Raw genomic sequence first — 61,326 nt, forward strand, 5'->3', positions numbered from 1 at the left:
TACCACCTCTCCAGTACTCGGCACTGGCTATGGGGACAAAGGGTGGACAGATGATATGGCAGGCCAGGACAGAATCCACAGGCAGGGGTGGTATTATCTCAGAATGCTGTTACTGCTTTTATTTTGCGTAATGGTCATGATCTCCCATGGTGACTGTTAAACATCTCACATTTCGTCCTAGCCTGAGTGGAGGGAATCAGTTCACGGACTGGGTGACAACCCATGTAGGGACAGCTGAAGACTCTCGCCTTCCTCCTGTCTTGCATGCTAAGTGCCTGGCTCCAAAATCGCCCACCTCTTGGCGAATCCCTTTCTTTTTATGGCCACATGATGCACCGCGTGGCATGCGAGATCTTAGTTCCCCGACCAGGGATTGAACCTGCGTCCCTCTGCAGTGGAAGCACAGAGTCTTAACCACTGGACTGCCGGGGAAGTCCTGCAAATCCCTGTTTTTAGTGTAGTAGGTATCTTACACCTGATGCTCTCTAGCTGCTGCCATCTGTATTGCATTTGTGGTACCTGGTTGCAGTGCACCTCTACATACCTGGCCCCAGGGATATCATGGAAGAGGGGTGGACCAAGATTGTAAGGGTCGTGCAGGGTATATAGGGGTGGACTGTATAGTCAGGCCACCAGTGGCTGTTATCTTGCTCTCTGTACATCCCCTGCTCAACCAGGGCCTGCTTCACTCACATAACTATCCAATCCTCTTAATTATAGGGCTTAGTAACTGCCCATGTGCTTGCCTCCTGCCCCAGCCACTGGTTTCCCTGGTAACTGATGAGCCAACCTGACATCAATTCCCCAGTAAATGGTAGCCTCCGTCTCCTCCCAAGTAGCGAAGATTGCTGCCATGTCCTGCCTGTCATATACAGTGGGGTGTCACTCCAGGACCTTTTGCTTTGGACGTGTAAGATCCCCTGTCCAATAAACTGTTGATGACTCTAGCACTGTCTCCAGGCTCTTCTTCCCTCTGAAGGCTAGGCAACTACAAGGCTTGAAAGTCTGTGGTGTGCAGCCCAACAGTAGGGATTTTTTTGGTCCAGATAGTGAACCAGGTTTCCTAATACATATTTTAAACAATCCACTTTTCCCCGTTGTTTTAAGGTACCCCTCTTGTCATATGTTAATTTCCCAGATATACACATGCCAATCTTTGAGTTTTCTCTTCTTTGAACAGAAGTTGATCTAACCATTCATAGACTTATATTATTGCACATAAGTTGTAGAGTAAGTTTAGTTAACATACCAGCTGAAAATTTTAGATTATGTTGAATTTACAGATTAACTTGGAGAGTTAATATCTTTATATTAAACTGCCTTATCCAAGAATAGGGAATGTCTCTTCATTTATTCAGATCATCAACTCTTAGAGTTTGAAAATTCTCTCCATAGAGGTCTTACATATTCTTAAGTAGTCATTACTTAATAATTTAAATTGCTATTGTGGATAATATCTCATGTTTGCTGGTTATAGCTGTTACAGAAAAATGCAACTGATTTTTGTAGCGTGATCTTGTATCCAGCAACTTTGCTGAATGCTCTCATTAGTTCTAACATTTTTTTCTTAATTAGGTAGTAATCAGATTATCTATAAATGATAACTTTATCCCTTTTTCAACCCTTTGCCTCTTTTTTTGTCTTTGTGGCTTTGTACAGGATTCCTAGAACTATTTTAAATGGTAATAATGATAATGGGCCTCCTTGTATTGATCTTTTTTTCCCCTAAATATGATATGTCTAGGTATAAGCTTATTGGTATTTATCCTAATTGATGTTCTCTGAGCTTCCTAGATCTATGGTTTGGTGTCACTAATTTTGGAAAATTCTTGGCCATTACAAATTTCAAATATTTCTGCTCCACTTTTTCTCCTTCTGGTATTCCCAATATGTACATGGTACACCTTTTTAGAAATCCCCAATAGTTCTTGGATGTTCCAGTCTGTTATTTTCACTTTTTTTTTTTTCTTCCAGTATGGGAAGTTCCTATTGCCTTATCTTCAAGCTCACTAGTTCTTTCCTTGACCATGTCCCATTTAATGATGAGACTATCAAGGGCGTTCTTCATTTCTGCTAGTTTATTTTTATTTTTACCATGTTTTTTGTTTTTAGAGGTTTCCTCTCTATGCTTGCATTACTCACCTGTTCTTGCATGTTGTCTTTTTCATTAGATCCCTTAATATATTAACAATAGCTATTAAGCATAGCTATTTTAAATTGTCTGCCTGATAACTCCCCATTGTGTATAATATCTGATTCTGGTTCTGCAGCTTTTTCTTTTCAGGCTGGGTTTTTTCCTTGCCTTTAGTATGTCTAATATTTTGTTGAAAGCTGGACATCATGCATTGGGTAACAGGATATTGGTAACAGGAACCAAGGTAAATAGGCCTTAATGTGTGATTTTATGTTAGTCTGGCTAGGAGCTGGGATGTATTTAGTGTAACTATATGTGTCATAGATTTCAAATTCCTCTGGTGACCTTATTTTTATCTCCCCTCTTTTTTTAAAATAAATTTATTTATTTTTATTTTATTTATTTTTGGCTGCATTGGGTCTTTGTTGCCACATGCGGGTTTTCTCTAGTTGCGGCAAGCAGGGGCTACTCTTTGTTGCGATGCACGGGTTTCTCACTGTGGTGGCTTCTCTTGTTGTGGAGCAGGGGCTCTAGGTGCGTGGGCTTCAGTAGTTGTGGCTCGAGGGCTCTAGAGTGCAGGCTCAGTAGTTGTGGCGCACGGGCTTAGTTGCTCTGCGGCATGCAGGATCTTCCCGGATCAGGGCTCGAACCCGTGTCCCTGGCATTGATAGGCGGATTCTTAACCACTGTGCCACCAGGGAAGCCCCTTTATCTCCACCTCTTGATTTGGGGCTTCCCTAAGAGGCTGTGTCTGGGGCTTCTCTCAGAGGCTGTGTCTTACAGCTATTTCAACTGTAAGCCACTAGGTCCCTGTTCATATGGGGATAAGTTGTGGGGCAGAGGAAGCATTCCATAATATGATTGCACCTCATTCTTTTAATGGGTCTATTTCCCTGTGTTGTGATTTTTTTCACAAGTGTTTCTTAGCTTTTCCTCTCCCCTTAGGTGAGACAGGAGATCTAGAGGGTCCTAGACTGGGGAAAATGCCCTTCTCCAGGGTAGGGTGGGCTCTGGTTAAGTGTTTTCCCTGGAGAGTAGGCTTTTGTCATGCTGTAGGCTCTGGATGTTTTTCAGAACTTTTCTCTTCCCCTCACCCTGATAAAACCACTAGATCTTTCTCAGGTCTTTACTGTAGGTGCCTAGAGAAAAAGTCCATAAATATATGCACCCTTCCCAGCCTCCAGTTGTTTGTCATTCTCAAACTAGTCCACACTTAGCCTCCAGCAATTAGTTAATATTAACATTTAAGTGTTCCATCAGTTTTTGGTTCTAGTGGGTTCTCCTGGCAAGCATATACTAGCTCTAATTCTCTGTATGTGCTTGTCGTTCCAGATTTCAAGGTAGCAGTTTGCCTTGCAGCATCAGTTCTCTGACAGGTCCAAGAAACATCATTGATTCTCCTTGCATTGATCTTAAAGAGAATATGTTAAGTGTTTTCATTAATATAATATTTACTATAGGTTTTTTGGTATATGTCTCTTATCGAATCAAGAAAGTTACCTTCTATTTGCAGTAGTTTTATTACAAATAGGATTAAACCTTATAAAATGCTTTTTCTGCATTAGGATAATTATTTTCTCCTTTAGTCTATTGATGTGGTGAATTCAGTGAATTTTTCTAATGAACCACCCCTGTATTCTGGGATTAACACCAGTTGATCATGATGTATCATTTTTTAATACACTATTGGACTTCATAGTTTGTATTTAGGATTTTTGAGTCTACTTGGTTCTATTTCTATTTTCTTAGTATGGATTTTAGAATGGATACTTAAGGAAAATTGAAGTTATTCAATGTCTTTAGTCTCCAAGAATGTTCCAAGGACCAATTTATGTGCTACTATTCTCCAATATTTTAGTATATTTTTTAATTTTAAAAAGTAAGCATTATTATAGCTTTATAATGTATATATTAATATTTACTAATCTTGTTTCTTTTCTCACATTTCTTTCTTACATCTCAGCCTTTCCATCATTTCCTTTATAATAGTAAACATAGTAAATGCTATGTGCCATGCACGTTCTGAGCACTTTAAACATATTACCTCACTTGGATCCCCCCAAAACCCTATGAGGTATGTACAATAGTCCTTCTGTCTGAAGAATTTCTCTGGATCTCAGTTTTTGCTGTCTGTCCCTCTTGTCTTTTTTTTCTATTTTTGAAAATTTTACTGGCTAGAAGCACAGAAGTTCTTAAATTCATGAGAGTGCATGAGATGTCTCAGAGAGCAGAAGTGGGAAAGAAGTAAAAGACAGAACCCTGGGGAGCACCAGAGCTTATATATAGGTCTCATGGGCCTTACATCTAGAGGTGGTGCCCACTGGAACTTCAAGGCCAAGGGCCAGAGCCAAAGCAGTGGAGGTCACTCTGAAGGGCTCTTGGGATGGCAGATGTCCACCTTTCCCCCGGCAAGCATGTGCTATGACATTGCTATACTTTGTCCATCTTCTGTACTCCCAGACCCAGTCCTAGGAGGACAATGGCACTGCCCAGAAGTGGCTGTGTCCCTCCTTGAGGGAGGGGAAGGGGTGTTCCAGGTGTCACAGCACTGGAGGTCAACAGCTATGTTTACTGCTTGTATCAGGTGTGGCTGAAATAAGCAAGAGTGCCCCAGCCACGTCTGAGAAGAGCTACTGGATCCAAGAGCTCAGAAAGCAGCAGTGGGTCAAAAGCAGTGCCCTTAGCTCCATATTATCTTTCCCTCTATTTGGCTCTGGGCATCCTCTGTGGAATCTGTGGGAATAGAAGGCTTTGAGGGCTTGTAAGCAGGGATCCTGGGAGACAGAGCCAGGAAGCTGCCTGGAACAGTCAGATTCCATGGCCCAATGACATCATTGTGGCAACAGATTTCCCAAACAGGAGTCAGAAGCCCAGGTCAGCCTTTTTCTGAAATGTACTTCTCTCTGCCTCTCAGACAAGGCATCTTCTTCCTCCTTGTTTAGTCACCTGGAACCCTGTTTTCTCTCTCCTAGAATTAAGAACCGTCTTCAGAAAGCAACACATGGAACCATTTTCAAACGGACTTTAATCATTTTTTGCTGCCCAAATACTGTACATGCAGAAGCCATGTGAAGAATTTTCTCTTCAAGGGAATTGGCAAGAGTGTTGTAAGAAACAGCCGGCAGTCCTTCCCATCCATCCACCTGCCACCTGGGAGCCACAACGAGTTTGGAAAGATGCTGCACATAGAAAATGTATAGAGCACAGATATAAAAGGCTAATTGCTTCTTATCTAAACAGTGTGCTTCTCAGTCCCTATCTGCTCTCTCTCTTTGCAGGATGCATTTGGAAATTCTAAAAAAGGGGTTCTTGCCTCCTATGAATTTACATTCTAAAGGAGTGGATGGAATAATCAGGCCAACTTTTCCTAAGAAAGCAGCAGCCACTCTGCCTGCTGAGATGGTGTCTGGTAAAAGACATTCTGGAGAAGAGTAATTTTTTGTTTCAAGAAGCAAAATACTTTGAAGGGAAATAAGTTCCCTCTCTCCTCCCATCAGAGAGCATCTCCCTTTAAAATTCTCCCATTTTCTCATTCTAGAAGCAGAAATGAGGACCAACCCAGCCTCATCTGCTGGTGGGGATACTGACCTATGCAGGATGCATCTGAGGTTGTGACATCACATCAGCACCTTGGAAAAAGTCCATTGTAGACAACCCTTAATTATCTCATTACGTAAGAAAACAACAACAAACCAGGAAGAGGTGGAAGAAGAAGAGTCTGTTAGGATTCCCAGAGTTCTTGTCGGAAGCAGCATCTGGGCATGGACGGGTGAGGACCTGCACCCAGCTTGGGCACCCGGGTCTGGAAGGAACCAGCCTGTGGAACCAGGTGCCAGGTGCACCAGGCTCACGACCCTCATCAACTCCAGATTAGACTCAAAACCTGGAGGGAACCATGGAGTAACTAGCAAATGCTCTGGTTTTGCACATGAGGAAGCTGAGGCCCAGAAAAGTGAGGAGTCTTGCACAAGTCTTGCACAAGTCTTCTCTGTATATAATAGCCTTTGATTCTCTGTAGCCAGCTGTCCAGGCCACTGACCATTGGGGCGGATGCTCTGTTGCCTTTGGAATTCCCAGGGCCCATTTCTCTTTGCCAAGCTCTCTGGAACCCAGTCCCAAGGACCCTTCCTGGCATCAGTGTGAGCTCCCAGGGAGGGCGAAGGCTCCTGTCCTTACTGGCCAAGTTTCCAATCAGAGCCTGGGAAGGTTTTCCCAGAGCAGTAACACTCATGCTTTTTGACAAGCATCCTCCCCAAGCCAGTCTGGGCCTCTGAGAGAATGCAAGTTTCCTTCACAGGCACAGCCTTGCTGGGCCCACAGAAGCCTGAGCTCAGGGTTTGGGGGAGGGGAAGTTGCTTTGCTACATGGAAAGATTAAGCCCTTTGTCAGAGAACGAGGTCCCACCATCGGGCATGCTGACACCTGAGCTGCACGTGTGCGGCTCAGCTGGCAGAGCTGGTGCCCGAGGAGGCCAAGTTGCTCTCTTTGGCATCACTGACATCGCTCTGAGATGCTCAGGCACTCTTTCAAAATAACCCTTTCCCAGCCAGACTAGGCTGCTCCAGCCCCCATCAGGCCTCACTGGATCGGGCGGGGTTCCCCTGCCCTTCAGTCATGATTGCTTTGTTTTGACCCGATTTCTTCTGACCTGAGTGAAAAGCAGACTTGAGGGAGAAGGCAGGGGATGAGTCTATATTCCTATCTCCTTCCTGATCATTCAGTGAACGGTAATCCAGTATAGGAAGCAGCATTTTAAAGAACCTCTTTCTGCGTCAGGATATTGGAGAAGAAAACTCCAGGGAGAAGAAGAGAAAGGGAGCAGTCGGCAGGGCAGCAGGCCTCTTCTTTTCCCTCTCCTTGCAGCCACTGCAGAAACCCTGCTGGACCACCTCCTGGCCCTGAAGGACACGCCACCTGTCTCCACCATCAAGCAAAGGCAGCAATTGCTTGCACGGGCTTCGCACAGTGCAGGAAGCAATCAAAGAAGCGGAAGAGCAGCCTTCCTGAAGCCCTGATGCTTTCCGGGCTGAAGAAGATGGGGAATCGGAGGTATCAGGAGCTCTGGAGCCCTGGCGGGGGAGGAGCACGGCATCTCCTGGACAGCAGGGTGTGGAGCAAGAAGCCTGGTTGCGTGCCAGGGCTCCTGGTAATGCAGTCGAAGATTGTGCTACATTTCATTTCCAAAAAAGTACCCTTGGAGGGCTCTAGTGTCTTTAAAAGGGGTGGGAGGCTTCCGCTCTCCTCAAGGCTGGCAGTAAAGAAGAACTCAGGCATGCTTGCCCTGGTGGGGGTCAGGCCCCTGGGAGAACCAGTGATCCCACGAGTGGTGAGCTAGAGGGGCACCCTCTCTCTCGGCCCCCTGAAATGCCGGCAGTGCCTGGGCTCCTTGCATACTGAGAGCCTCCTAAGGGCTCCTTTCCTAGGAGTGCTGGGTCGGGGGAGAGACTGGGTGGGGAGTAGTTTAGGAGATGGCTTGACAACGGGGATGTGATTCTTCAGGGAAGAACCAAGACTTGGCCCCATTTGCTGGAGCCTGATTCATACCAAAGACCCATCACAGACTTCCCTTTAGGGAAGGAGTCTATGAAGGAAGTGGGACAGATTGAACAGAGCAGAAACGTGAAGCCAGATGTTCTGAATCATCTGTCATGGTTCCTGCCCTCAGCCCAGCATCGCTGCAGGGCCACTGCTGTCTCTGCCACAGCTTCCACGAATCCCGCCTGAGCAGAGGAAGATGGAATGACAAAGAGCCCACCCTGTCATCAGCCCCAGGGTCCCCTGGGGTAAGGAGGGGGCATGTGGAGTCAGGACACCGCATCTAACAGTGTCTGGGGGGCTCATGTTCCTTCCCTCCCCGCCATGCCTTCTTCAAGGGACAGGTGCTGCCCCCTCCAGGGAAGGCCAGCAGTCACACGTGTGCTCCCTCCTCTCCTGGGACAGGCTAGCTCCAGAACAGCTTTTCAGACAAGCCCCTGCCTCCAGGAGGCTGAGAGACAGACCCTTAAATCCAGCCACTCACCACCACCCATACACGGAGCCTCACTTGACTTTACCCTCACGGGAGAAAAATCCAGGTGGGGATTAGTAACTTAATTTGGTACAAAGGGTTAAAAATAATTCCCCAACATCCATTTGTGCGGGGAATGACTTCCCATTATCGAGGTGTAACAGTGGAGTGGCCCAACTCTTGGGCAGTTTTTGGCAGCTGGGGGTCGTAGGCAGGTCAGCCTAAGTCACCGGCATGTCAGGCCCCACCTCTGGCTAGAACTTTCCCTGTGCCAGCCAACCTTCCGCAGAGGCAAGGGGCCAGCAGCCTTCAGCTCCCCAGCAGCAGCCTCTGCTGGTAGCTCCTTCTGTCTTCCTGGGCCTCTAGAGGAATGAGGGTGACACCCCTCGCTGATACCCCCATTCCCTGGGGGTAACCGCGTGGTCTGCATATCACAGCTCGGTGCCACATCAGCAAATGTCTATGCTATCCTATGGGTCACTAATCATCCCAGCACCCCAAAGGCGTCAAGGATTTTCAGCCATTCTGAGCGTGGCTGCTCTGCATCACCCACAGGACACAGAAAGACGCTTGTGCAAGCGAGTTCCCACCCCCACTCCCCGCCCTGGGATCTAAGAGCGCAGAGCCCTTTGCCTTATTTTAGAAACACGAGAAATGCATGCGTTACCCAGTCTGACCCTAGGAGAGAATCTCTGCAGCAAGAGAAAACTCAGCCTAGCTGTCTCTCTCTCCACACCCACAAGGGTTCCCGCCATGATAATACAGGAATGGAGTCTCCAGCAGGAGCCAGGAGCCCAGGAGCTTATCTTGTCCTTACTGCCCTCACCCACTTTTTGTCTGTGGGCAGGACCAGTGGGGACCTGGCTCCTCCCCCTGGTTTTCACGGGAGGGAGGTGGCCAGGCCCTGGCTTCAGCCTAACGTGGGTCCTGCCAGAAAGGACCCCCCGGTGGGGATGGCTCTGTCTCAGCCTCTGTCTCCACCTGCCTGCCTCGGAATCCACCTCCAGGCCCGCCTGGCTTCGCTTATGGATGGAGTCCAAGCACCTCTCCACGGATCCCCACATATGCGGGTTAGAGTCAGTGCAGCTCTCAGGGGTGATATCTGGGGAAGAGGCAGAGCGTGAGCCTGTCCCAGACCTTGACCCCTCCTGCTGCCTCTTTCCACCCCACCAGACATGAACCCAAGGGCTGCTGTGTCTACCTCCTGGGCAACCTCTTGCCTTTCATGCTAGACCTGAGGAAGGAGAGGGACAGATTTGGGCACTCCTGAGCCAGACTTCAGGATTCCCAGCAGACATCTCACAAGGTCCAGTCCAGGCCCTGATGCCCACCCCCAGGGCCCAGCTGTCCAATCAGGTCAGGGTTTGAGTGGCTTTGGGAAGCTCCAACCAGACAAGGGTGGAAAGAAAGCAGAGGCAGGCGCGGTGTCTACAGCAGGCCAGGCTACCCTCCAGAGGGCAGCGGCAGAGGGCAGGGGGCAGGGAGGCCGAGAGGGGTGAGTATTGCTTATACAGAGCTGGTGACTGTGATGGTCTAGAGTCTACAGCCAAGCTGTCCGTGGAGCCAGGAGGCTGAAGCCTCAGTGAATCTGAGCTCCCAGACATGGACTCTGGTCTGGAAAAGAGCAAAAAAACAAAAAACAAAAAAATAAAATCGAGCCCCCAATAATCAACTTCATGCAGCTAATCCCCAAAGGTTGGACAGGATTCTCAGAGCAAGTCAGCCCCAGCCCTCCTCATTCCTGCCAGCAGCCCTGCCCTGGGCACATCCTCAACAAGCCAGGCCCCTCCAGGACGAGCCCAGAGGGGCACAGGGCCACCCTCAGGGCCTGGGATGGACACAGGTGCCGCCAGGGGCTGCCCACTTTGGCAGGTAACATCCCTATGAGGCCAACCTCTTGCATGTCAAGACCGTCCACTCCACACCACCTGGGGTCCACTGGGAGAGCTCCTTTGGCATGTCGCAGGTGAGGAGGCTTGGAGGGAAACAGGAGGTGAACAACTCTAAGGGAGGTACCAGCACTTTCCTCCACGGTACCTGGCCTGCAACCCTGGGAACTGACACCTCCTTGAATCTCACTTGTAGGAAGAAGGTGGCGCCAGCCCGAGGGAGAAAGCGGTCTTTAAGCCCTCAGCTTCCCAGCATCGTCTGCCCCCCAGAGCCCTGGCCAGGGCGCTAGGTGAGATGCTACATGCTGTGGATGCATTCGGTGGGAAGAGCAGCCGGAGTGCTCAGTGAAGAGGAGGGGTGTCAGGGTTCCCAGAGGGGCCTCGGTGTGGCCAGCTGCAGTGGACGCTACATTCCTCAAAAAAGAGCAGAGGCGCTGGGAGAGGCAGAGGTGGAACAAAGAACAAGACAGAAAACTAAGCAGGGACCACCAAGAACAGGCACAGGTGGGGACACGCAGGCTCTGCCCTGAGCCTAGGACCAGGTGGGATGGACCAATGGCTGCGTCTCCCACTTCCACCCCTGGACTCAAGGGGAGTCCTGTTCACGCAACTCTCCTTTGGGTTTCTTTACAACGAGACACAGAGAGACATGGATTTCAGCCCATATAGTCACTAAGACCAAATACACCCAGACAAATGAACAGATCTAACATGGTCACACACAGACACACACACAAACACACACGCACACATACTAGAGTCTCCACTGCCAGCTGGGACAGGCCCAGTAGCCAACAGGCATGCAGCAAGGCAAGGGGTCCAGAAAGACGTGAAGACTATGTACAGGGGAGGAGACGGGGGGTGGCAGCACCCCTTCCCACACTGCATCCAGGCCTCTTCCTGAGGTCCTTAGGAGCATGAGGGGCTGGTGGCACTCTCCAGGGAGGACTGGGACAGGCGCCTGGTGAGGGAGCCGAGCGTAGAGTCTGCCACTGAGGACGTGGGGAAGAGTTTGTACCAGCCGGTGACCGCGGCACTCAGGTCCAGCTCGTCCAGCATGATCTGGGCCATGCCCATGAAGCACTTGTGGTCCATGCGGCCATAGTCTCCCCAGACGATCACCTGCCAGTGGGGAGGAAGAGAGAGGAGCTGAGCCACGTCTCCAACTCCAGGGCTGCGCAGTGGGCCCAGGAACCATGTAGAAGCTTTGCCAGGTCACAGATGGGACAGAGAGAGGCAAAACTCACACTGACTTTGGGCAGCAACTTACTGAGCACTTAAGGTGTGCCACGCTCGACCCTACAGACTTTATATACGTTATCTCAATTGTTACAACCATCTAGGTAGAGGTGCTATGTATTGTTATTTCCACAAAAAGGAAATGTATCTCAGAGAGGTTAATTAACTAACCCAAAGATACACAGTAATTGGTGGCATAGCTGGGATTAGAGCCTGGGTCTGACTTCCAGAGCTTCCCAGCATCCCAGGTGACAACCTTCCTAAGGGGGCTGCAGACTGAGAGTCCAGGACCTGGGTCACAGCTCCCGCTCTGCGGCTGGATCACAGTGGGACAATCAACATTAGCACCAGGTGGAAGAAGATGGTGGTCAAACCCTGCTTCTACCTACCAGCTGTGCAACCTGGGGGCAATCGAGTTACGCCCCTGAACCTTGGTGTCCTTATGCATCAACAGGGAGCAAAAACACCTTCACCGGGTTGTAACAAAAAATGGGTAAAGCATATTTAAGGCGTCTGGCACAAGATAAATCATAAATAAGACAAATTTTACATCACAGTCTTTGAGAGTGGCCCCGCCCCACTGGCCCCATGACACTCACCTGCAGCACCTTGCCCTGGGGCCCCTCGTCAAAGAGCAGAGCCTGCTGGTACAGGGGATCACAGGTCTTCTTGGCCACCTTTGTCTTCTTCTTGGCCAAGCAGGCCCCGTTCTCAAGCAGGTAAACCTTGATATAGGTGGCTGAGGGATGGAAGAGAGCATGACGGGGAGGTGTCCAGGGGAAACTTCTGTGGCCCGCCCCATCCCCTAGCCTCCATGTGATCCTGGAGGGGAGCAGGATGAGCTGACCAGGGGACAGCAGGTGGAGAGACGGGCTCCAACACCGACTCCTCCGTCCTCCCCTCCCCCGCCCCCACTCACTGGCCTTCCAGGCCATCCGTGACTCCAGTGTTGAGAATACCGATTAGGCCAGTGGGGAGCTGGGACTCTCTAGACGCAGAACTCAGCTGTATATCCCTCCCTGGCAGGACCTCATTTCCACAATCCCTCTCCCAGCTGCTCTGCTTCACCTGGGAGGGATTTGGAGCCTGGTTTGGGGGTCAGGCCCCGAGCCTCAATCACTTCCACCTCCAGCTGGCCGCTCCGGTCCGTGATGGCAATGTGCACATCCCCTGCAAGGGAGAAGAGGGACAGTTCAGGCAGAGCCAGACCAAGGGGCAGGCCGGCCAGCCACTGTGCAGCACGCCAGTCTGCAGAGGATGTTCCAGCACTGGAAAGGGCACAAGATGGACAAAACTGTATGCGCCGGAGCTGCTCTCGGGAGACCACTTTAGAGCAGCTGAGAAATGCTTTGATAGGGCCCTTACGGTGGGATGGCGGCATGACCCTCAAGGGGCCTGTTTGGGGAACAACAAATGTAAGCCTGGTTATGGGCGGTGGAGGGGTGTTCTGCTTCACTGAGCAGAATAGCAAGTTTGGGCACAGAGCTTCCTGTATCAGGAAGACAGAGGGGAGGCTGTGGGCTCAGTGGCTCTTCTTCACCTGCTACACAGTGGTCATCAGCCACTCCCCTAAATAAACATCAAACAAATATTTAAAGGATATCAGTTTGGAGAGACGTTGAGATACAAGCCTGCCCAGGACACGAGGCACGTCCTGGAAATGAGGGCCTGCTCGTACCCTTGATAAAGGATGTGGGGGAGGCAGCAGATGTCCCGGGAGCACAGAGTGAGAACTCCTCTCTGTGCCCCACAAAATGGATTATCCAGCTGGGGCAAGTTCTGTGTGTGGAGGCATATCAGTCGTCTGACTTCTAGAACTCTTGGCTTTGTTTGACACAGGTTAGCAGAATTTGTAATTCTGCACTAGTCACTTGGGACGTCCTTCAAAGGGGTGCAGAATCATAAGCCTGATGCAGAAAAACTAAAATGGGCCAGACTTTGGGTTTAGCCACCCATTTTAGATTCTCTGAGCCGTCATGCAACTGTTTGTATTTGCACACTTTGGAAGATGGAGATTTATGACTTTCAGGAGACATCCTGGAATTCATCCCTCTCCCTCTAGCTATTCCTGACCTCCCCATGGGGAATAGGGAGGGGGAGGTCTCAGGAATTAATCTCCACGTCTCACTGTAACATCCCTAACAAGGTGAGCCAAGGCAAACCTGTCCTTCCCAGTTTAGGACACCAGGGGGCACCACACACAAGTGTTCTAGGCTGTGATGGCGTATTAGCCTTGTGGAAGTGGCTGATTCCTCTCACTGCCTCCCAGCCCTTGGCCCAAAGCAGACTATCCAGGCCCTTGAAAGCCTGAAAGCGGACTTCCCTGGTGGCGCAGTGGTTAAGAATCCGCCTGTCAATGCAGGGGACACGGGTTCGAGCCCTGGTCCGGGAAGATCCCACATGCCATTGAGCAACTAAGCCCGCGTGCCACAACTACAGAGCCTGCGCTCTAGAGCCCATGAGACACAACTCCTGAGCCTGCGTGCTGCAACTACTGAAGCCCGCGTACCTAGAGCCTGTGCTCCGCAACAAGAGAAGCCACCGCAATGAGAAGCCCACGCACCGCAACGAAGACCCAACACAGCCAAAAATAAATAAATAAATAAATATATTTAAAAAAAAAAAAAAGAGTCTGAAAGCAAGGGCTGGGAATTAGCCAAATCCCACCCAAGAGCCCAGTGGGAGCTGACATTCACCCTCTGAGGGTCCCTGTGGACCCCTCTTCCAGCAGACAAAGGCTCCTGTGTGAGCAGTTTAGAGGAAGACAGGGCAGTGCAGTGGGAGGAGTCCTGGCCTGGAATGGAATGCCAGCTCCACCGCATGGCTCACAGCAGGGCTGTCTGCACTCAACTTCCTCATTTGCTGTGAGGTCAAAGGTTAGACACTGTCTATGTGAGGGCTGAGTGCAGACGTCTGGGTCAGACACTGCTCAGGTCAGACTGATGGGGAAGGAAGGGTGGAGGTGAGGAGGCATCTCTGGGGAAGCTAGCCTGGGAGTTGCCGCTTGAAGCCAACACAGCCAGGATCTAAGGGAGAGAGAGAGGGAGGGAGCCAGAACTGCAGCTAAAAGGACTGTGGGGAGTACTTCCTAGCTGCAGAGAAGAAGGATGAGAAAATTACTAAAAGTCTTCTAGGTATCAGGCACTGTTAGAAGTAACAAGTCAAATAAGACACAGTTCCTAAGGCGTAAATGAAATATTTCATGCGAAGCATCAAATAGGGACTCAATACATTGTCTTTAGATCGCAGAACTACGGCACGCATTATTATTCCCATCTTACAGATGAGGAAACCGAGGTTCAAAGAAGGGATGTGACTTGGCCAAGGTCCCACAGATAATCAGTGATGGAGCAGACTCCATGGATGTCAATGCCATGATGATTTTTGTTCACCATTTTATGCCTGGCACTTAGCACAGCGGGGCACACAGTAGGCGGTGAGAGAGTGGGTGAGTGTGTGGTGATGCGAGGGAGGGAATGTGCTGGAAAAGCTGCTGCAGGGCGGCTGGCAGAGAAAGGCTGGAACCCCTTTCCTCTAAGCTGCGGGAGGGATTGAGGAGTGCATGCTGACTCCTCCTCACTGGCACAAAAGCCCGAGTGAGGACTCCTTTCTGCTGCTTGCATCGCATCACGCAGGGCCCCCACTGAGCTCACCCTTTCTGCTGCGTGGCTGCCGTTGCCCCACTCACCCTGCCCTTGAGAAGACTCACCCATTGGTGGCGTTGCCAGCGTCTGTCGCCCGACAATCTGGGCTGGTCCCAGGCCATCCAGGAAATCACTGAACTGGCTTTCACCTCCAAGCCGGGTGGTGGGGAAGATGAACCTGGAGAAGGAGGCGTGAGGTGCGTGAGGGCATCTGGATGGCGGGACGCAGTGGTTCTGCCCCTGGGGCACTGGGCACTCCCTCTGTGCCTCAACCTCCCCTCTACAACGTGCGAGTGTACTACTGTGGCTGGGGTCAAACAGAACTGTTCAGCTCTGCACATTAAAGAAAAATACTTTGATGCCACTTGAGAAAAGAGACTAATAAACACACATAATCATGGTATTTAATCCTCAAGCGCCAGAATTTCTAAGGTGACCCTGAAAAGGCAGGGCTTGCTGGACACTTGCATCCTCACCACGGGGTGTTAATGCCAAGAACCAGAGACAAAGGCCAGAAATTTCAATGCCCGGAACAAGTTCTAAGAACTGAGTTTGAGTTGACTATAAGTTTGAAATCCAAGTCAATAATGTGAGGTGGTATCCAAAACAGCAACTGAGACCAAAATAACACAATTTCAGGTTTGAGATTAATGACAAGTGATGGTGGGTGGCCCATGGCTGTGGGGAGCCTGGAAATAGTAACAGAAAAAACTGACAGTGATTGAAATTTGGCCAGATGCCAACAGCGCACTAAATGCTCCACTGTATCATTTAACCCTTACCACCACTGTGGGTGGCAGGAGCTATTATCCAGTTTTACAGATGAGACAACAGAGGCTCCAAACGGTAAGAGGCTTGCCTTGCCTACAAAACAGAGATGAAACCCAACTCATACAGGGTGATGGTGAGGATTAGGGCAGATGGTGCAGGAGCAGTTCCAGACAAACAGGAAACAATCAGCGGCAGTTATTGAGGCTGTTGGTGTGATCATCATGGGAAATGTGCTACTTTTGCATGTCCTCAAGCCTAGATGTTCTGGGGAGGCCAGCAGAGAAAGGACAGGTGAGGGAGGGCTGGCCCAGAACTGCCCAGAGGCTACAATGGACCAAAGAAAGTTCTAAGATCTCCTAGAATAGCCCAGGCTCCTGCCTAGAGAGAGAAAATGTTGTCCCAGAACCAATCCCCTGTTGGACCATTTGGCCTGAGGCCCCCATGGCCAGAGACAGGCAGGAAGGGGAGACAGGCTACATACACTTATTGGAAAGGACCTGTGTCTCTCCTCTACCAGGCTCAGCCTTCACACCCCAGGAAGGGGCTTCAAGGCCCGTCCATTTTTATTGGCCACAGTCAGCAATAGCCTAATATCACATTTTTTAGGATAATGGGATCTGAAAAGGTTAAATGAATAACCAAGATATGGAAGCAAACTAAGTGTCTATCAACAGATGAATGGATAAAGAAGATGTGATATATATATATCACGTATATGTGTAGATGTGACATATATATATATATATATATATATATATGATGGAATATTACTCAGCCATAAAAAAGAATGAAATAATGCCATTTGCAGCAACATGGATGGACCTAGAGATTATCATACTAAGTGAAGTAAGTCAGACAGAGAAAGACAAATATCATATGATATCACTTTTATGTGGAATCTAAAAAATAGTACAAATAAACTTATTTGCAAAACAGAAACAGACTCACAGATATAGAAAACAAACTTATGGTTACCAAAGGAGAGGGAAGGAGGGATAAATTGGGAATATGGGATTAATAGATACATATTACTATATTAAAAAATAAACAACAAGGACCTACTGTATAGCACAGGGAACTACCTTCAATACCTTGTAATAAACTCTAATAGAAAAGAATCAAAAAAGAATATATATATATATATATATATATACACACACATATATACGTATAACCGAATCACTTTCCTGTACACCTGAAACTAACACAATATTGTAAATCAACTATACTTCAATTAAAAAAAGAAAGAGAGAAAGGATAACAACTATAACAAAAAGAAATGTAGATTCTTGAGGTCACAGAATTTCAAGAGCTTAGTATAGAGTGTGTGGAGATTGTGAAAAAAGGTTTTAGGGTCAGATGTCCTTAATTCAAATCCTAACTCCACCACCACTTAATAGCTGTGACCTTGGAAAGGTACCATACCCTCCTCCTGTGCCTCAGTTTCTCCACTTGTAAAATGGAAATAATGGTAGTACCAACATCCCTCAGGGTTGTTGTATTAAATGAGACACTGTTTTTGGCCTGATAGTGGCTGGTAGGTCCCAGAGTAAGAGGCACTGATCTGAAGTGCCATTCTGCATATGGTAAATCCTAGCAGCTACTCACATTCATAGAAGCAGGCATGGTAGCAAGACACGTGATCATAGAATTTAAATAATATAGCCACAGAATCCTGAAATCATTGGGCCTTGATGAAGCTGATTCAGAAAATCTTAATCATATAACTATCATTTCATAGATTTAGAAGAGATCCAAGGGAATATCTAACCCAGAGACTTTCAAATTTTTGACTGCAACCCATATGCATATGTAAGAAATACATTTAACGTCATAGACCTACGTGCATCTATACATCTATCTATCTATTGAAAAGTTCACAAGGTAATTTTTCCTTCCTCCATAGGATACATCTGAATTTCCTATTTCCTTTTCTAACGCTGGTTTTGACCCACTAAACAGATTTTACTTCCTGCCTGTGAGTCATCATCCAGTTTGAAAAACAGTGATCTAGTCCAAACTCCTGCCCTAAGCTCCAAGCAAGTCCACCTGTGAGAACTCCATTCAGCTGAGCTGTAACGAACTGTTTCAGATTTAAAAGATTTTAGGATCCCATTTTCCTTTCCAACCCTTTCCTCTGGAGCAGGATGGTATGGAGGTCTTGGGAGGTGGGAGGCATGAAACATACTGGTGGGATGAACTGCTCCTGGGCCACTGGGGTATTCTGATGGGAAACAGAGGCCGGCCCAGGGCAATAGGAAGACTGGGGCCCAGGCAGCGGGTGTCCAGGGGAGGGGGACAGAGGGAGGCGGGGATACAGAGGAACTCAAATAATTGGGCTGGAAACGCAAGCAGATTTTCCAGCCCTGTGCCTGTGACCAGGGGACCCAGGTGGAGGGTGGGTACACGGTGGGGGTGGGCTGAACGCACGTGCCATCGGAGCTATTGCTGTTGGTGCTCCCGTCCGTGGACTCCCGGCTGCCCTGGCGAGGGACCCGACTCCGCATCTCCACGGCAACACCCGTCTCCGTGCTCCGCCGGATGTTGCTGCGCAGTTTCTTGGTGGCCCCCTCTGTGACACCCCCCGAAGCACAGACAAGGAACAGGTCAGATCACTGAGGAGGCTTCTCCGAGATCACTGCTAAAGTCATCCTCTTGGGAGGGGGCAGGATAGGCAGGGCTCTGACTGGAGACAGGGCCGCTGCTGAGATGACCTCTAGAGCCGGTCTGCAGCCTGACCCCTGGCCCTGCTCAAGGCAGTGACGCAGACAAAGCAGACTAGAAGGATGGCTGGAGGCAGAGTGGAGATGGTGGGGCTACGGGTGGGGAGGCAGCAGGCAGCGCTCAGCCCTGCAGCCCTCCACCCTCGGTCTCCTTCCTGCCAGGCTCCCCTGACCCACACCTTGCCACTCAATTTCAGCCCTTGCCCCAAAGGGTTAAGTTTCTTCTTCTGGAAAGTTTGCCTTCTCTGGAATTTCCAGATTTGCTTTTCCTCTTCCAGGTACTCTCCTGAACCCTGTCACTCCCAGACATCACAACCCACCTCTGTGATACCTTCACAGGTCCTATAAAAAACAAACAAACCCATGTGAATCCTGACCACTGGCAAACTAACACCCATTCTCAAGGTGGGTCTGAATGTGGAGGGGCATGTGTGTGGAGACGTGGAGAAGCCACTAGAAAAATAAGACTGAGAGGGAGACTCCTAGGCTGACCTGAACTGACTTTGGCTTTGAGGGAGAGGTCTGCAGAAGAACCTCAGAAGCTGTGTGGTGAGAGCTCACCCCCAGTGTCTCTGTAGCTCCTGTTCGGGGGGCCCTCTACCCCTAGGTCCCCTCTTCAGCCTTGCATGGAACATGGGGCACTTTGCCTCTCCTAGCAGCGCACCATCCTGCCTGGGTTTCCATGGCAACCTCCTCAGCACTGCAGTGTGGTCCCTTTAGACACTCTCTCTGCCTGGCGGGGGGGGGGGGGGGGGGGGGGGGGGGGGGCAGACAGAAGACGGGTTGTGGGTTTTCAGGGACTTCCCCTCCTGAAGCTTGGCTGCCTGAGGCGCTTGATGGGGAGGGAAGTGACGCTCAGATAGGGACTATACCAAAGGAGCCTTTTGCTGTCACTGGTTAGAGGTCCAGGCAAATTAAGAGTGGAGTTGCTTACAGGGATGGGGAGAGGCCAGGGTGAGGCAGGCAGCACAGCCCCTGAAAGCAGCAGGGAAGGGGGAGCTGGTTACCTTGGAAATTCCCTCTCCCACTAACACCCAACGGTGGGTTGGGAGGGGACGTTCGAGACCCCAGCCTGGGAAAAGGGGGACTTTATTCCTCCTGCTTTGCCCTACTTATCTTTCAGGAAGTCCCATTGGGAGAGGAAAGGCTGAGAGGATGGGATGAGGGGACTGGGAGTGGGGTGCTGTAAGGAGGAATGTCTTCCCTGAAACCACCCCAGCTTCTGGGATATTGGAACAGCTACTACCCAGGAATCAGTGAGACCGTCAACGTGTCTGTCTCTCTTACACACACACACACCCCCCCCCCACAGAGTCTTATTAGCCCATGCATATTTCTTTCACACAGGCATAAGCAGACACACACGAGTGCCAACAATCACATGTTTATACAGTGATCTCACATACAAGGTCATGTGTATGTTCATATAACAGTCACACAGCCACAAATGGTCTTACCAAGTCTTAGTCATACGTACACATGACACAGCGTGCCACACACATGTGACCTTCACACCATAATAACACTAGGAGCTGAACCCATCTGCTCAATCACACACATAGATGCAAACCCACAAATGGTGTGTGACCCAGCACACACAGAGGGCTGGGCAATAATTGTGGGTGGGGGGGACTTGCCCTGTCCCTTGCTCCTAACTGCCACATCCCCTCTAATCCGATTAGAAGACAGAAGGGCCTGTGGGGGCCACACTTCACCCTCCTTCTCCTCAAACCCCCCCAACATACACCCTGAGCTGAAGTCAGAGCCTCACCACCTCATGACCCCAATCCCCCGTCTTCTAGAGCTTAGGAAAGCTTTGACCCATTTGGGAGAAAATTTACCTTCTTTGATCTGCCCAACCTACTGTGAGCCCCTGGGTAGGGAAGTTACAGAATCCTGAAATGCCATTTCACAGATGGGGAACCTAAAGTCCAAGCACCCATAGAGCTAGACCCTAGGCCCACTGACTCCCAGCTCACTGATATGCTACTTTTCACTCCCCTCCACCAACTCCACACTGTTTTGAGATGTGATTCAGCAGAGATTAAGTTCCATGTCTCTGGGTGAGGAGGAAGGTCTTGCAAACTCAGAGAAAATTCCTCTACTGGTTTCATACCTGTCCAGTCTCTGAACTCTGTTGATCTGGGGAGTAACTTCATGTAGCCTCTCTCCCTAGAGAACTGGACCAAGTTGCTTGCAATAATTCTGTGGTCCTTGGAGACCAAAAGACTCCAGGGACCATCCCATCTGTCCCACCATGAACAAGGGAGAGGAAAACACAGCCTCCAGCAGCACTCCCCATGGGATCTCCTGGAATGATCCTGAGCCCTTGCCCCAGCCTGGTCCAGGGCCCAGAGACTAGGAGGGGAGAGCCACTGTCCTTGGTACTGAAAAGAGAAGCTCCATTTGGGCAAAGGCAAGGACAGCCCAGGATGGCCCTGTGTAGACCCAGCCTAAGGCCAGGCCAGAACCCACCTGTGTCCTGGGAGCCCAAAGATCTGACCCCACCTTCCTCTCTGCTCCCACAACTTAAAGAATGTTAAATCTAGAAGGAAGCTGGGAGACAGTCTTTTAAGCTCCATTTTACAGAAGAGGAAACTGAGGCCCAGTGGGAAAGTGACTCTACCAAGGTCCCATGAGGAGTTAGAGCCAGGACTAGTCCTCTAAAGTTTCAGGGTGAGTTTTTGGAAGGCCATTCTAGGGCAACATAAGGAATAAAATGGAAGGGGCAGGCAGAGGGCAGGGGAACTAGAGGGGAGGCTGGCGCAATAGACCAGGCTTTGAAACAAAGAGGATAGGATGGGTGGGGCTCAAGCCAATGAGCAGTATGGAGGACCTGGGAAGGGCAGACTCATAGCCCAGAAGACTGGGTCCTGGAGAGGAGTTCCTCCCCACTTCACACAGCCCCGCCCTGCAGGGAACTGAGCCATCCCACCGGGGGCAGCAGGGTCACCCTGCTAGGATCTTATCCCAGAACAGAGTTTCCGGGGCCAATGCCCACAGTGATCGGTCCCATACCTCCCTCTGAGGCCAGACCCAGGATGGCGCTTTAAGCTGGGACACTGGCAACCTCAAGGCCTGGGAGAACAAAATGGGGACAAGTAATTATGAAGAGAAGAGGAGTATTCTACAAGCAAGGGGCAGAGCTGTGGAGGCCAGAGAAGTCACTTTTTTTTTGGCCCTACTGTGTGCCCATGGGTAATAATAACACCAACAATTTACCAAGTGTCTAGTACACGCCAGGCAAGAGGCTGGGTACCTTTACACATCCTATCTCATTCAATCCCCTGGACAACACAGCAAGGCATGTATTATTGTCCTTATTCTACAAATGAGGAAGTGGGCTCAGCGAGGTGAAGTAACTTGCCCAAGTCGCCCAGCTAGTAAATGACAGGGTGTATCTCTGAAGGCCAATTTGAAGTCCTTCTCCAAAAAAGTACCTTCTCGTCTCCAGGCTCAGATGCCTCATCAATAAAATGAGTACATTAGACCAGAGGATCTCCAGATCCCCAGGGCCCCTTCCTGCTCTGACATTTGGCAACTGGATGATTCAGAGAGACCTTTGGTTAGAAGGGCAGTGGGCAATTCCCCTGGCTCCCCAGACATTCAGCCATGCCCTTGCATACCGCAGAGACAAGTGATCTGGAAGCCCCACCATCATTCATTTCCTCTCAAGGCTGGAGGTCATCCTGGTGTCTGCTCCAATCCCTGCCTGCTGACTGTGGAGCCTAGGTAGGTGGACAGTCCCAGGCAGTTCACTGATATGTCTCACAGTGACTCAGGCACCTGTCCTGGCCTTGGAAGACTGTCTCTCCAAATCATTTGGGCATGAAGAGATCTTTGGGTCTGAAGCTGAATCAGCCAATTCAGCCAGAGATCAGCAGGGCTTGGTTTCCTGAAGCCAGACTCCTGGGGGCCCTCCTAATCTTAGTCCCCCAACCTTAATGCCACCCCCTTGGTCCTGTCCCAGCCGAACTCCTGGATTCCTAGATCCCCATCTTCCTGTCTCCCTAGTGTCAAGCATATTCACAGGGGCCATGCTCATCCTGGGGCACTCATAATCTCAAGCCCCCTCCCCATCTAGCATTTCTCTGAGCCAGAAACCATATCGCAGCTTGATTGCTGGAAAAGACCATCCCACATGCTCCTGTGGAGGGCTTTGTAAAAATCTATTTTAAGGCCTGGAAAAGTCCCCCAGCCCCAGCCCCAGCTGGGAGTCTTGATGGGCATTCTCCCCGGATCCTCCAGTGCCCCATCCCCTCACCACCCGCATCCAGCGGCCTATTTGAAGGTTTCTTAGGGAAGTTGTTACTCTGAGCAAAATAAGCAGGAAGAGATTTTAAAACAAAACCAGCTGGTGTCTGGGCTGATGCCACAAAGTGAGGAGGTCTTGGTGGGGGGATGACGTGAGCTCCAGGTGTGACTGCGTGTGACAAGGTGGGTCACCCGCCAGGCTGAGCATAAGTTGGATTCTATAACCAGGTGTCTGAGAAAGTATGCTGTATTTATCAGGAGGTAGCTGTGAAGGTAGTGTGTGAATGTGGCTTTGTGAGGTATATGCGTACACACATGTGATGTGTTTCTATGACCACAGGCCACTGAGTGTGCATGTGCGTAAGGGTAGGTTTCCTGAGCAATTGAGCATGCTATTTATGTGATTATGCAAGGCATGTGTCTTTGTATGTGTGTGTCTCTCTCGTGGCTTTGTAACATATGTGTGCAGCTACTTGTACTTAGGAAACTCGAAGATTACAGGTGAGACTGAATCCCGTGGATGTTTCTGTGAAGCTGTGGTGTCACTCAGCACAGTGCCAGGAACATGATGGCTGCTTAATGAATAACTGCTGATAAATGCGTAAGTCTGTGCAGAGGCAGCAGAGCACCAAGGTTAGGAGCATGAACTCGGGAGCCCAATGCTGGGGTTTGAACCCAGATTCCACCACCTACTAGCTGTATAGTTTGGGGCATCTTACTTCCCTTCTCTGTGCTCCAGTACCCTCCACATAGAGTTACAGAAGGAGTCAGTGAGTAGGACACGGACTAGACCCAGAGCGGCACCTGGTACATGGTAAGTGCGACATAAGGATGTGTGGGGGTGGGAGTGCCCACCCGTGAGAACCGCCCCTGGGCGCCCCGTCACTGTGAGGGGCCCCGCCCCAGCGCGGGGTGCCCCACACCCCTCACCAGCCTGGGGGAGCTGGAGGGTGCTCCTGCTCCACTGGGTCAGGCCCACGATGGCCACCATCTTGGCCCCGAGGCTGCTGCGCCGCTTCTTGGCGGTGGTGGTCCCGGTCCCGTCCCCAGCCTGCTGGGATCCGCAGATTTCGCCGCTGATGCTGGAGCTCCGCACCACGTTCCTGGAGGCCGCAGCTGAGGCCGGACCTGGCTCCCCGTTAAACATGATCCACGGGGCGGCAGGGCCTCAGGCAACCCTGTGGGGCAGCGGGAGAGACAAAGGGGTCCCACGTCAGACCCTGGGCCCCTCTACCGCCGCCCCACCCCTTCCTAGCTGTGTGACCTCGGGCAAGGCACTCAGCCTCTCTGAGGTTGTGGGGATGAAATGAACAAGTCAATGTAAAGGGTGTGCCCAGAATCTGGCTCGATGAACGGGACTATTCTCATTAGCATGTGGCTGCTCCGACAAGTGACCTGGTTTGGCGGTGAAGGCGGAGGCCGTGCAGTTATGGGACCCACTCTTGAATTCCAAAGGCCTCTACCCACTAGCTGTGTGACCTCATGACCAAACATCTCGGGGGTTTCAGTGAACACCTCAGCAAAATGAGAAATGAAAGCACTTACCTCGTAGGACTGTTGTAAGGATTAAATTAGCGCAGGTGAAAGTGCCTGGAACGGTATCAGGCACGGAGTAAATATTCAGTAAGCGTGACTGTTGTTTTCACAGCCAAAAATGAGAACAGGCAGAACAAAACTGGCTCCAGCCTGGGCAGACTGTGGAAGGGGTCCTCCTGCTTGAAGCGGGTGGGACAGAAAAGTGTAAAGAAGCAGGGAAAATCACCCTTACTGGGAGACAGCCACTACAGGCATCTTAGCCGATTTCCTCCCAGTCTCTTTTTCACACATTTCAAAAAATAACTGAACTTATACTGCCAATACAATTTTATATCCTGCTATTTCTCATTTAATGTTATATCACAAGACTTTCCAATGTTATTAACACTTTGTAGAAATGTTTAAATGCCACCAGTATGTTCCATTGTATGGAGGCACTATAATTGACTTAAATGTTTCAATACGGTTACTGCTTAGATCAAGTCCAACTTTCTCCTCTCTCTCTCTCTCTCTCTCTCTATCCCTTTCTCTCCTGTCTTTTAAACAACACTGCAATAAAGATCTTTGTACACTGATTTTTATCTGCTTATTTCCCTAGGATCAACTCCTGGAAATGAGATGACTGGGCTAGCGAGTGTGAACGCCACTGGTAGCTTTTCACTTCCTGTTTCCTGACAGAGCTCTGGTTTTGTCCACCTCATCCCTTGTTTTAGAGGCAGATCCTGATTTGTTTAAAACAATCAGTGAGTGGCATTCACCTTGGTAACTCTTACTGATCCAAGGGTGGGCATATGACTAAGTTGGCCCAATCTGACTTAAGGGGAAGATTTGGATTCCAGGCTTACAAGAGAGGTGGGTGCTTCTCCCTCTGTCTGTCTGTCTTTTCCCTTCCTCCCTTAATACCTCTCTCCCGAGAGAGAGCCCACCCCAGGATGAAGCCAGTGCTGCTGAGGGTGGCACGGCACAGAGACAGAAAGGACCTCAGGCCAACCTGGAGCCTGCCTTCTCTGGCCTTCCTGCTATGTGAGACAATGTGTTTTCCATTGCCTAAGCCAGTTTGACTCAGGGTTCTCTGTTACATCCAAAAGCATCTTACCTAATACTGAGAGCATAAACATTTTTCTGATTCTTGGAATATATTGCCAAATTCCTTTCCAAAGTAGACAAATTTTCTCTCTAATGCTGCATTCAACAAATACCTAAAGGGAATATAGCCAATATTTTATAGTAACAATAAATGGAGTATTACCTTTAAAAATTGTGAATTACTATACTGTACACCTATATAATACTGTACATCAAGTATACTTCAATTAAAAAAACTATTCCAAAAAAAAATGTCAGTTATTCCTAAATTAATCTATAGATTCAGCACAATCCTAATCAATATTCTAACTGGCCTTCTTGTAGAAACTGGCAAGTTGATGTCCTAAAATAATCAAGGCCATTTAAAAATTTTTATCTATTCCTTTTTAAAAACTGAAGTATAATTGACCTACAACACTATGTTAGATCCAGGTACACAAGATAGTGATTTGATAGTTCCATACATTACAAAATGATCACCACAAGTGATCCCAAGTTTTAAGTATTATATTTATGCTAAAGGTCATCATTTTATTTAATAATATACTTTAGAAAGATATTTTGGGGGGAATTTACTGGCGGTCCAGTGGTTAGGACTCCGCGCTTCCACTGCAGGGGGCATGGGTTTGATCCCTGGTTGGGGAACTAAGATCCTGCAAGCTGCACGGTACGGCAAAAAAAAAAAAAAGAAAAATATTTTTTCTCTGAGTATAAAATTGAGAAAAAAATGTTAAAAAAAATTTAAACCCCTAAAATTCCAAGGCCTCTGCTGAGTGCCAGTGATACAGTAGTGAGCCAGGCCGACTTCGTCCTGCCCTCCCAGAGCCTCCAGTCCAGGAGAGACAGACAGTGAATAACTAGTTACGCAATTAAATATTTAATGGCGGTTCCAACGAGTGCTAGGGAAGAGGACAGAGGGCGCTGGAAGTCACTCCGGGGAGCAGGGCAGCAGGTGCCCGTGGCTCTGTTTAGTGCAGAGGTGGGATCTCCTGCTGTCGCCCTCTACAACTTGGCTGAAAGTCCTAGGCTCGGACAGAGTACAGGAGAGACAGCTGCAGGCGGGCTCCGCCCCCAGGCCCTTCCCAGCTCTGCTGTGGCCCCCAGAGCTTTCCCCAGGGCAGCTCCCATCCCAGGGCTCAGGGCCCCATCACCCTGAGGAATCCGACTTTTCAAAAGGACATAGAAAGGAGAGGGGAGATGGGGGTGGGAAGGGAAGGCACCACTCCAGCTGACGAGGAAGACAGTCCCCAGACAGCCGAGAATGGCCACCTGGGCTCCTGATCAGCACGGCTCCCGCCGGCCTGGTGAATGAGGGATGACAGTAGGGATGAGTTAGAGCCATGTTTTGACTTCTTTGTGGCTGTTTAGACTGTTCTCGCTGGCCCTGTGATGTATGCAGAGTCTCGGATTGTATTTCTCCATCCATCCCCCATCAACCTTGCAGCTAATGGAAAGTCCCCCTGGACTTGGGCCTATGATGACCTCTTTAGTTTCCAATTCTAGTGCCAGTTTGTGTGTTTTTTTGGTATCTGCATGGTCTTTTGGTGGACGGTGGGAGAGGGCTTATCTGATACTTTGAACCAGCTAGAGCAAAAGCCTAATTTACTCCTTAAAGTATTTCTGTTACATGTGTAGTTATCTCCATGTCACAGATGAGAAAACCCAGTCTCAGAGAAGTTAAGGCCTTGCCCATCCAACCCAGCTAAGAAGTGGCCAGGCCTGGACTCCTGTTTCCGGGTCTCCTGTTTCCACGAAGAGACAGACACGCTCAGCAGCCCTTACTCCTTCACCCCAGAGCTCACCCAAAGAGGGGGCCCAGGCCTCCTGCTCAGGCTTTGCCCCGGGTCTCCAGGTTCTTTGAGAAAACTGTAAGCAAAGTATCTGTGATGAGAAAACCCACTCTGGCCCAGGTTCCCACGGCTGGCGTGAGCATCTGAGGGGCAGCAGAGATGCCACTCAGACCACAGCTGGAGAAGCAACTGCTTCCCTGGTGTTGCCGACAGGAAGCTCAAGAACACTGCTCCCAGGGGAAGAGAAGGAAAGAGGGTAAGGGACAAAATCCTTGACCCTGCCAACCCAGGGTCTCATGTTTCCTCATGAATAATGAATGGAACCGACAAGCAGATGGTTTGACATCCAGGACTCTGCACCATCCGCAGCCACATTCTCATCTTTAACCACCCGGGGACCACCCAGGGGGCCTGGAGAGCTGACGAATGTTTAGGAGGGCCCAGCAGGCAGGGGCTACCCGCAAGGGGACAGGAGGAGCCGAGCCTGACCCAAAGCACTGGACCCAGGATCTTAGGGCCTGCCCCCCGGTCCCAAGTCCAGAGTAGGGCAGCCTGGGAGAGTTCAGAATCAGGAGGTGGGATTAGAATGTATACTGTATAGATTAGATTCTTTGTGTGACCTTCTCTGGGCCTGGGTTCCTCATCTGTGTGTAAACTGAAGGGGTCAGATGACGTGCTCTCTAGAGTCCTTTTGACACACATGGCAGCAGCAGGCTCAGCATTCGGGCTCTAGCTGATTCTCTGGCAGCCAGTCTGGCTCAAGACGGGCAAGACAGAGAGCCAGTCAGAGCTGACCACCTGGCCCCTGTGAGGAAGGCAGTCGTACTCACAGCAGTGCCCCCAGCCATCAGACCTCAGGGATGGGAAAGGGGCAGCAGGTGGATATGGTGGCAGAGTGATGAGGGGCCGGCAGGACACAGAACACAGCACTTCACATACTGGTGGTTCTAAAAGATTGCTGAATGAATTTCTACAAAACTCACTTCAACAATTCCCTGCCTCTGAGCAGGACCGTCCCTTTCCCAATCCAGGTCATGGCTCCTGATGGAAGGAAACCCTCCCATGATCTTGCTGGGTCACAGAAACCTTACTCTGAAGTTCTCCCTGCTGACTCCCATCTATTGCTATAGCAGCATCTATGGCCACAGCTTGGACATCCCCTCCAGGGATCCCTTCCTACTGCCCCCCCACTCCTGCCAAGCTCCATGCCAGCAGATACCTTCCAAGTTCCCCAAGGAAGGAGCCTAGTGTTTTCTTTCTGGTCTTCAACGTTTGACCTCTACCCTGGGGTCTCAGTACCCGAAAGGCTCACAAAACCCTCTCCTGATTCCTGACAATGGCAGGACTCCGGGCTCTGCCTGGCCACCCTGGGCCCCTTGGTCCTTTTGACCATGTGTCTAACCAAGTTAATAAACCTTTTTTGAGCATCAGTAAGGCAATCCAAAAGCCCAAGATGAAACTAGCTACCCACGCCTTCAACAGAAAAGACCAAGGAATCTGTCACAGAGTGACGGACTGTTAGGCTGGAAGGGATGGCAAATTCCTAAGGCTCTTACCACCCGTCCCTATCCTCTGCACATAGCAGACATCACTAATCCTTCTCTCTTTCTCATCAGAGCCAGATTTAACCTCAGAATCCCTCTTAACACAGTGCTGCATCACCAACTGATGAGAACCAGCTCATAAGGTCAAACTGACTTGCCTCCCTATTCCAACCTGAGCCTTTCATTTTGCAGAGGAGGAAATCAAGGCTCAGAATGGGAAAGAGTAATGGAAAACTGATGAATTCATAAAAGTGCTAATAAAAGATCAAGATGAAAAAAAATTAATTACATGGGACTGAGTGAGCTGATGAGGATGATTATAATTTTTGTGACTTTCTGTTTGAATAAAAAAAAAAATCCCACAAGGACTCAGAGACAAAAAATATACAAATCAATTTTCACTGCAAAGTAAAGGAGCTGTTACAGTGGAGGATTACTGGACTGAATGTCAATATTATGACATAGTATGAGTGTGTTTCGTGTTTGGTAATTGCAATCATTGTTGCTTTTGTTGTGGTCACCCATTTACAATGCTTGGTGTCAGTTTATTTATCTCTTGTAAAAATAAAATACAGTGTGTGTGTGTGAAAAAAAAAACAAACAGAAAGCTAATCATGGAAAAAAAAGATTATTGTGATGATATGACATTATAATTTTAACATCTTAAAAAAAAAAAAAAAAAAAAAAAGAATGGGAAAGAGACACACCCAGGGTCACACAGAAAGCTGTTGACAAAACCAGAGCTCCAAACCAAGACTCCTAACTCCCAGGTCCTACATCACCTGTCAGGTGCTTCCTCCCCACCTCTCACCTCGAAGACAACCCAAACTCACCAAACTGATGAATCTGAATGTGGTGTTCCCATCACAGGGGGCTGTGCCCCTCCCAACAGCACACACCTAGGGCATTTACACAAGCCTTCTGTTAACTTCTGAGACACCAGTTTTCAAGAAAGGAGGTGAAGACAATCAGGGTAGCTTCCAGGAGGAGGTGATGTAATAAGAGTCTGGAAGGAAAAAGGGGAGCTTAGAGGAAGGTCTAGAGAGGACATGTGTCCTCCAGGGATTCTAGTAGCTTGTGGAGTAAAGAGACGGACTTTGGAGATAGTTGTGTGACCGTCAGCAAATCATTCAAACTCTCTGATGCTGTTTCCTCCTTGTCCAAACTCCTGGGTCCCCTAATCTGCCTTTAGGCACTTTAATGTTAAATTGCTGGTGCTAATGCCAAGGGACTCATCCAGGTCCAACTGCTAAGGAGCTCAGACCCTATTCTTCCTCTGTCCTCGCCCTGACCGATGGGGTCTGTGTCCCGCCCCAGACACTCTGTGACACGACCATCAGTCAGGAGTGTGTGTACTGGGGGTGTATCAGGGGGCCGACTCCCGGCTCCACCCGCAGTGTGTGATCCTGAGCAGGTCATTCAGCTTCTCTGAACCCTCATCTCCTCTTCTATAAAATGAGTCTACTGGCCATCTGGACCCAGCCCGACTCTCCGGGCTGGACTGGGGATCAGATGGGTTAATGAGGAGGAGGATAGCACAGTAATTAAAAGCACAGGCTTTGGAAGCAGACAGACTTAGTTCAAAACCTAGATCTGTCACTTACAAGCCATATAACCCAGGGCAATTTCCTTAACAAACCCCCTGAGCCTAGAGCTCCTCATCTCTCAAGTGGGGATAATAATGCCTGCCTTAGGATTCTTAGATGAAATATTACAAAAATAAGGATTGGTACATGCTAAATGCTCAGCTGGGCAATTATATTATTACTATTCATAATGTGCCTTTGTAAATGGTAAAGGACTTCACAGGTGTTGGTGCTTATTAGTCTGGATTGCAACCAGGTGCAACCACTTCATGGGAAGGCTCAGAGACCAACAGGATCACCTCCCACTCCAGCCCTGGGTGCAGGATAAGTGTGGGATCTGGGTCCCTGCACCTCTCAGTTGAGGTGGGAGCTGACATGTGAGGCTGTGCTTTTCCCTGCCAACATCTGAGCTCCTGCTCCCTCAGCGGACGCTGGGTTTGGCATTGGAGACCCCTGCCCCAACCCTTATCTAGCACTAGGGCTGCCCACCACATTGCTCATGCCAATCTGTGCCCATATCAGAGGCCAGACTTAACCTCAGAATCCCTCTTAACACAGTGCTGCCTCACCAACTAATGAGAACCAGCTCATGAGGTAATACTGATTTTTTTTTTACCTGCATCTACAGAAGGTGGGGGTATCCCTTGTTTCTAGCCTTCACTTTCCCCCTCAGGAAGAGACAGGTGGGTGACAGAGCTGGTGTGTGGTGGGGGAGGGTAAGCTGGACCCAGGGAGCACACCCAGCCTGAGTAGGGAGCACTCTGCCAGCTCCTCTCCTGGTTATGTGACTTTTATCTCCTCCAAACCAGGCTCGCACACACACTACGCATAACCGGGAGAGGCACAGGGCACAGAATTTCAAATGTGTGATTACACACCATGCAGACCCACACAAACGATACACACTTGAAGACACAATCACATGCATACACAGACATGCACACCCCCCCCCAAGATACTCATCCACACAAAAGCACACAGGAGTAGCCACACTGACAGCCACAGGCAGGCAGACACACACACACACACACACACACACCCTCCCCCTGGCCCCCGGCCCCTGCCCAGCTCAGAGGCAGGAAGAGCCCCATCCCTTCAGTGGGCAGGGAAGCAGGAAGTGTCTTACTTGGATCTGTGGGTTCCCTTGGCCAGGCATGCACACCAGCTCTGAGCAGGTGCTCGTGTGAGCTTGCACACACACACACACACACACACACATACACACTCTGGCCCCCAATCTCACCCCTCTGGCCCCCATCCCCACAGGCCGAACAAAGGATGTCATCATGAGGTCTGTGGCAAGGAGATGAGAAGGCTGGCTGGGAGCAGCTGCGGTCGCCATGGCTACTGAGCTGACCCACTTCTCCTCCACCCAGCCTGGCCCACTCAGCCCAGGCAAGAAGGGACAGGCAGCTTTGGGCAGGGGGCCCTCTCCCATCACACACAGTAAAGGGGCGGCCCTCCGAGTGCGTGGTAGGGATGGGCTGAGCAGACAGACTGGGTCCTGATACAAAGGCAAGAGCCAGACACCTCCTGAGGAGAGCAGGGTGCTCAGGCCTCCCCCAGCCTCAGGGGCCCATACGGGTCATGCACTTGCCCTGGACATGTTCTCAGACACAGTCCTCATAGCAGGGCAGGGGCTTGGGTGGCTGGGCCCAACCTGTGTCCTCCAGACTCCAAGGACTCGGGACACCCAAGGGTGAGGCAGACCCAGAGCTGGGTGAGCCCCGCCTCCTGTTCGGAGCAAGGTTCCTGAGGGCACGGTTCATCCTCCCCACTTGGACTGAGGGCTGCTGGGGGCATGGCCAGGCCTTCCTTCCTCAGACAGGGCTGCCGTGTGTCTTCTCTCAGCCAGGGGGCTCCGGAGGACATGGCCGCACATCTTCCCTCAGAACTGGGTTCACAGAGGAACAACTCGGCCTTCAGACAGCTCAGTCTTGTGAGGAGATGGCTCACAAGGCAGAATGAATCCCTCCTGTGGGACAGCCTCCCGTAGCTCCCTGCTTCCTTCAGGAGAAAGTAAAAACCCCTCACAAGGCCCACAAGTGAAGTGACCCAGCGCATCTCGCACTCCTGCCCCTCTTCCGTATTCCAGCCACACTTGCATTTTTTTCATTCCTCAAAAGTGCCACTCTGTCTCCTGCTAGCCTGGAATGCTCTTCTCCAGTCCGTCCCCACCCTCGTGTCCTGCGGACCTGGTATGTGTCGCACCACCTTTGGGGGCTAATGCCTTCTCCAGCGCTCAGTCCCAGGCTGGATGTCATGTCCTAGGAGAGTCTTTGCAGACAAGGTTAGTCCCCCTGTCATGCTCCCCCAGACCCTATACCATCCTTGCCTGTTGTGCGATGAATTGTGCGCTCCCCCTGCAAAACAAAGACATGTTGAAGTCCTAACCCTTGGTACCTCAGGATGTGACCTTGTTTGGAAATAGGGTTGCTGCAGATGTGATTAGTAAAACTGAGGTCATACCTAAGGAGGGCAGGTCCCTAATCCAATATGACTGGTGTCCTTATAAGAAGATGGCTGTGTGAAGACAGAGAGAGACTACAGAGAGAACCCATGTGATGATGGAGGCAGAGACTGGAGTGATACAGCAACAAGCCAAGGAACACCAAGGATTGCCAGCTGTCACCAGAAGCCAGGAGAGAGCCATGGAGCAGCCTCCCTCGGAAGGAACCAACCCTACTAACACCTTGATTTTAGACTTCTAGCCTCCAGAACTGTGAGACAATAAATTTATGTTGTTTTAGGCCATCCAGTTTGTGGTACTTTGTTACAGCTGTCCTAGGAAACGAATACACTGCTGGCCCTAACTCATTCAGTGCCCGTTTCCCACACCCCGCCCCGCTGGTTGTACGCTGCTTAGAAACAGAAAGCATACCATCTTCTTCATCCTGAATCCCCTATGCTTGGCACATAGTAGGGCTCTGTAAATATTTGTTGAATGAATGAATGGTGATCTAAAATAAACTTTAAAATAAAAAATGGTATTTATAGCTGGATAGCAGAATTGTGAGTCATTTTTATTTTCCTTATGTGACATATTGTGTTTTCTAAAGTTACTACTTTAGAAACTGTATTAATGATCTCATAAAGAAAAAATGAAAATACATATTTTTCTTTTCAAAACATACATTAAAATAACAGACATTTCCACCAATGTGTAGTTGTGAAGAGGGAAAAGTTCTGCTCTCTGCTTGATAACTGTCTTTTTATTGATTAACTGATTCCTCCTCCTGTCACTCTAGTGGATTTACAGAGCTTGAGCTCCAGAGCCTTGTGGGGCATAGATTCCAGGTGGAAGCATCCAGAAAGAGTGCACATGCTTCCTGACCATCTCCATCACCCACCCCTTCTCATAGCTTGTGGCCAGATGTGGCAGCTGTTGCCTGACAGGGGCTGCTAGACTTGGCACTTGAGAATGCCACTAGAAAACACCCTGGGGCTGAAGCCACTCCCGAACAGAAGCAAGATGCCGCCCTCAGTGGATGCACTGTCCAGTGCCTCTCAAACTTAAATGTGCACACAAATCACCTGGGGATCTTACTGAAATGCAGTTTCTCATTCCATGGGTCACAGGAAGGTGGAGCCTGAGTGTCTGCATTTCAAACAAGCTCCCAGGTGATACCCACGCTGCTGGTCTGAGGACCACCCAAAGCACTGAGAGGTAAAGATAAAACACCCTGCCTGTCCTGCAGAAAGAGTGGACACTTCAGGATGGGGAGACCAGAGCAGGCATCACAGAGAAACTCTCTGCAGAGCAACTCGAAAGGTGGGTGGGATTTAGAGAGGTACAGGTGGCAGGAAAGAGGTGGAAACTAGCTGGGAAGGTCCAGAGAAAGAATGGTATGTTCAGAGGCTGCTAAACAGAGCAGTGCAGTTGGAGCAGGAGGTATGTGCAGCTGTGGAAGAGAGGGCTGGGAACGTAGGCTGGGAACAGCCAATGAAGGGCTCTGAATGTAGGGTTAAGAAGTTTGGCTTTAATCCTGAAGGGAGTGAAATCTGACATGGTTGAGATGTAACATTTTACAGAGATCAGTCCAACACAGTGCAGAATCAGAAGAAAGCCCGACAGCAGGAAGAGCAGTCAGGAGGCAGGTAAGAAGCGCTGCACTGCTTCAGACAGTGCTGGTGGAAAGAGGAAAGGGGTGCAAGAGTCGTGGGAGGGCTTGGGGGACTGCCTGGAGTTAGCGATGAGACAAGGCTGGGGGAAGGGCAGAAACCAGAATCCAACATGATTTACAGCAAGGGTGAGGGCTGACAGATGCCATCCCCACAGCATGAGGTCCTAGAGGGAAAAGTTGGCTTGAGGGAAACATGAGTCCCTATTTTAGATATGATGAGCCTGAGATAATTTTGCAACTCCCATATGGAGGTGTTGGACTGGTAAGCAGATTCCCTGGAGTTCAGGAGAGCAGTGTGAGTGGGCAGGATTTACGTGTGTTCCCCAGAGGGAAAAGTGAGGTGTGGAAAGGAAGGAGAATGCCTGGAGGAGGGTACAGAGTGAGGAAAGGGTGAGAGGTAATACCTACAGTTAGGGGTAGGAGGAAAATGGAATCCACTGAAAGAGGGAGAATCAGCAAGTCAAAGTAGGAGAACTCAGAGAAGATGTCGTGAGTACACAGATGGCCAACCTGGAGGCCCTACACACCCTGACATCGAGACCAAGGAGAGGTCTGCCCAGCCCAGGATGCAGGAAGGCAAAGGAAGCCCAGGCCTGAACAAGAGCACAGCTTGAATGGAAAGCAGAATTTGGACTGGTAGAGAAGGGAGCTGGATGCCCTGGGGAGGGTCTGGGTTGCCGCAGGATCCCAAGGGGCCTGGGGCTCCCAAGCCCTTATTCCAGCTCAGCCCAAGCACAGGAAAGACAGTATCCCCACTCACAAACACACACACCGCACTTGCACACCCACTGACTACAGAACCCCCAGGGGCAGAGCAGAGAAGCAGGGGAAGAGGTCTTTGGGGCAAAGCCTCATTGCTGGGGAGCACATAATTTATCATCCAATTAGGACTCTTTCAAAGAGTGAACAGAGACACTACTAACAATCACACCAGAACCACAAGTGTAAGTTAGGACTGTCCCAGGCAAACCCTAGCCCTGAGGGATACTGGATCCCTCCCCCCGGCAAATACTCACTTGGCCCCTGTTCCCCCTTCCTAGAAAGGGTGGTAGAACTGACAGATAGGTGAGAGGGACGGGCTAACTCATCCTCAGAGGGAGGGGCCCCGCTGAGGGTGTTGGTGGATGGGGAAATCTCGCCCCCTCCCAGCCCCGCCCCAGCCTGAGCGCCGACGCCCCCGCCGAGGGGGAAGCGGCAGCACCACGGACAGCGGCCGGCCCCGCTCTCCCTGCTCCTTGCGGGTCTGGCCTTATTTGGCCAGGGCCGCCGCTAGGCCGGATCAATATTTCATGGGGGAAGGGGCTCCGGTTACCAGCCCCGCGCTGAGCCGGAAGGCGCCGCTCTCGCCCGCTGCGCCCGCCCTGGGGACGCTCCCCGGGAAGCCAGCATACCCTCGGCCCCAGCCCAGACAGACACTGCCCTCAAAGCACTCCGCCTTCCCAGGCACGCCCCTGGCCCCCGCACCCTCTCTGGAGCACAAAGCCCCAGGTGCACGCCACACACTTGCACACAGCCACTCGGACACACCACAGAGCCAGACACGCGCTCTACAAAGACGACGACACAAACAAAACAACAGGCACACACCACACCCAGCGTGCAAGCCACCAAGACGCACAACACACACACATACACACACCAGATGCCTCACAGACACACATTACACAGAGATGCATTCACCACAGACCCACATGCACATCACACACAAGACACCCTGCCACACATGCCCAAACTCACACAACGCACAGAGCCTCCCCACAAAGACCCTCAGACATATCACTCAGAGGTCCTTTCACCACGGACACGCACACGTACATACAAACTCTCTCTCTTACACACATGCACACGCACACACAATATGCCTCCACAGAGACCCTCAGACGTTCGCCATGGATACACAAGCACACATCCCACACCGCCCAGGGCCACCACCCCTCCTGGAGCCAAGGCCTGCCCTCCCGCTGTGGACATGGGAGTGGGGAGGGGCAGGCAGGACTTTCCTCCTGCCCACCTGGCCCTGGTCTTGCGCCCTGTGGATAAATCCTCTGTGTCCTCTGAGGCCCCCCCGGGGTTGCTGCCCCATCTCCAGGGGCAGGCAGTGAGCGGCACAAAGAGGTGGGAAAGGGGAGAGCAGGAGAACAGGACCTTTCAGATCCCAAAGCCTCCTGGCTTTGCCGTCCCTGGGCCCCAAGCCCTGGGGACAGCCTCACCCTAACCCATGGCCCCCATAGCCTCCTCACTCCCTGGGACTCCTGCCCTCTGGGAGGCCCTAAGGCCCATGTTGTGCATGGGGACCTGGAGGATTGTGGAGTCTGCACCCCCCGCCCAGGAGTGCCCAGGTCCTGCCTCAGAGGCAAGGGGCATCCTACCCCCATCCAGACACCCCAACTCCAAAAGCCCCCCTCTCAAGCAAGCTGGAGGACAGCAGCCCACGTTCTCCTATCTACAGGACAATCACAGCACGATTCTCTGAAAGCAACCCAAGCCAGGGCACAAGGTGAGGAGAAGGGAGTAGGCTGGCACAGCATAAGAGACCCCCAAATTCTCCAGGTAGGTGGAGGGGATCTTAAAGATTATCTAGGTCCACATCCCTGACATCCCTGTACAACTTCCCAGTTTTGCATTATCCACATAACATTGTGTGTCCCTCAGTGGTTTATGCCAAATCTCCATACGCCTGTAAGGCTCATTAATTATTTTCTTAAAATTGGCACTTTTAAGTTAAATGCATTTATTTTAAATAGAAATTTTGTGTTACTACTATAAATGGAAAGCCAATACCAATTTTAATAAATAGAAAATGACAGTAAAATAAGTACAGTGAAAACAAAGCTATATTATTAAAGTTTAGCTACACAGAGCTGCCAGTCACGATCTCTGTGGTTTTTTGGGTGTTTTTCTTTTTGGCTACACCGCACGGCTTGCGTGATCTTAGCTCCCCGACCAGGGATCAAACCCAGGCCCCGGCATTGAAAACGCCAAGTCCTAACCACTGGACCACCAGGGAATTCCCCAAGATCTCTGTTTAAAAGGAAGGGCAGGGACTTCTCTGGTGGGGCAGTGGTTAAGAATCCGCCTGCCAATGCAGGGGACACAGGTTCAATCCCTGGTCCAGGAAGATCCCACATGCCGCAGAGCAACTAAGCCCGTGCGCCACAACTACTAAGCCTGTGCTCTAGAGCCCGTGACCACAACTACTGAGCCCTCGGGCTGCAACTACTTAAGCTCGCGTGCCTAGAGCCTGTGCTCCACAACAAGAGAAGCCACTGCAATGAGAAGGCCACGCACCGCAACAAAGAGAAGCCCCCGCTCACCGCAACTAGAGAAAGCCTGTGCGCAGCAACAAAGACCCAACACAGCCAAAAATAGAGTAAATAAATAAATAAATAAAATTTTAAAATTAAAAAAAAAAAAAAGGACAGCAAGTGTTGGAAAGTTGTTAAAGACACACCAGCATGGCACTGACACTTTCTTCCTGGGACAAACTTGGACTTGATAGAGTTGAAAGGGAACCAACTTTCTCAGTATGTGAGCCAATGCCATGCAGTGGCATGTGCACGAGCCACTGAAAGTCATCTCAGGTCTCAATGAAGGGACCAAGCTCACGTTGGGAAGGAAGCTCTAGGCTTGCCTGCCTCCTGTAGGACCTTGGATGGCACGGTGGCAAGCTGGCACCCTGTTGCCACATTCCATTCCCGTAATAACAATCCTTAGAAATTGCTCAGTTCTCTCCTATTTACAAATTGTCCTTACACCTACCATCTAATAGGAGCCTCACAGCAGGAACTACCATGCATGGTTCTTCCCTGAGAAAAGGAAATGAGCTGAGTCTTAGGAGATGAATATGATTTTGGCAGAGAGAACCGTCCTGACTGCTCACGCCCTCCTCATCCCTCTCTCCCCACTCCAAAGAGAGGTGAGAAAATCAGGGTCTCATCTCCCTAACTCTCTGCTCAGGCCTCTGAATGACATTTGACAGGCTCTTCGGAGCCTGCCCTGGGCACTGCTGCCCCCGGAAAAGACTCCTCTTGAAGTCACAATGCTAGGTCTGTTTTTACCAGCTGCCGTCCAGATGGAAGGCTGGGGCCAGGCCCACCTGGCACTGTAAGAATTATAGCAGATGTCTTTTGAAGTATAATACTTGCCCAGATTACAAACAAACAAGAGCCATGTCTGCATGTCTGACTTTGTTTTCCTTCCCTGCAGGCTGCAGTTGATTGGACCAGGGTGGGTACTTGACCCCCTCAGAGCCAATCAGATCCTCTCCTGGGAGTTTGGACTTGGATCTGCCAAGCCCTGGGTTCTATCTCTGAATGTAGCTGGAACTGAGGGATGAAATACAGGAAATATAGGTGGTCCATTATCTGGAGAAGCTGAGAAAACCCAGTGTGTGGAGACAGAAAGGTGAAGGCAGCCAACAAGGTACAGAGAGCAGCTGCTTCAATTTCTCCTGGCCTACAGGTCTCACCATCCAGAGGCTAATGATTTTCCTACTCCTCAGTTCCCCCAAACCCCTTGTGTTCTCATAATAAACCCTTCTTTATTACTGAGGCTGGCTTGAGTGGGTTTCTGTATACAAGCAAAGACCTAATTAAGGACAGGGGAGAAGCTGGGAGCTGGAGGCACAAAGATGAACAATCTCTGTGCCTGCACCAGAAGAGTTCAGTTTCATGGGACACAAGGAGGAAAAGATGTAGACTCTATGTGGATGTGGCGGAGGTGGCGGGGGGGGGCGCTAACTCTGCCCAGGGAGGGCCGGGAGGGTTCCTCAGAGGCTTCCCAGCAAAGGTGGCAGCTGAGCTGGTTTTGAAGAATGAAGGATGTTCTCCAGGGAGACAAAGCAGGGGTGGGGAGGCATTATAGGCAGAGGGAACCACAAGGGCAGAGGCACAGAGGCACAGAACAACAGCCTGATGTGTTAGAGGAACAGGAGTTCAAAGTGTGGGGAGGGGGGTAGGTAAGCAGGGGAGATGAGGCTGGAGGGGCTCTCGGGTGCAGATCATAACGTGCTTTGAATCCCATGCTAAGAAGCTGAGGCCCTTCTTGCCCTCAATGGGGAGCTATTGAAGTATTTTAAGTAGCAGGGTCAGTTCTGTGTTTTAGAACTCTGGGGCTATACAGAGAAAGGACTGGAAAAGGCAGGCCTGGAGGCAGGGAGGCTAGTTAGGATGCTGCAGCAATGATTCATCTATTCCTTTCATTCACAGAACAATTCATTGTTTACCTACTCTGTGCTGGGGCCAGGCAAAACTGGATTCCTGACCCCACAGAGTCCACAGTCTAGCAAGAAAGAGAGATGAGGAAAAGCAAGTCAAGTGTGATGACTGTCGTAAAGAAGTACAAGGTCCTATGGAAGGGGCTGATGTTTAGTTTCCAGTTTAGGCTTCTCTGCAGAAATGATGTTCAAGCTGGTATCTATCTGAAGGAGATAGATAAGCAGGGGAAGGGCATTCCAGGATAAGGGAACAACATGTATGAAAGTCCTGCAGCTCAGGGAGAGGGTAATTGGTACAGACAATCCAAAAAGGTAGGCAAGGACCAGATCCCACAGGGCCTTTCAGACTACGTCAGTCTGGCTTTTATTCCAAGAAATCTTGGAAGGGTCTTAAGCAAGGAAATGACACAATCAAACATTTATCTTTAGAAGATCACTCTGACTACAGTATGAAACCTGAAATGAAGCCGGGCAAAAACAGAAACATAAGGAGACCAGTTAGGAGGCTGTCACAGTGGTCCAGGTGAGAGCTGATGCTGGTCTGGAGTGGGGCAGTGGGCAAGGAGAGAGATGACGGACTGGGGAGAGATATTCAGGAGAACCAACAGGACTTGCTGAGGACTGGCTGTGGAATGTGGGGGTGAAGGAGAGGGAGGTGTCCAGGAGAACTTCCAGCTTTCCAGCTTGAGCAAGTGGGTGGATGGTGGTGGCAGAGATGAGCTAGGGACACGAGGCAGAGCAGGTGCCAGCAGGCAGAGCTGGGACCTGAGTTTGGACCTGAGACTGATCATGAGACATCTAAATGTGGTCCAAGAAGTAGTTAGATTTGCAGGTCTTGAGCCCAGAAGAGAGCATTAAAGTCAAGTAAATGAGATTACCTGGGAGTGGGGGAAGAGTGGGCAATACAGGGCAGCTCTGAGGAATCATGGTTGCAGCAGGGCCTGGGCACAGAGTGACCGGAAGCTCTGAGCTTGGAATATCAGAACCATGAAATCCAAAGGCTTCCTCTCTCAGCCCTGGGAAGCGTCTGGCTTTGGCTCCACCTCTCCTGGCCGAGTATCGCTCCTGAGCACAGGCACTTCCCGGATGAGACAGCCCTCCCTTCCCCACACACCTCTTTCCTCCTTGGCAAACTCCAAGTTATCCTTCAGACCCACCCAGCTTAGGAGGTGCCTCATCCTAGTGAAGTCCAGCTATGTCCAGGACTGGACATGCCTCGTCCAGGCATGTGCTCTCCCATCTGACAACCTAGGTTTGATGCCACTTGATGGCTGTGTGACTTTGGCCAAGAACCTGAATCTCACTTTCTTCATCTATACAATAATACAGATGAATAATAGGAAATAATAATCGTACCTACCTCATAGGGCTGTTTGAAGATGAGTATGTCAAGTGCTTAGCAGAGAACCTAGCACACAGTAAGCACTAAATAAATGTTACTATTATTAACATCCCACCCACCTTGGGACAGTTAGTCATGCCCTCCATCTTACACCTCCTCCATTTGGGGACTAATTTGCAGGTCTGTGTCGCTCCCTGCCTCTTCCTATTCCAACCCAATTTGTGGGGCCATATAATACGCAGGGCCCAGGGCTAAATGAAAAAGCAGTATCCCTTGTTCAAAATTATTAAGAATTTCAAGATGGTGACAGTCAAACATTAAACTAAGCATGGGGTCCCTCTAAGCACAGGTTGCCCTGTGCAACCAGGCTGGTGAATCTCGCCCTGCCTCCACCCCCAGTCAGCCCTAGGCCTGGGCCTGGCCCAAAGCTGGTGTCAACCCCCCTGCAAGAGAGTTAAAATGCCAACTGACATTGCAATAGGGTTTTGTGATTTCCATCTGGAATTTCATTTTATCCTTCCCATGGACAGATAACATCAACCCCCTTTTACAGTTGAGGATACTGAAGTTCAGAGACAGGTGTGCCTTGCCAGAGGTTACCCACCTCAGAACCGCAGAGCTGGGATGTGAATATAGGCCTGGCTGGTGCCAAAGCCCTGCCTCTTGCCCTCTGGCTCCCCAGAGAGGTCGGGAGAACCTGGGCCCAAGAGATAAACTTCATCAACAAGACCCAGAGAGAGGGAGCTGGAGGGACTGGGCCTGGCCTCCTCCCTCCTGGGGTGAGTCACATAAACAACCTGCTCCCTGGGCACAGGGAAGGGGGCATGAGAGGGCAAAAGGTCACTGCTGAGAAGGATCTGCCTGAGGGCCACAGACCCCAGCCCACGCTTTCTGGAAGTCAGCCCCTGCTTCTTCTGCTTCAAATCCTTTAGAGGCTGCCATCGGCTTCAGGATAATTCCCAAGTCTAAAGCATCCTGCTAGATAGACCAGAGGGTCTGGCCTGGCTGTGCTGACTCCTGCCCCCTCTCTTCCCTCTCTCCCCGACTGCTGCCCTCGCCACCATACCAGGCCTGTTGCCGCCGTCACCAAGGCCTTAGCACACCCAGTTCCCTCCTTCTCTGCCTCCTCAACTCCTTGTCACGCTACCGTCGCTGCATCTCTCCTTTCAACACATGTCACATGCTCTGGGCCGTCTCCCAGCTAGAATGCCTGCTCCATGGAGGCAGGAGCTGCCGGACACACAGTGCTTAGTGCATCAGGTGTCTGAGCACATCGTCCTGCAACAGAGGCAGGAGGGCCTTGCACTCTTTCTCCCCTTCTCTCCACTCCTCCTCAACCCTCCTTTTCTTGTCCAGGCATCTTGAACTCAAGGTGCAAGGAGCCCAAACTTGCAAAGGGAAGAGAATCATCACACAGCCTGCACCCTCCACCTGCCAGTCCTGGGCTGGGTGCTGTACATCCAGTTACAACATTTAATCTGCCAAGCACCTTCCAGATGGGGGTGGGGCAGTATGGGTGTAAATTACTCCTATTTTTTCCAGAGGTGTCTGAGACCTGAAGTGTAACAGAGTCTGGAGGTGGAGGATGCGGGACTTGAACCCAGGTCTCTCTGGTGCCCAAGAACCTGGAGTCCTCTCTGCCGCTGTGACTCACTGTTCCCAGGCAGCTCACCTCCAACCAGAGAGCAATTGTTTCTAACCCGTGGCCTCCGTTCACACACAGCCCAGGCAGCACAGCTCCTTTGTTGGGTCAGCAAAACACCAGTGCAGGAAACAGCTCCACTGTCAGTGAGAGGCCAACGTAGAAGTCATCCCTCCCCTGGGTCAACAAAATGCCAGTGGGGGAGAAACAGTTCCCAGGTCAGACAAACACTAGTGGCGGAGACACCCCCATGGTCAGCAAAATGCCAGTACAGGAGGCATACCCTGCAACCCCAAGTCAGCAGAAGGCCAGTGTGACAGACACTTCCCTACAGCCCCCTCTACGTGTCATGGGCGTGCACAGAGTCCTCCAAGGTGATGCTCCCGGGGTGGGGTAGGGGAGGCAATGGGGCTGGGCTGCCACCCTGGGGAGAAGGCTGCAGCCTGGGAGTGGGGCAAACCTGGGTGAGAGTTGTCACATGGCACTAATGAAATCAACCACCAGCCTGCCCCCTCCTCCCCAGGGACCCTCCAGGCTCCAGCTGATGCAATGCCCAGGCTGGATAATTGTTTTCTTCCCTCCTTAAAGGGCCAGCTGCTGTCGCAGCTGCAGACATCACCCAGACCCCTGACAGACCCCAAAGAGCTTATCACCTGGTTAGGAACAGGGTGAGCCCAGAAAGTAGCAGCTCAGCCCTGGGCTCAGCAGAGTAAAATCCAATTATGTCCAGAGACCAGATGTGTCTGTGAGCAAGGAGGGAGGGAGAGAGAAGAGTTCAGGCCTGGCCCGCTGAGACCGTATGCCCCGAGGGATGGGACCTTGGTCCCTGCTGGATCCTCAACCCCTGGCTCCTGCCTGCCCATCCGTCAGGTCCTTGGCACAGGGGTTGCTCGGGAGTTCAGCAGTTACCTACTGAGCTCTCCTGAGTGCCAGCCTCTGTGCTAGGCAGCTCAAATCCACCATTTCATTTACTCCTCTCAGCTGACCTAGAAGGTGGGTCTGTTCTACGAAGGAGGCTCAGAAAGGGGAAGTGATTTCCTCAATAGTGCATAGCCAGAAAGTGGCAGAGCCTGGGTTTGAAGCCAAGTTTGCCTGACTCTGGGCTTCATACCTGCAGAAGGTTGGGTAGGTATCAAACCCCATGGCTGCAGGTCCCTAAGCCAAGCAGCTGGCACAGAGGGCGGGGAAGGGGTCTGTGGGCCCTAAACAAGCTCTGAAGGGCACGAAGCTTGGACTGAGCACAGGTTTCACAGACCCCTTCCCCCACCCCCTCACCTCCACCAGAGAATGCCCCATTAGGCTGCCCACATGCCCCCAGGGACAGTTGGCAGCTGCCTGATTACAGACTAATTGGTGGCTGGCAGGAACTGTGGGGCTCGCTAGTTAACCCCTTGGTGACCAGGCCTAGCCCAAACAGGCCCTCTCCTCACCACTTCAGGCCCCAAACGCAAGGAGCCCAGACAGAAGAAGTCGTCACGGGCAGAAGACAGGACCAAAGAGGCAGCAGCCGTCTTCTCTACATCCAGACAACACCCCTGGGGCTGGGGCTAGACACAGATATTATATTCACCCAGGCTCCCCACCCACCAAGGGCCACATCCAAACAGCCCCCAGGTGGCAGTGCAGCCAGCGCCCCTGTTTTCTGGCCTTGGTATGGCATTGCCCACCCCATCCAGGACCACAAGAGCTATGGGCCTTCCCTGGGTTTCCAGGCCCAGGGTACTGGGAAGAAACCCACTCCTCAGGGATGGGTTATCCAGAAAAGGTGACGTGGACATGGGTCCAGGCAGCCTGGGGGCCAGCAGGTGAAAACACCCTCCCCTTGCATGAGAGGGTGCCCAAGTTGCCCACCAAGGGTCTTGCCAAACCTCCCTGAACCCTGGATTTCCCACCGTTGATTGACCAACTACCTTTCCCAGCTTCCCAGAAGCCCCCTCTCCCCACCCTAGGGCTGGAGTGGGCATCACCCCTTTTCTTTCATAGGGTGGGGGGTAGGGGTCCTCTGGGCACCACAATGGTGTCTCGCTGGGAGGAAAGAGTGGCCAGCTTCTCAACCAGGGCACAGGCAGGAGAGAGAAAGGGAGGCTGCCTTCCAGCTCCCTTTCCAGGAGAGATTTTAAGCACTTTCCAAAAATGCCATGGGAGACAATGCTGGTGAAGACCAGGGCCCCAGGTGCTCTGAGCATCAGCAAAGAACTCAAGACTCTGGGGCCTTCTACTCCATTTTCCGGGCTTCCCCAAACACCTCATGTTCCCTTCTCATACCTTAGCCCCCCAGAGTCATCACACACACTGTGCTCCGCCCCCGGGCCCCCGCAACCCCCGCCCAGACCTTGCACACTTAAGATCCCTACGTGGCGCCTCACGACCAGAGACCCCTCCCCCGCCCCGTGGTCCCCCAGACCTCCGCAACCCCCTCCTCACGTCCACTCCCAGGCGACCAAGGCCTACTGACTTACCCGGAGGTGGGGCCGGGGTCCAGACAGGGAGGGGTCTCCGCTGGCCGAGGCGACTCCGCAAGGCGGGGCAGGTGCTCCGGGACCCCGCCCCGCGGACCCGGCAGAAGGCGCGGCCCGGTCCCAGGCGCGCTGCGGCCTCCGAGGGGCAGGGGCGCGGGGCGGGGAGGGGCGGCGGGAGAGGCTCACGGGGGCATCGCCCGCAACCGGGCCGGGCAGCTCTGCTCCGCCCGCCTGCGCTGCCTGCTCCGCAGCCGCCACGGTTCTCAGCCACCGCCGGGTGCAAAGCCCAAGCCCCGGCTGGCGGGAGGCAAAGAGGGAGGCGGGGCCTGCTGGGGGCGGGGTCTCGGTCGGGGGAGGGGCCACTGGAAGGGGCGGGGCAGGTGGGGCAGGGCTTGTGGTGGTGGGCGGGGCCTAAGGGAATCTGGAGAGTCTGGGTTGGCCTGGTTGGGGGCGACCTACGCTAATAAGCCCTCGAAGGGGCGGGGTGGAGAGGATGCCCGAAGCCTCTCCAGGTCTCCAGAACGCTCCTGCTCATGCTTGCCCCCCCTCCACCTCTACATCTATCTGTTCTTTCTCATCTTCCTTCGCTCTGGGAGACCCCCCAGGACCTCACTGGCACCTCGGTACCCCTGTCACACCCTGGACCAGATCCAGGAATGTCCAGGATGGTGAGAGAAGGGGGAAATCACCTACAAACATCAAATCCAGTTTACAGATGGAAAACCTGAAGCCCAGAGAGGAGAAAAGACTTGCCCAAGTGCCTGCTATGAAGAAAAAGACTTTACGGTGTCCCTTTCAGACAGAGGGTAGGGGAGTAGAGAGTGTCTTGCCCTAAGACCCATGTTAACCTCCCTCCCCTCACCGCCCCTCTTCTCCTAGAACAGTGGTTTTCAACTTGGGGTGATTCACCGCCCCCCACCCGGGCCCAACATTTGAGAGTGTCTGGAGACATCTTAGGTTTTCACAACTGGGGGTTGCTACTGGCATCTAGTGAGAAGAGATGAACGGTGCTGCTAGACATCCCTCAATGCACAGGACACCCCCAAATGTCGCTAATGCCAAGGCTGAGAAGCCCTGCTCTAGGATCTAGCATCTGCCTAAATGGAGCTTCCAAGTGGGCTCCCTGAGCACTGGGACTTGAGGAGGATGCCGTATAAAGTCTCTCCTAGAGTTATGCCTGCCCCCATCTTTCTGTGCTTAACCTTGCTCAGCTGGTCAATTCCACTTTGGGGCTCCAGTGTTCTTAATTCACTCATTTACAGAGCGCACAATATTATTACTATTTGCCTTCCTAATTGTTTGCTGAAGGCAGGCAAAACAAGTAGTCTCCCTGCTGAGGGCATAGATTAAAATGTGAATGGGGAGTGGAAAGGTGTCGGGAAAAAGGAAAATAATTGAGATTATTTAATAAAAGCGACCCTCCTGGGGATAACTAGCTATACCTTCTACATACCCCTCACCCTATCTCATCCCTCTTCACCTGGTCTGTGAGAAGGGTAAACTGCGACCCAACAATGTGGTGAGCCTGAAGCTGGGTCCCAACAGCTGACCAGTGGTGGAGCTGGGACTCACAATTTTATTCACTTATTAACTAAACTTTTGTTAACATCTAAACTACATCAGGCCTACAGCTAAGGCCTGTGATGTAGAACCGTTGCTCTGGAGCAGCAAGGAGGATTAGATTTGGGGAGGGGGGACAAGATGGAGGGCAGGGAAGTAGCTGGAATGATGGTGGAGGTGAAGGATGAGGAGAGCAGAGCCTGTGAAGATTTGGAAGAGAAGGGAGGAATCAAGATTTCTCTGTGCTCCTCCCATGCACCCCATCACAGAGACATGTAAACCAGTGGCTGCCTTGGGAATCAGGTTCCGCTTGCACATCTGATGAAAATTTGGACTTTCCCTCTGGCGAAATGTGCAGACGACACTTCACATATAATTTCAGGGGTTCCAAAGCTCCATAACAGCTTCCAGAAGGATTGGTCAGGGGGTTAGGGGTAGGGGTAGAGGTTGATTCTTTTACACACACACACACACATACATATATATATATATATATATATTTTTTTTTTTTGGCTGCATCTCATGGCTTGTGGGATCTTACTTCCCCAAACAGGGTTTGAACCCAGGCCTGGCAGTGAAAGTGCTGAGTCCTAACCACTGGACCACCAGGGAATTCCTGCACCTTACCTGATATTAAAACGTATTATAAAGCCAATGTATTTAAAGCAGTATGGTATTGAGGCAGACCTAGAGGAATCAGTGAAACAAAATGGAGTACAGAAATGGACAACCACGCAAGGGAATTCCGTGTAGGATAAAGATAGCACTTCAGGTAAATGAGGGGAAATATAGGACTTTCAACAAATGGGTGGAATATCGGGCAAGTTATTTGGGAAAATAAGAGAAAGCTGTGTCCTTACCCTACACGGGAATAAATTCCAGGTGGAGCTCATATTTAAATTATAACACCATAATGTACAAGAAGAAAACATTGAGGAATGTTTTCACAATCTGGGGGATGGAAAAGACTTTCTAAGCATGATGAAACCTGGACGCCAAAGGGAAATCATAAATTTGACTATAAAAACTACAAAACTATAAAAACTTCTAAAGAGAAGTGATCATACTCAAGTTTGAAAGACTTGAATGACAAACTGGAAGGGATACATCCCAGTTGCCCTCTACTTTTGCTTCCTCTGGCCCGCCAGCCCCTCCCCCAAGCCGCGAAGGGCATGAGCAGAAGGGACGGCCGTGGCTGTGACAGTCAAGGCCGAGTACATCGCAGAGGCTCCTCCCACGACACCCTGGCCAGCGCCCACCTGTTCAGGGGCCGGGAAGCCCCGGAAATCCCAGCCGGGCCATCTGGGTCCACAGCAGGTGCTTTAGCAAAACGGAGCCAGAATCCGCGCCGAGGCTGCTCACCACTTCGCTCCTGTGGCCATACCGGGAACTGCAATCCTCGGTTCAGTTCATGCAGCTTCCCAGAGTTAAGGCGGGAATATTTTTCTTAATATAAATAAGAGTTAAATTTTTGAGGAAGCTAACAATGTTCCAGGCATTGTGCTAAACACATAAAATAGAATATTTCCTTTGACCCTTAAAACAACTCTTCTAGGTGCGTCCACTGTATTATCATTTGACAGATGAGGAAACAGGATTTGACAGAAGTAACTTGCCCAGTCTCTAAGTGGTGGCGTAGGGATTCAAGGTCCGACTCCTCGCCCCACTTTTAATGCAAGAAAGCCAGGTTCTTGGCGAATTCAATAAAACAAAGTTTTTTGAAGTTAACCTTGATCAGACCTCATCCCAGGTGCTGGCAATTCAGAATTGAGAAAAACAGCCATTAGGAGAGACAGGCAGAGAAATATTTCTGATTCAGTGAATCCCGGAAACAGCAGAGAACATGTTAATCCTGGTAGGGGTTGGGGCAGAGGGCAGGGATCCCAGAGATGTCCTTGAAGCTGTGGAGTTTGAGGGAGGGGGAAGGAGTGGGGTAGAACTTACAAGCCCACTGCAAGAAGAAAGAGTGAAGCTTTGGGGAGGAGCAGTGGTTTATGTGCCCTGAGTCTGGGGTAGCTGGAGATGAGGCTGGACAAGTACACAGGACCAAGGTAGAGTTTGGGTTCAGAGGAGTTAGGGCACAAAGATTTTGAGAACTTTTCCATGTTTCTGTTGACTGGGTCTAGGGACAACCTGCTCTGCCAACCCAGCCTGCCTCGTTCCTCCCAGATGCTCCCCACCTGGGGTCAAGGTACCAGTTGCCTAACCCAGAAACCTGGGAGTCACTCTTAACTCTTCCATTATCCTCACCTCCATCCAGTTAATTATCAGGGCCTGCCCATTCTACCTCTTAAATACTCCCCAGGTTCACTGTCTGCTCTCCATCCCTGTGGCCGCTCCCCTCCCTCCAGGTGGCCTTCCTCACTCCTGAATCCAGCTGCTGGCAGTGACTAGGTCTCACCACCTCCAAACTTTCACATAAGAGAAATCCTTATAAAGCAAATCTGACCACATTCCCTCTCCTACTGAAAACCCTTTCACTTTTATATATAGAATGGATTAACAACAAGGTCCTACTATATAGCATACGGAGCTGTATTCAGTATCCTGTAACTATTACTATTATTGTTATTATAATGAACACTTATGGAAAATTTATGTCCTAGGACCTGTTCTAAGGACTTTATACATAGTAACTCAGTTAATCCCCATAGCAGGAAGCATGGGTGATGTTCTTCACCAGATCAGGGGAGCCCAGAGAAGGACCAGGTGGGGGAGATGCTGGACGTGTTCAGATTCAGGTACGGTGGGGCATCCGGATGAGGGGCTGCAGAAGGAGCTGATTAGGTCTGGAGTTCAGAGGAGAAATTGTGGCTGGAGACATAAGATTGAAATTGTTGGGACTTCCCTGGTGGCGCAGTGGTTAGGAATCCGTTCGAGCCCTGGTCTGGGAAGATCCCACAGGCCGCAGAGCAACTAAGCCCGTGCGCCACAACTACTGAGCCTGTGCTCTAGAGCCTGCATGCCACACCTACTGAGCCCGCACGCCTAGAGCCTGTGCTCTGCAACAAGAGAAGCCACCGCAATGAGAAGCCCACACACCGCAACGAAGAGTAGCCCCCGCTCGCTGCAAACAGAGAAAGCCCGCGTGCAGCAACAAAGACCCAACTCAGCCAAAAATAAATTAAAATAAATAAGTAAATTTATTTTTAAAAAAAGAAAGAAATTGTTGGCAAATACATGAAAATGGCACAACAATCAACCCGTCTGGAAAAGGTAGGAGGAAGGAGATAGCTAGATGCTTTTTAAGGTTTCTCCTGGTAGAAGAACATGTGTAGGATTCCAAGTGTTGAGGTTGGTAGGACCCCAGAGACAAAGAGAAAAAATCCACGTGGCCTGAAAAACTTGACAGATGCTCCTTGGAGGCTGTCTGTTATTCTTTCATCTGACTTTCTTTTACTGAGCAGCTACTATGAGCCACATGCTCTGCTGGAGATGGAAGGGTCAGAAGATCCAACCCCTGTCCTCAGGGACTCCACAGCCTGGCAGGCAAAGGACAATTCCAAAATAGAAATCCAATTGCCCTAAGGCAGGCCTGGGAGACCTAGGGATGCGTCCTGGAGGACGTGCCATCCAAGACAAGAGCAGACGGTCAGCAGAAGAAAGCTGTGTGGGGAATCTGGGCAGAGAGGATTGTTCATGTGGTTATTTTAAAGATTCTCATTCCTCTTGGATTTTCCACTTTGGACTCTACTCATGTGCCCTGAGAGTCCATTGCAGGTGCTGGGAACCAGACAATAGTACTTGCATCTCTTAGGCTGTGTTGAATTTGCCTTCCTCTCCTGGTTCCTTCTCCTCAAAACTCTACCTGCCTCAACTCTACCCTCCCTGTCAGGGCTTGGATGAGGGTGGGGCAAGAGAGGCACCTAGGGCACAAATTTAGGGAGGCACTCACTCTCAGGGGCAGGCAACCGCTCCTGGCCCTGCACCCTGCTCACACCGGTACTGTTCACACATGTGGCTCCTTCTGTTTACAGTGACCCTCCACCCACCCCTATCCTGCTCCAAGGCTCAGCTCAGCTCAGCTGTCACCTCCTCCCGGATGGCTGCGGCTCTCCCCAGGCATCCCTGCCTCCTCCCTAGGCCAAGGTGGTCCTCTGTGCTCCAACAGCGTGGTGAAGGCTGCACAGCACAGTGCTTGCCAGAGCAGGCTTTGGCATCAGAGCCCTGCTGTGCTGTTTATTATCTGTGAACTGCTCTCTGAGCCTGCTTTCACAGGTGTCACACGTGGTGCCAACTCCACAGGGGAGCTGTAAAGATTAAATGAGAAAAATGTACGTAAAGTGATCAGCAGTGATTGGTACAGGGTACTCGGTAAGTGGTAGCTATTAGGACTTTGTTTATACTTCTAAAGCACTCATACACTTAAAGATGTAATCTAGTTATTTTCCTGCCTCTGTCTTCACTATATCATAAGTTCCTTGGGGCAGGGAGGAGAAGGAGAGGAAGGAGGAGGAAGAAGACCTTCACAGATGACATTTAACAGGCTTGTCTGCTACACAACTCAAGGAAAGAAATGACAAATCCTCTGGGGAAAGTTCTGGGCAGGAAATCTGGAGCTTTGGGCTCCAGTCACGTGGTCCCAGGGATGGCACCGTGCCTGCCAGACTCACATCCACTTTGAAGAAAAGCTCCCCAGACCACAAACACAGTTGGGGCCGTGCTTTAGACTACTTGGCCCCTCCAGCTTCTAGACGTAGCAGATGGGGGCCAGCACAGAGCCAAGGGTTGCCGTCTCATATATTAGCTGGTGACCTTTAACTAATGGCCCAGCACAACAATCCGAGACAGGGCAATTAGAGGCTCTCTTGAACCAAGGAACAGAAAGAAATGGTCAGGCGGCAGAGGGAGGTGAGGTAGGGAGGTCAGGGACAAGCGCGCCTGAGCCAATGAAGCCACATGCCAGCAAGCGGAGATAAGAAGGAGCAGGGACCAGGAGTGAGCAGCAGCCTGGCAGGAGGGAGGGAGGGAGGGAGGGAGGGAGGGAGGAGGAGGGAGGAGGAGGGAGGAGCAGTGCAGTGCAGAGACGGGGAGGGTGTGGGCAGAGGGAGCATGAACAGAGCAGTGAGTCCTAGAGCTGCCTCATTCCTGCTGGTGTGTCAGTGTCAGTCCTTATGAGAAACTCCTTTACATGTGAGTTGGAGGAGTTGGTTTCTGTTCCTTGCAGCCCGATGAGCCCGACTACTTGTTACCTTGGCAAGTCTTTGCCCCTCACTGGGCCTCGGTTGGACTAGACCATCTCTAAGGTCCTCCCCAGATCAATGTTCTCTTTGAACACGACTTAGGATGGTTTTTAGACTGTGGGCAACTGAGTTCAGTATTAGTTACAGCATGCCCATGACATCCTGGGTCCCCAGATAGCTTGGTGGCTGGTTAACGAGCCTGGAGGAGGATCCAGCACACACCAGCTTTGAACCTCAACCTCCCTCTTCCATTGCATTCTTTGTTGGATCACAGAGGAACTGAGGAACCAGGCCTGGTGTTTCTCCAGCATCTTTTGGCTGTTGAATGCCCTACCTGCCCCCTGAACACTTTCCTGGACCCATGTCAGCATTTCAGAGGATTCCAGTGCCAGGTCTGCTCCAAAGAAAGTGCCACTCCAGGAAGAATTTGAACAAAGAAAGTTTCCTTTTTTGGTGTTAAGATTTCTTGCCTTCCAGCTGTTTGGCTCTCAGCCTGTGCCCTGCCTTCATCCCTCTAAGCTAACAACTATGTTGATAATAACACTTTCTTGCTTTTGTATGGGGCTTTGTACTTTTCAGGACATTTTCATGCTTGCTGTCTTATTTGATACTCACAGAAACCCAGGGAGGATGGGCAAGAAGGAGGGGTAGATGGTAACACCTACCATTTTTCCCATCCCATCCATCCCCTTAAAACGATTTATTTTAAAAGAATTTAGAAAAATTATCCCTCTGCTCTTTTTCAAACAGATGGAAATGTTGAGATTGAGCTTGATTAAGTGATCTGCCCAAGATCACAGAGCAAGTTAATGGCTGACTGGATCTAGGTTTCCAATCATAGATCATACTTAAGTGGGACTGACTTAATACCATCGTGCAAGACGCTACTGGCCGTGGCAAGGGGCCTCTGAGAGAAGTGGTGTTTTTGGCATGGCTGCCCCTTTGAGGCCTCCAGGAGTTATCCACAGTCTTACCTCTCCAGGCCCTCAAGAGACTTGACTACCCCCCAGTGGCCTGGGTAGCAACAGGAGCTCACAGAAGTGAGCCAGGTTAGACATAAGGATTCAGTAACAGTTCCTCTGGTATCAGCCAGGATAAATGTCGTTAAAAGAGTCAGTTTTCTTGTTTTGACTGCAGAGCACTTGGGGGGAGGTAAGACAGGAAACGTTGAGAACCACAGGTCTATCCCTCCATCAGCTACTCTGAAAAAGAGGATGCAGAGGTCATAGTCCCTGCCCCTCGTCCCTCCCTAAACTCTACTCTGCAGCAAGGGCACCCTATCCCGGCTTGTCCATTTTGGGCCCCCTTGCCAACTGTGCTCCTTGCTGTATTCCCACCCCATCATTCCACAGCCCATCCCTTTCAGTCACAACGTGGAGTCAAGTTATCTTGGGAGGCAGGCAGTTAAGTTCTCCATCACACAGTTCTAATAGTTAGGGAAAGATGAGGAAGCAAAAGGAGTAGGAGGCTTTCTCTGTGCTTTCTCCAGGGTCTCCCTTGCTCCTGTCCCAATGCTCCAGCAGAGAGCTTAATGTTCTGCTCTGTGGCATCACCCAGCTCAACACCTGCAAACAGCACACCTGGGAAATTAATCATGGCAGTCAGCTAATGGCCAGGGCAGTACCATGTCAGTCAGGGTGAAGACAAGAAAACAGAAAACGTGCTTGGAATTTCAAACAGAGGTAATTTATTTCAGAGAACTGGTTGGCTTGAGGAAGCAAAAGGGTAAGGTGAGGAAGACTAGAGATTAGTAGTTGCAGGAAGCTTCTACCACCCCTAGACCTGGAGGATCAAATGGAAGGGTGTTTACTAGATCCAGAAGGGCACTTGCTGCTGATGCTACTGGACTATTGCTTTTGAAATGATGCTGCTGGCAGAACTGCCAGAGGTAACTGGAGCCTAGAGCTATCCCTCCAGTACCACTGACACTTTTGGAAACACTGAAGGTCTCTGAGCCCATAACCACCAGCTGCTGCCAGAGTCTCTAGCGGATGCAGAGAGAAAATGGCTTTGCCTCTCCTCCAGCCATCCCATCTCCAGCCAAACAATTTCCCACCTGTACTTCCCATTGGCTGAATTTGACAGGAAGCCAGCTAGCAAGGGGAGTCTGGGAAGTGTACTTTTCAGGGCCTTTCAGGGCCTGGCACTCTTCAGTACAAAGCAGAGCATGGAAAGGCTAGATTAGAGCTCAGAGCAAATAGGCAAATGACCAGCACAAATGTTATTGAAACTTACAACTAATTTTGGCACCTCAAAGGCCATGTGTATTGGACATTAGTTGATTACCTCATTTCTCCATTTTCCCCTTTGCAACAGCCCCTGATTTCCTTTCTAGGATCCATGTGTTTCCAGGAAGCTGACTCCATCAGGGAAGAGGAGGGGTGAGCTGGTCAATCTCACTGGCCAGAATGATTGGTTCAGGGTGGTGGTATGAACTCAGCCTGTCCAATCATAGTGAATCTCAGGATTTTCTTCTCAGGAGGAAAGAGCAGCCCAAAGACTAGGAGACTAATGTTTAGGCACATATGGAATGCACATGCTGTAGCCACTGCTTAGGAAGCTCTGGCATACTTCATCAGGCTCATGTCCCTTAGGGTGCCTACTATTGGTCACAAAGCAAGACCAATTTACAAACATCATAGAAGAGAAAGAAAGTTCCAGGAATCAGCCACTCTCCTCATGGTCTCATCCTGGAACAGTGGCTTTAAAATATGTTTTACTGTACCCTCAATAAGAAATAAACTTTGCAGTATACATGTAGCTGGATATATAACTGAAACAGAAGTTTCACAGTAGTTTTCACAGTATTTACCCTTGCTATGTGTAATTCAAATTTTCAATTCTATTCCATTTTTTAAAATAAAGCTGGTTGCAAACTTCTAAGTGATTTCATGGTCTACTAATAAGCTAGGACCTGCAATTTGAAAAACACTGTCCTAGACCATGCCATCATCAATTGCTGCAAAATTTAACTTTTGATTTTAAGCTTCTTAACCTTTATGAACTTTCCTGCTTCTGTATCCATATTCTCTGTCTTCCTTTGCTCTGAAGAAAAGTCTCAGGGTCCCAGCTCCTATCAGAGGTCAAGCTCTACCCAATCTGTGCCAAGGACCCCAAAAACTTACCTCTGCAGATCTTTTCTCTCTTTTGCATTGTCAATTTCTGCCTGTCTACTGGAATACCTAGTTTACAAAATTGCTCTAGAGTTTTCCTTCTTAAAACTAAAACAAACCAACAAATAAAAAGCTTCCCTTGACCCCATTTCAACTCCTATTTCTTAAGTCGAAGGAGAGTATATATGGTTGAATGGGACAGGAAACAGAAGGGTGGCCTAGAGATGAACTCAGTAGAAGGGGTGAGGACCTTGTCAAGAAGGCAAAAAGTGGGCATTCAAGGGAGAAGAAGGCATCATGATTTGTGTAAATGTATAGAAATCAGAAGTGAATTTCGACCCCAGAACTGCCTTCCTTAAACTCCTCTTTTGGCAATCCTCTTGCCTCCCAAATCTTTGCTGCTGGAGCCTAGACTCTGGAATCATGGAACCTCAGGTTCAACTCCAGCCCTGAGGTTTCTGAACTGGTTAACTTTGGATAAATTACAACTCTTCTTTAAGTTTCCTCATCTGTAAAATCAGTCTAATAAAATCTATCTCGTTGAGTGGGCTAAGGATTAAATGAGATCAACATAGGTTAGCTCTTATTATTATCAAGGCTTTCCCCAATCATTATGCAAAAGCTTTCTCCCCCACTAATAATCATTACCCTTGTGACCACTCATTGAGCAATCCCTCTGTGCCAGGCAATATGCTGGGGACCTTACAAACAGGGTTTCCAAGCCAAGAAGGATACCCTGGCACCTTCTCACTGCAGAGTTTTCTCCTTTTGATAACTTAACATTTTTAGAGTGTCTACCATGCACCAGGGAGTGGACTGGCTTACTTGCATTTATTCATTCTACAGATGATGTTAATTTAACACCTACTATGGTGTCTGGAACTTACTAGATGATGGGGATACCAAGAAGAACATGGCCCTGAACCCTGAAGGGCTCACAATCTAGTCACACAGTAAGTGCTATGTAATGAGGGTATTTTATGAGGTGTTATTTTCTTCTAGCTTCCTGGTCTAGGCAACCCCATCTTTGGCTCCAGACCCCATGGCTGACTGTTTATGACTCTGTTTTCCTGGCTTGACCTTGGAGCCCTACCTTCAGGACATGCCTTTGGGTTTTTAGCTCCCCATGTGGCCATCAGGATTAAGAGAAAATTTTTGTGTTCCCTGTCTCTCCGTGCCTGGGATCCCCCTCCAGAGGAAAGATACTTAACAGATGTCCAAAAGACAGGTAAATTGCTGGTCTGGCTCTTACCCCAACACACTGAACACTTCTCTGTCTTAATTCACTCAGTCTCCTAATTGCTAAATCCAACTGACTTTTTGTCCCTTTGCAGAATCTTTTGCCCCTTTCTCTCTTTTTGGTATCCTATGTTGTTTACTGTTCTTTACATCTTTTAACTCTACAGCTCAAAGGGGTCAAGTAATCTGTTCAATTTATAAGAAGCAGAGTTGAGACTTGAACCTAGGTCGGGCTGACTCCAAAGCAGACGCAATAGCCAATATTCCATGCTGTCTTCCCAAGCAGATCAACAGTGTGGTCTGTACTGTCCAATATGTAGTCATTAACTACGTACAGTTATTCAATTTATTTTTTTTTAAACATCTTTATTGGAGTATAATTGCTTTACAATGGTGCGCCAGTTTCTGCTTCATAACAAAGTGAATCAGTCATACATATACATATGTTCCCACATCTCCTCCCTCCTGCATCTCCCCCCCTCCCACCCTCCCCATCCCACCCCTCCAGGCGGTCACAAAGAACCGAGCTGATCTCCCTGTGCTATGCGGCTGCTTCCCACTAGTTATCTATTTTACATTTGGTAGTGTATATATGTCCATGACACTCTCTTACCCTGTCACATCTCACCCCACCCCCTCCCCATATCCTCAAGTCCATTCTCTAGTAGATCTGTGTCTTTATTCCCGTCTTGCCACTAGGTTCTTCATGACCTTTTTTTTTTTTTCCCTTAGATTCCATATATATGTGTTAGCATACTGTATTTGTTTTTCTCTTTCTGACTTACTTCACTCTGTATGTCAGACTCTAACTCCATCCACCTCACTACAAATACCTCCATTTCATTTCTTTTTATGGCTGAGTAATATTCCATTGTATATATGTGCCACATCTTCTTTATCCATTCATCCGATGATGGACACTTAGGTTGCTTCCATGTACTGGCTATTGTAAATAGAGCTGCAATGAATATTATGGTACATGACTCTTTTTGAATTATGGTTTTCTCAGGGTATATGCCCAGTAGTGGAACTGCTGGGTAAAATGAGGAAAAAAATTCAGTTGCTCAGTTGTATTAGCTGTCTTCAAGTGCTAAATAACCACATGTGGCTGATGATTACTATATTTAACAGCACAGATATAAAACATCTCCATTATTGCAGGAAGTTCTATTGGATAGTGTTGGTTTAGATAAAGTGTAGGATAGCATTGGGTTAGATAGTGTTCTGTCCTCAGACCCCTTCTCTTTCCCCCCTTATTTATTCTCAGAGAGTGGGCAGCCATTGGTTGGTCTGCCCAACTCTCTGCTCCCACTTTTCTATCCCTACGCGCTACCACACCTTCATTCACAGGCTTACAGTAGCTACAGCCATGTGTATACATGATCCTGTACTTCATAATGATGTTGATTGGTTCAGGGGCAAACTTCTGGCTAAAGTTAGTCCAAGGAACAGCTCTCTCTCCCAGGAATTTGAAATTGAGCCCAAAAATCTAGTCACCTGACTGATCTCTTTAATGTAGGTGACCTGGGATCTAGGGATAACCACATTTTCTTTGATTTGGATTGGGAAAACTGGTCTTTAGGGAACTAAAGAAATGACAAAAACAGTTACACATATTGGAGAGAGTTGGATCTCAGAGCCCAAAGGATGTCTGGGCACTGTGTCCTTTTCTTTCTCTGAGCTCTGCCTTCCTCTGTGATGCCTTCATGCTCAGGCAGGCTCTGTCCATAAAGCAGAAATGATAGCCACCCACAGATCTTTATGGCTCAAGACCTACAGAAGAAAAGTCCTGTCTCTCCTATATTTCACACCTTTAGGAAGGCCTTGCTTAGCTTAGTTTGGGTCATGTGCCCACCTGTTCAGAAACTGTGATCTGTCTAAGCAAGGGTTCCTAGAAAACAAAGCCTGAAGAAGGGGTTAAGTGCTAAAGCTTTATATGGGATGCACAATCCTAGGGCAGTGAGGATAAAGGGATAGGGAAAGCAGGAAAAGACGGCAAGCAATGCAAGGAAATGTTTGCTGCTATTTCTTTACAATGAGCTGTGAAGAGACACATCTAGTCTCTGGACAGGTCTACCCACTTGGCCATGCAGAATGCCTATAGATGGGTTGTATAGAGAAACTATACCTTGAAAGAGTCCATCAGAGGAAGAAAGGGAGAGTGGATTGTTCCCCCATTAATCATAGTTGGCCCCATGGGCAGTTAAATCTCCTGTACTTCTAGGTTGCTTCATTGACCCCTTCAGCAGCTGCTTAGGAAGCCAGATCTCATGCTCTGTGAGGTGGTGTGTCCTCAGGGTCTGGAAATTGCAGGAGAAGCCAGAGAATCCATGTTTGCAACTAGTTGGCCTCAGGAAGTGGAACTGTGAGGCCTCACTCAGAGTTGGTCAGCCACGTCTGTGGTTGAGGTGGACCAAGCAGCTGATGGTCTGGGAGCCAAATGATGCAGAGAGATTCCGAGGAGGCACTGGGCCAAGATGTGGGGATCATTATGATTGGTCAGACTGGGTCATAGGCTTACCCCTATGGCTGATGGGGTGTAGAGGAGATACTACGATCTCATCCTCCCTCCCCTCGTGTCAGTTCAGATCCTCAGAAAACAGACACCTAGACAGGGTTAAATGCAAGAAATTTATCATGGAAAACACCTGTGAGGGAAAATGGGGGCAAGACCTAAAAGAGACCGGGAGAGGACCATCTGACAGTGAGACAGGTCTGACCCTAAGTGAAGAAGAAAGAAGGCAGGAGTTCCAGGTGGAAGCACCTTAGACTGCCATGCAGCTCCAAGGAAAGGTTGTGAGGTCACTGAGGAGTCCTTGAGCCAAAGCTGTCCATCAGAAGAGTGTCACTTACCCCAGGAAGAAGCCTGTCCAAAAATCCCTGCTGTGCTCAGTCATCGGCCAGGAGTAGCTTGTGGGAAGTGAGGCCTGGGGGTAAAGGGCAATGGATTTCAGAGCTCAGCAGCTGGGCTGCAAGTAGAGTGCAATTACCATTGGAAAGGGCAAGGGTGTTGAGCAGGCAAGACAACAATTGTCCATCCTAGAGCTTACAATGTCCCACTCGCCATGCTCTGGAGAAGTCCAGAAGTCTGCATCTGGAGACTACCATCCTCCCATGTGGGAAACCTGGGGGTCATACTACACACCTTCATTTCTCTTGATCTTCACCCCTACAGCAGCTGATCAACAGTCCAGTCCTTCCAAGCCTACGTTGGCAATATCACCGCTGCATTTGTATCTTCTTCCCTCCATTCTCACTGCTACACATGTGCTCAGGCTCTTGTTACATCTTGTCTGATATGTTGTGGAAGTCTCTAACTGGTCATTCTGCAACCCTACTCCATCCTGTTATCTCTGCCAGATGGTCTTTAAACACAGTTTTGACCATGTCACTCCCCTCTGTAAAAACTTCTATCACTGGGAATGTAAAACGGTACAGCTGCTGTGGAAAACAGTACAGTGGCTCCTCAAAAAATTAAACATAGAATTCCCATATGATCCAGCAATTTCACTTTGGGGTATGTATCCCAAAGAATTGAAAGCAGGAACTCAAACAGATATTTGTACACCAATGTTCATAGCAGCATTATTCACAATAGTCAAAAGATGGAAACAACCCAAATGTCCATTGATGGATGAATGTATAAGCAAAATGTGCTATATATGCACAATGGAATACTATATTCAGCCATAAATACAAATGAAAGTTTGGTACATGCTATGACATGGATGAACCTTGAACACATTATGCTAAGTGAAATATGCCAGATACAAAAGGACAAATATTGTATAATTCCACTTATATGATACACTTAGAATAGTCAAATTCAAAGGGAGAAAGTAGAACAGTGGTTCCTAGGAGCTGGGGGAGGGGAGGATGGGGAGTTATTGTTTAATGGGCACAGCGTTTCAGTATGGGATGATGAAAATATTCTAGAGACAAATAGTGGTGATGGCTGCACAACGATGTGAAAGTACTTAAATTCTATGAACTGTACTCTTAAAAGTGATTAAAATGGTAAAACAAAATAAAAACAAAAAAAAACTTCCACCACTAACTCTCCTTAGCAGAAAATAAAACCCAAGAGCCTTAATCTGACCACAATGTATTTTTCCAGATGATTCTTCTTCCTTATCCTCTTATTCTATATTTCCTCCATCAATTCCCTGCTTCCTATATTTGCTCTAGTGGCCACCTACACATGGCATGCTCTTCCCCTAATTCTACTCATTTTTTAAATGTCACATCCTCACAAATCTTTCCTGAACTCTTCCCACTATTTCATACTAAATGGAAGAAATCTCTCCCTTTTTGAACTCCCACAGCACGTGAATTATATCTTTCTTTAGCACTTACCGCTCTTCTTTGAGATCAAAGAAGGCACACAATGAGATAGAGGGGTGTAGCTTAAGGTAGTCCAGCTGGTTGTCTAGACAGGTCCCTCTACAGTTCTAAGGAATTTACCATCATCCCAGAACTGGTCCTCAGCCTTGCAAACTCAGAAGCCTGATTTTAATAGTAAGCACAGAATGGAACCATCTCCCAGGGGGGCTCTTGTATTCTCTAAGTTCACAAAAACTGATAGCTACATAAACCAGAATCCAATAGATTAATTTACAATGAAAAATGCAATTATCAAAAGAACTTGGATCCTCTAGGTGACAGATCGCTAAATTCTGTCCCTGCAGGCAATACATTTGCTGGGTGAGCATAGAATCACGCCAGGAAAGCACATTGATCTTAAGAAGCATTTCTTAGCTGAGGCAGGCTGAGATATTCTCACCCACTATAGGGATGACATGGACAAGGAAATGTTAATGCCCAGGTCGGCCTGACTGAGACAGGGCTCAGAGGGACAATGCTAATGCTTGCCTCTGTGACTGCACTGTTTTGAGTTGTCATGGCTGATTAAGCCCTTTGGTTCACAGACTCTCTCTCCAAATAGGACACAGAATGATTGGTTGACAAGATTGATTAGGCTTCTGTTTATTAAATTACAATCACATCTGCCTTGAGATTCCTTTCATATGAACTGGATCAGAGTCTGGTTTATTTTTTGATCATGCTTGTAGCTAAGCTCTTGGCTTACCCCTACAGATAGCTAATTTCAGAACTGTATTTGCTAGTTCAGGCCAGCTAAGTTATGTTGCAGTAACAAACAACTAAAACAATCTCGGTGGCTTATAGCAAAGGTTTATTTCTTACTCACATTACATGTCTTGTGCGTTAGCTGTGGCTCTGCACAT

General features: G+C 49.7%; 1 protein-coding gene across 5 annotated transcripts; it reads right to left on the reverse strand.

Moving 5' to 3' along the window:
* Positions 1–8,422: 8,422 nt before the first annotated feature.
* On the reverse strand, positions 8,423–45,274 carry RIMS3 (regulating synaptic membrane exocytosis 3). 5 transcript variants are annotated; one of them, XM_036844163.1, is made up of 9 exons: positions 44,986–45,274; positions 29,451–29,623; positions 24,207–24,373; positions 23,592–23,839; positions 18,115–18,256; positions 14,979–15,091; positions 12,338–12,439; positions 11,869–12,008; positions 8,423–11,152 (listed from the first exon to the last, which is right to left on the reverse strand). In XM_036844163.1, the coding sequence occupies exons 4-9, from the start codon at positions 23,806–23,808 to the stop codon at positions 10,940–10,942; spliced, it is 927 nt and encodes a 308-aa protein (XP_036700058.1). In that variant the 5' UTR covers positions 23,809–23,839; positions 24,207–24,373; positions 29,451–29,623; positions 44,986–45,274; the 3' UTR covers positions 8,423–10,939. The 5 variants fall into 5 exon arrangements, with proteins under 5 accessions (XP_036700058.1, XP_036700065.1, XP_036700051.1 ...); XM_036844170.1 differs by having other exon boundaries at positions 24,207–24,376; XM_036844156.1 differs by lacking the exon at positions 24,207–24,373 and having other exon boundaries at positions 44,986–45,273.
* Between the last annotated feature and the right edge of the window lie 16,052 nt (positions 45,275–61,326).

Source organism: Balaenoptera musculus, chromosome 1 (assembly GCF_009873245.2).
Source record: "Balaenoptera musculus isolate JJ_BM4_2016_0621 chromosome 1, mBalMus1.pri.v3, whole genome shotgun sequence".
NCBI classification, from domain to species: domain Eukaryota; kingdom Metazoa; phylum Chordata; class Mammalia; order Artiodactyla; family Balaenopteridae; genus Balaenoptera; species Balaenoptera musculus.

What these genes read in the sequence shown, in the direction of transcription:
- RIMS3 (XM_036844190.1), bottom strand. Translation starts at nt 23,808, where the DNA reads ATGTTTAACGGGGAGCCAGGTCCGGCCTCAGCTGCGGCCTCCAGGAAC. An exon ending in CCTCCAGCTCCCCCAGGCTG is followed by an intron (nt 18,257 to 23,591) that starts GTGAGGGGTGTG and finishes GGGGTGTCACAG; the next exon opens with AGGGGGCCACCAAGAAACTG. An exon ending in GCTGGCAACGCCACCAATGG is followed by an intron (nt 12,440 to 14,978) that starts GTGAGTCTTCTC and finishes TCTCCCTTGCAG; the next exon opens with GGGATGTGCACATTGCCATC.